This window comes from Malania oleifera, chromosome 5, assembly GCF_029873635.1.
Source record: "Malania oleifera isolate guangnan ecotype guangnan chromosome 5, ASM2987363v1, whole genome shotgun sequence".
Classification (NCBI taxonomy): Eukaryota; Viridiplantae; Streptophyta; class Magnoliopsida; order Santalales; family Ximeniaceae; genus Malania; species Malania oleifera.
The window spans coordinates 12907398-12977266 of NC_080421.1; the positions used below are offsets into that span (position 1 = coordinate 12907398).

At 36.5% G+C, this 69869-nt stretch overlaps 1 protein-coding gene across 1 annotated transcript; it reads left to right on the plus strand.

Moving 5' to 3' along the window:
• The first annotated feature begins 46685 nt into the window (after positions 1–46685).
• On the plus strand, positions 46686–48676 carry LOC131154840 (protein JINGUBANG-like). Its single transcript, XM_058107623.1, has one exon. The coding sequence runs from the start codon at positions 46818–46820 to the stop codon at positions 48225–48227; it is 1410 nt and encodes a 469-aa protein (XP_057963606.1). The 5' UTR covers positions 46686–46817; the 3' UTR covers positions 48228–48676.
• Positions 48677–69869: the final 21193 nt, after the last annotated feature.

Sequence of the window (69869 nt, forward strand, 5' to 3'; positions counted from 1 at the left end):
CACCCGCAATATGAATTGTTTAGCCTTCTTTCCCTTTATTTTTGTTATTTGTTTTACCTTTTTTTTTTACCATTATATTCAAGTTGGGCTGGATTAGGTGGTTTGCACTCTCAATACGTCATCCAACCCACATGTTTGATAATTTGTATAGAATTACAATCCATAACCTAACCCTAACACTTCCTAAAACATCCTTTATAGACAGTTTAGATTGGTAATTTGGTCGAGTTGGTCAGGTTTATTGGTTATATATATATATATGAACATCCCTACCAATAATATGCATATTATCAACTTTAAGAAACTAATATATAAAAGCAATTCTTCTTACTCTAAGAGCTAGCTAGAAAGAAATAAGGGTTGGTTCTTCCCATACGTAGGAGTTAGAATCCACGAAATGCTACATTAACTAGCAATTGAAGTTGCCCATACAAATGAAAGGTATAACTTGGTATAGAGTATTCTAGTGCATGAGTAATGCATGATATGGATCCTGCATATTTCTCCTAGGTAAATGGCTCAAGTAAATGAGTTGGATGATGCAATAATCACACATATACACACGCAAATATATCCATGCATGCATAGTTTGATTAATGATAATATATATGCATGCATACACAAGTACTATATGGTTGTATGCATGATGTCATGGTGCTACACTCTTGTATAGTCATAAAACATGCATGTCAAATGGCTTGTGCATGAACTCTAGTTAACATCGATTCAATTATGGAGATGTCACAGGACATATTATTAATATGACGAGATTATGACCGATATATTTGGATAGTATTTGTCATGGTGGTGTTCACATTTCACGTTGTGATATATGATCATTAGACCCATGAACACTTATTTGCTTAGTAAGTCGTCTACCTCCACCAATATACTTTTAGGCACAAAGTGAGCACCATGAGTAGCACTGTCTTAATCATGGGTTGACTCTTGACATACTTGAAAGGTATAATTAGGGTTTTCCGTAGGAGCTTCATGAATGACTCATTATTGGAGAATGAAGTTGTGTGTCACTCTTGACCCAGAGATTGGGACATATACTTATGTACATGTAGGCCATTGTGTATCCTGTAGTTTGGCAATATCATCTCATATCAAATTAGATGTAATATTGAATGAAGAACATTGATATATTTTGTATGTCCAACTCGAGAAGCACTATATATGTGGTGTCATTTTCCTAATTGTCATTAATAGATGGTGAGTAATTCTCTTAAGCTTCCTGTCATGCTTCTTTAATTAGTTACAATTTTAACTGAAAAATAAAAACTAGCAAGCCAAGAGGCTCGACCACTAAATTAAACGTCAAAACATATTTTTGTAGACGAAAGTAAGAATGGCTAGAAAAGATCTGACCTGATCTTTTTGCTAAAGGAGCGTGAGTAGGGCAAGGGCGATGGACTGAACCGGATTCATCCTTCTCTGCGCGACACATGGCTTGTTGACGCGTGCGGGATATTGAGAAATTGGTGGTGGTAGTAGCTAGTGGTGGCGCCTACGTTTGGGGACTGCGACTCATCAGCATGTATCCAATTACTCAGTACCATTAACTGCGTGCCATCTGCACACCACTTTCTCCTTCCGGTCAAGTCTGCATGGGTTGCCATTTGCCAACGCCACCATGGTCACCTGCTTTCATCTCACTTTGCGTATGGGAGTATCTGGATTTTGGGCATTCTCCCTTTCAACACTCTACTTCCCTTGCTCTTTCATTTATGGAATCCATGCATGCATATTGCATCAGCAAAGCAGCATATATGGCCGCATGCAGAACTCAATCTATAATATAATCTTCTGATCGATCAATGAAATCGATCGTTACACGTACATATTTAAGTTGGACCACCATTAATCAGCTCTACCTGGCCTGCCATGATATTTCATCAATTGCTTACTTATGAAAGCATATATATTTTCACTCTCTGGTAGTAGTACTGTCTCTTTCGGATCTGCATGTCACCCATTAATTCATTCTTTACCTTTCCCTTGGCCCGGCCCTTTGAAAGCATGTATATTTTCATTCTCTGGTAGTATAGTATTGTCTCTTTCTGTCCCCCATTAATTCATTCTCTACCTTCCCCTTGGCCCTGCCCTACATACCATTTCTTCTTCCACATCCAAATTAATATACATATATATATATATATATAATATTACATATATATATCATGCATGCATGAAGACGCATATATATATATATATATATAAACATTATTTACAAAAATGTCCTTGAAATTTTGAAAATTGTTTAGAAATGATTAGTTTAATCCGTATTTAGTAATTAATGAGATAAAAATGTAAATAATTTTGTCCTACTTAAGTTTTCAAACTAATAATAATAATAATAACTAGCATAGTGCATATATATGATCGACTAAGCTAGTTACACTCGCATATATATAAATACATATATATAAATGCACCCATTATTTATGAAGCTTCCGGAAAAGGCTTGAATCTATATTATAATTGAATGCAGACTTGTTCACCATTATCGATCAGGCTAGCTATTCCATATATCCATCTCTGGATGGTGACTTATGCATCCATCATCATTCCAAAACTCAACCCCACTTCCAATATTGACGCCACTACTATTATATAAATACATATATTATTTTGATATTCTTTTCATCAGATTGATAATCAATTTTCAAAATAGTGGAATAATTTTTAGAATAGCAATAATGATTTTCCAAGAGACGCATGAATATAAAATAAAAATTAATTTCAGGATGTGTACTCTTGCACATAGATATCAATGTTGAGATATATTTAAAGAATTTCACAACATTCAAGAAGAACTCATCACCATCTTCTCTTCTCTTGATTACACGTGACTCGATTAGCAATCAACCCGATTATTGGGTGAGGCGAGTACCTCGATCCCTAATTAGTGATTCAAATTCAAAACCTTAAAATGATAATCATTTACCATAAGACTCATTAATTTCATACTTCCAAAATATTCGATGTATATTTATTTAGTTGAAATTTAATAAAATAAGTTATGTATATTTACAAAAAATTTTAACTTAATATTATTTACATAAATTTATATAAGATTACATTGTCCATATCGATACGTGTCTTCTGAGCGCAAGTCATTTTTAGGAGTAAGTGCCCTTTATAATTTCTCTGACAAGAGAGAGAGCTCATGATGCAGTAAATTAGTTAAAGAGGGAGGACACCTGGTACCAAGATGTTTGCTATATTTTATGGTGGATTGACACATGATGCCTGAAAACTAAGGAGAACCTATAAGAGAGATGTACTAAGGAGTGTGTTAATATAACTTTTTGAATGTGGATAAATGGCAGGGTTACAAATGAGTAATGGAATGTCGCAGAGGTTACCGAGAGGGAAGAATTAAACAATTCTTAGGAGCTTAAGTACTAAGATGTAAAGATGCTGATGGCTTGAGAGAGAAAAACTCTAGAGAGAGAAAATTTCTAGTAAAAATTATGAGTCTAAAAAGATTTCCAAATGAGTCAAGATGGTGGTAAGTATGATGCTAATTAAGGATATGACTATTATCTAATGAGAAAGGATCATGATTATGTACAAGATTTTGAACAATTGAAATAATAATTTTTGTTGTTCAATGGTATAACAAAGCGTGGTTATTAAGAAAATAAGGAAATTTCGTGTGTCGTGGGTAGCACTTGAGCTAGTTAAGGAAGGATTACACCTAGGTCCAAGGAGACTAGTAGTTAATGATCTGCATCACCGGGTTGAAATTGAGAGCTCAGTTATATAAAGGGAAGACACCCTTTGCACCCATCCAGCAGATGGTACCTGATTAGTCAAAAATTACTTTCAAAATTTACTAATCAAGACGTCAACTCTTCAATTTATTCACTTACCTAACCTTTTAAATATTGGACAGCCCAGCAAAAGACAAAAACTATCCTCATCTCAAGACCCCGAAAGCATGCTAAGAACATAACTCTAGATGATCCTTTCGATGATTAATTATTTACTTAAAATTTTCTAAAGTTTTAAAGTACAATTTACCTTACCTTTATTTCTAGTAGGACTTACATAAGACAATGACTTCCCACCTTCAACCCTCAAAGGAATGCAAAGACATAACCTTTGAGATCGAAGAAAAATTCCTAATGGGTTTTTATTCAATAACTAGCGTACAAACATCGATGAGGAAAAGACATAAAAATAAGACAATTGAACATATTCACAAGATACAATTAATATAATAATTCATGCAAAATTACATGCAACGTGTGCACCAAAATTAAAAGATTCTAATGGAACCACTAACAAGAATCTTTAAAGTGAGTACGTTAGAATCTCTACCCCTTAGGAGATGATAGGGGATCAAAAATCCTAATTTACTAAGCATTCCTTATAGCGGTAGTGCGCGCACACACGTGGGCATGTAGGCTGTAACGACTTACTTATTTTACCATATTTTTTTTTCATAATAATATCCAATATAATAATTCTAGCAAATCATAATCAACCTGAACCCAAGAGTACCAAGAAAATACCTGAAATACAACACAAATTCCTAAGCAGCAAGAAACGTAAGATCATATACATATCAAATTGTCCAAACAACAAAATACCAAAGTCTTACTACAACTGTCGTAAACATACACATATTCCAAAATATCCAAAAGTGGCCTAGGGTCACCACCCAAAAATCTATCAGACTCTAACAATAAGACTTACCCTTCAAACAGAGTAAAACAGCTGAACTTTAACGTTGTGGAGCTTTATCCCCTCTTCTATCTGGGGCTTCTGAAATGATTATATAATTTGGGGTGAGACACCTCTCAGTAAGGGAAATAAATTAATATCAGTGTATAACAACATGAGTATTTTCGTGTTATACATATAACAGTACATGAACATACTTGATAAAATTGTCTGTATCATATCGGGGAAAACATATATAATCATAACGTGGTATAACATACTGAAATTCTCCTACGCATAAATCATCTCATATAACTGTACATAGAAAACATCCCAGATGGTTAGCTGGCTGGTGTCATGTCTTACCCCTACATGACTGAGTTGTGCAGCCCGAAGGGGGGACCTGGCAATGGCTGGCCGACCACGCTAGATCAAACAAAAGTCTATAAGTATGATGGGTCTGCCTCTCTTGGTCCAGACACCAGAGGGACGCCTGCACTACAATAAACCATATCGACTGCCGATCTCCCACTGCCCCATACGGCAAGCGGTAACACTAACATAAACATGATCGTAATCATATAGCTACGGTATCGTACTTCGTGAAAGCCTAAACCAAGCCAACTAGGTTCTAATAACATATAACATATTTCTAAATAATATACATAGTTATTTCATAATCATATTTGTTATGTTAATATTTTCATGCATTCTTGCATAACATATCATCTAAAATTTACGATCCTTACACTGGCATTTTGTATTTTATAAATCACGGCACATACGCCAGTATTGCATATCATAAAACCTTCGGCCTGTATGCCGGTATTTCATATAGAATCCTTGGCCCATACACCGATAGGTCATATAAAAATCTCGGCCCGTACGCCGACATATCTTATAAAAATCTTGGCCCATACGTCGATAAATCATATAAAATTCTCAGTTTGAAAATCCCTGTATCATTTTAACATTCTCCCGGAAGCAGTACAAACATACTTATTTTGTAAACATAATACTCCATCATCATAATTTTCTATGGTAAATTTTACTCATGCCACACAAAATAGGTATTAATCATATTTCTGATCAATAACATTATTTCCAACATAATTTTACAACATACATATTTATCTGAAATTAAATGCTGTAAAATAGTAAATACATTTTATGAAATCCTAACTAATTTTATCCCCTTATCTGACTTTTGAAAAGCCCTTACAATGTCTAGTCTTACACCTGCAGAGTTCCTTGTTCAACACCCTGAAAATAACATCTCCTTGAACAAAACTTTAGTATTTCTTCGAGTCCTACATTTCTTACAACTATAGGAAAACCAAATATTGAATAAAAATCCTTACCTTGAATTTGGGATGAAATCCAAGTTAATCCCGCCACCAATGATCCACTCTAGCAGACTTGAAGAGAACTTTCCTGGGAGTGTTGTGATGGCCTCGGATCATCGAACCGGCAAGAATCCGGCCCAAAATCTTAGAGAGAAAGGAGAGGGGATGAAGAGGAGAGAGAGAGAAAGAGAGGGTTCTTCACGTGATTCTGTAGAAAAATTCGAGTTTAGGCTATTTATACACCTGCACTTGTCGATGAGCCACATCACTTCATCGACGAGGCTACGAAGGAAGTTTGTCGATGAACACCTATTCCTCATCAACGAAATTCAAAACTGGAAACAGCCTCTCGGTATCTTCTCATCGACGAGACACGTGTCCCCGTCGATGATCCCTATAAGCCACTTCGTCGACGAACACGAAGCATTCGTCGATGAGGACCTGCTGTGACCCCCTTTACAACTTCCCTTTTCTCCCTTTTTATAATTTAAATACCATAATTCTTCGGGTCTCTACATTCTCCACTCCTTATAAAAATTTCGTCCTCAAAATTTGTTATCCATACGATTCATCATCCCCTAAAGAAAACAATCTACTTATTTTATTACCTTCCTTCACTTATGGTAGAGGAATACTGTGGTTACATTCAGAGTTCTAAGAGATTACATATATAAAATGAAATTCTCCCAAAATCAAAATACTACTTACTAACTAAACTACTACATATACTGACTAACCTGTAAAAGAAACATTACATAATTACTTCCACTTTTCTCATTACAACTGAGCTCCACTATATAATTGTGGATATTTCTGCCTTATCTGTTTCTAGAGCTCCCAAGATACTTTTTCTATTGCGTGATTTCTCCACAGGACTTTCACTAAAGGAGTCTTCTTATTACGTAACTCTTCTTCCTTCCTGTTCATAATTTGTATCGGTACCTCCTAATAAACTAGTGAATCACAGAATTCTAATTCACCATAATTGATTGCATAAGAAGGGTCTGAGACATATTTCCTCAACATGGAAATGTGGAATACGTCGTGTATCTTGGACAACACAGGTGGTAAAGCTAACTTGTAGGCAACTAGCCCACTTTCTCTAGAATCTCAAACGGCCAATGAACCTAGTTAGGGCTAAGTTTACCTTTCTTCCCAAATCTCATAACCCCTTTTAGCAGAGCTATTTTCAAAAACATATGATCACCGCTATCAAACTCCAACTTCCTATGGCGATTATCGGCGTAACTCTTTTGTCAGCTTTGAGCTGCATTGATTCTGTCTCTGATGAGTCGAACTTTATCATATGCTTGCTGTAACGACCCGAATTTTTAAATGGAATTTAAATAATAAAGAAAGGAAAAATTTGGAAAAGGGAAAAGAGGGAAGCTGCCAGGCTTCGTCGACGAACACAAGGTTTCGTCAACGAAGGCTTTAAAGATTTCATCGACGAACACAGGGCTTCGTTGACGAGAAAATACCGAGAGGAGTTCTGAGGCAGCCTGAATTTCGTCGACATATACAGAGCCTCGTCGACGAAATTTGTGAAGGACTAGTCGACGAACAACAGGGTCTCGTCGACGAATTCCGCCGCCTATAAATATGAAAAATCTTATTTTTATTTCATTTTTCACGCTCCTCTCTCTCTCTCCTCTCTCTCCTCTTCGGCTCTCTCACTCTCTCTCTTCGATTTTGGGCTGGTTTTACGCTGAATCGAAGATCTGAGGGTACCACGACGCTCTTGTCGAAGTTCCCTGCAAGTTTGCCGGAGCGGATCGTCGGGAAAACAAAGTTGGAAATCATCCCAAAGTTGAGGTAAGACTTTTTAAGCCAAATTAGACTTTATACTAATTAGAGAAGTTGATGTACGCATGAAAATATTGAGGTTTAATACTGGATATTTTGAGTTTCAGGGTATTGAGTAGGAAATCCTACGAGGTCAGGCTAGGAAATTTGAGGGGCTTTTTCAGTAGCCAGATAAGGGAGTAAATTAAAGCAGTTCTTTTCCATACAAAATATTATTGATTATGAGTAAATTTACTTTCAGAAAAGCATATGATATACCTGTATATTATAGATAAAATGTACGTTTGGGAAATACTGTTATTATGATGAAACGTATATGTATGTATGAGATGATAGAAAAGCACGATTTTAAAATATGAAGTATGACTTTTAATAGAGCATGTGTGGCATGAATATTATTTTACATGAAATGAGATAAGATATGAATGATTTTACGAGTAAAACACATTTTCAGGTATTTTGGAAAGATGGGTTATGTTATATTGAGTTGACGAATATATGATAAATGAGTTATTTTCAAATGTAAATACCTAAAATGTATTCGGCGCGAGGCCGTATTCATTATGTTATCGGCGCGAGGCCATATTATTATGTTATCGGCGCGAGGTCGTATTATTATGTTATCGGCACGAGGCCGTATTGATGTTATTGGCGCGAGGCCATATATACTATGATTTTGGCACGAGGCCATATGTATGATTTCGGCGCGAGGCCGTATCTATGTTTTCGGCACGAGGCCGTATTGATGTTATGTATGTTCATGTATTATATGTTATTGCAACCAGGATGTTAGTTTAGTTTAGACTAGGAGCTCGGTACCATAGATATGGGTTAATTTTGGCACGAGACCTTATTAGTGCTACCGTCCCACGAGGGGATGGGAGATGAATAGTCGATGAGGCTTTCAGTAGAGTGTAGACGTCCACCTGGCAGTCCGGACCAGGGTGCGGCAGGCCCATCATACTTACAGACATAGTTGATTCGGCAGTGGTCGGTCAGCCATTGTCAGGTCCCGCCTTCGGGCTGCACAACCCGTCATGGGGGGTAATACATGACATTAGCTAGCTATTCATCCTGGGTTGATTTTCAGTATTTCGAGTTATAACAAATGTTTATGTATGTTATGATTTATTAACAAATATGAAAATATATGATTATCCAGTATGATATTATGATTATTCCAGTGTTTTGAAATGTACTGTATATGTATAAGCACTTAAAATATTCATGTTGCCACACAACTCTATTTAGTTTACTTTCCCTTACTGAGAAGTGTCTCACCCCCAACATTATTAAATTTTTCAGGAGCCCCAGAGAGATCGGCAGGTCAAGGCCGCCGTTGAGTTAGTAAGATTACCCGGGAGAAGGATAAGATTTTGTACTAAAGTTAGAGTTCTTTTTGTGTGACCCTAGAGATATTTTGATGTATATGGATATGTACATGAGTACAATATTATAATATCGCAAAAGCTTTGGTATTATGTTTTATAGATGGATGTATGGATTTTTATGGTTACTGCTGCGTAGGTTTTCGCTGTGTATGACAGGAGTCCCCGTTACCCACGGGTTCGAGTCGAACATTGTATTTATTATGTGGTATTTTATTGACGGACATTACACTTGTTGTACTAACTCAAGCCCCACAATTCGGCGCTCATCCATCTCATCCCAATATAAATGAGAACTGTAACGACCTGCTACTAAATACCATTTTTATTTTTCCTTACTATATATCAAACATATAGCGAATCTATCTGTAATACTACTGAAAACATCTTAGGCCCAAAGGAGCATTGAGGAAATATTAAACCACATATTATTTATAATTTCTCATCATTTTAAGTGTTGTTTGAGCCTCGGTGAAAGGCTAGGTCTTATAATTGTGCTTTTGTCTGGTAGAAAGGCAAGAAATTTGCTAGTGGAACTTCAGTTTGGATTTAGTCTAAAAACCAATCAATGAGTAGTAATTAGATGATCTAACCGCACCTAAATAAATAATATGTTATACTCCATCAAATTTCCAATATTATTATTCCTTACCATTCCAAATCCTTCTCCAGCACGTTGCAACACCTTCATTATAGAAGCTTTCGATTCATTACTAAGTAAAAGGAGTTTAACTAAAGCATGACAATGATGATCTCATTTATTTTTTACTGATGATACCCTTATTTTCTATAGGGGTGACATTTCAGAATCAATGTGGCTAAGAGCAATTTTACTATGCTTTAAAGCACTATCTGGCCTCAAAATCAACTTGTCTAAAAGTTGATCGTTTCTAATTGGTGATGGATTACAGTTAACTCCTTTCAGAATCATCCTCAATTGTAAGGTGGGCTCTTTTCCTCTACTTACTCAGGTCTCCTATTGGGAGCCAAAGCTGGCTCAACCAAGGTCTGGGATTCGATGATTGAAAAGGTGGAATTGAAATGAGCAAGTTGGAAGGCCACTCACTTATCCATGGGGGGTAGACTCACCCTAATCAAAGCTGCTCTCGCTAATCTTTCCACATATTTTGCTTCTTTGCTTCTCATCCCAGCCACTGGCATATAAAATTGAGAAGGCTCAAAGGAATTTTCATTGGAGATGTAATTTAGAGACATCTAGATATCCCCTTATTAACTGGAACGGAATGTACCCTTCAATTAAAAAGGGTGTTTCGGCCATTATAACCCAACAGGTACATCAATTGCAAAGTGTCACGGAAGATATTGTATAGAAACTGAGAGTTTATGGAGACTTGTAAGGACTCATGGGAAGATAAGATAGGCAAACTCACACAAGGTTGGAGTTTATGGAAAGGTACTGTCAAATGAAACTCAATAGTTTGGGGAGCATGCTAATATCATCATTGGCAATGGTCAATCGTACTCCATTTTGGCTGGATTGTTGGACTAGAAACACCACAAACTGAAGTAGCATTTTCCTAATCTATACGAGCTGTTCAAGCAACAGGAGGAAAAGGCGTGCAATCTTCTTGTATACCAGAAATGAATGCTCAACCTTTTTGGAATGTATAATTCAAAAGACATCTCAAAGGCCTTCATTCTGACTCTGTGGTTAATCTAATGTAAATTAAGGATTTACAAAAATCAGAAAGGTTGCTTAGATAATGGCTCCTGCTGCTGGTCGTTAACGGGGGAAGGCATATTTTCTATCTATAGCCTTTATAAGTGGTTAATAATATAGGAAAAAGATGGAGGCACGACACTCATCGATCTAGAACAAATTTATTCCTGCAAAATGCTCTATCTTTCTCTGGTTATCATATTATAAAAAATAAAAAAAAGGGGATGGTCTCTTGCCTCAATGTGTGTGCTATGCAAGGAACAAGAAGAAACAAGTGAACACATATTGCTCCATTGCGATTTCAACGGGAAAGTTTGGTATACTCTATTAACCTACACAAACTCAATTGGCCTGCCCCAAGATCGATTAAAGAGCAATTGCAACTCTAAAGCTTCACAAGAACAAGAGGCAACCAAAGAAAACTCAAAAATTCCATCCTTGAAGCTATTATGTGGGAGTTATGGAAAGAGAGAACACTAACTTAAAGATTGTTTTAAGACGAAACCTCCACAATTCAAATTGTTTCCTAGGGGGTTCTCAATAATCTAATCCAATGAATTAGATTATCTTCTTCCTTTTCTAATCTTCATTGGGAGTAGTTTACTTCTTTACTTTCATGTATTGGTTTGTTAATTAATTTCACAACTCTTTGTGCTGTTGTTTTTCTCAAGTCTCTAACTTAAGTCTTTTTTCAATAATATCTTTATCTTTTAAAAAAAATAATATTCTAGTCTATAGCTAGCTTATACATTATAATTTAAGACAAAAGACACTCACCACTCTTAAGGTTTGGCAAAAAGACAGAGACCTTTCCTGAACTTTCAAAAATTTTAGGGACCTTCCATAAAGTTTGTAAAAAAATGACACAAACTTCCTCTAAGGTTTCAAAAATGTCACAGATCTTTCCTAAAAAAACTTATTTTTTGTAAAATATAATGGACGGTTTGTGTCTCTTTGACAAACCTCAAGGGAGACTCCTGAGATTTCTAAAATCTCAAAAAGAGTCTCTAAAATTTTTGAAATCTTAGAAAAGATTGTTGTCTTTTTTGTTAAATTTCAAGAGAGTGGTTAATGTCCGTCACCCTACAATTTATATCACAAGAAGAATATGCATGCATGAGTGGGAAGAGAGACGAAAAACTTCAAGCGTGTATAACCTAAGCCTGTCATTCAAACTGTACGTTGTGGAACACCTTCATACCCTCAAAGGTTAGCGTTTTCTGCTGGCTAGCGATTAATAATAGAATTATGACAGCTGATAACTTGCAAAAAAGAGGTTGGAGGTTGGCCTCAATATGCGCTCTTTGCAAGGAGGGAAGTGAAAGGGTTAATCATCTCTTCTTCCACTAGCACTTCAGCAAGTAGATTTGGGTCTACACTTGCCAAAGCCTGTTTAATCATTTGGTCATGCCGAACACTTTGGTTTCAATTTTCTCTGCATGGAGTTTCTCTAAACTCAAGGAGTTTCTTAGAAGATCGAAAGTAGCAATTTCGGGAACTATATGTTGGGAGATCTAGAAGGAGAGGAATGGGATAATCTTTCGGGAAAATTATTTTACCGTCTCAATTGTGTATGATATATGTTTATCAAATCTATTTTATTAGATTATATCTAATATCTCTCTGTCTAATCTAGATTGGGAGAAGTTCTCTTGTATTTTTTCTGAGATGGAAGGATGATTCTTGTCCTCTCTCCCATTCCGACTCCTCCAATCTCTTCCTTGTATTTCTGTTTCGAAAGTTTCAAATCACTTGCTACTCTCTCCCATTCTAATGAAGCTACCTTTCAAAAAAAAAACAAAAATCAAAGCGTGTAGATGAGCAGCCAGATACCGTGTGGAGCAGAAAGAGCTGCATACTTTGTATGCTACCAGCGTTAGGCATGTCCGCTACCTTTGACTTCCATTTTAATTGTGAACCCTACCGACCCTTTTCATCAGTTATTGACACGTGATTTTTTTCTTTTCTCTCTTACCCCATGCATGCATGGATCGATTCTTTCTATCAGCCCACAGTTTCGTACATATATAATTCATTAGATTTCTTTTTGCTTTGGTTTCTCTGTGTCAGGTGACCCACTGGCCCTCCCCCTTCCATATCAAGGACCCTTTTTTTTTTATAAAATTAATTTGACAAAGCCTTTAGGCTGCAGGGGTTTTGGAGAGGGTTTTTGACTCTACTTAATTTTCCTCCGAATTTAATTTTAATTAATGAGATGAAAATTTTTATATAAATATATTTAAATTATTTCTAATTTTTCGATGTGAGACAAAAGGTCTATGAAAGTCTCTCTCTCTTCTCACCGTCGAAACTAAAACAATTTTAATAAATTTATAGTTCAATGAAATAATTATAGTGTTAAAATATTTGTATTTTTTTGGACAATGACTTTATTGGATACTCGTACTTTTCTCACCCTCGAAAAAATGTAAATACCGTAATTTTGAGGTAGAATATACGACTTAAAATTCAAACCTTGACCATTGAAATTCAAAAGAGTCTTCAGAATTAAGAGAGTTGAAAAATTAATTGGGCTTTTTCACAATAATATAAAATTGTGAAGTCTCATAATGTAACTTATATTATCAGATTTATAAATAATATTTTTAATATATAGTTCTAGCACACTTAAAAGAATACATAGCATTTCATGTGGCTGCTCAACTTGTTCATATAATCATCATTAGGTGCAGAAAGATTATTCACTCAAAATTTAGATATCAAAGTACTGTTCATGGATTTGATATATTTTTTATTTCTTCTTTGTTTTTCTAAGTATCCAAACATAAAAATGCAAATTTCTTACTATTTTCTTCTTTTCTTTAGTATTTTTCAGATTCCAAATGCACCCTAAGGAAAGTTGATTTCATTCATTAGATTTAAAATAGATACATTTCAAAATTGAAAAATTAGAATACCATTACTATTTAAATAAACATGCCCTGATATCATTTTTTTTATTTAAAAAAAATTATTAAAAGTTCAACGAACATAAATTACGTAACGAATCTCATCTTTCGTATTTTTTCTTCTCATCTTCTTAAATTCAACTGGAAAATCAAAGTTTTGATCTCTAATTAAATATTAGAATGTTCCTTTATAAACAATTATATAACTAAATGCCCTTTCCCTAATACTACTTTTCTAGTTTCATTTTTCACAATTCACATTACTAAAGCTTTGAAGATTGATGCAGCTTGGTCCCTATCACCAATAAAGTCAATAACTTGTAGAGAAATGTGCATGCATCATGATCAACTTAGAGGTTCAAGAATTTCAATGGTGGCAAGTATATGGTTTTTTAAAGCAAGTGGTGAGGCAACTTTCATTTATTTAATAGAAGAGAGAGAGAGAGAGAGAGAGAGAGAGAGAGAGAATATGTATATATATAAAATAAACATAAAATATATATTAGTAAACATAATAAGAGAATATATATAGTCCAGTCGGGCCAACTCAAGTGGTAAGGGCGACTTGTGACTCTGGTGGTCGCAGGATCACGGGTTTGATTCCCTCTTAAGACTCGCCGGTGAATTATCAAGGATGCATCAATGAGCAGGAGGCTTTCACCCCCCAAGTTTGGTGCCACACCATAGTGTCCAAAGTAGCGCGATGATGACTGGAATCTCCGGATTTATATATATATATATATATATATATATATATATATATATATAATAAACATAAAATATTAAAGATGTGAGATCTATTTTTTTTATATGGGGCGTGTGCACTAACAATTAATTAACTACATAATTATTAATTAATCAAGTTTACAGTTGGACGCCCAAAAGATGATTGACTTTTAAAGTTTTATAATTAAAATAGAGGACTTCAACTCCATTTTCTACAAACATACATATAAAATATATACATTTTTTATATATTAAGTTGATGGCACGTGATATGTAAATTCATCTTATTTAGGACCATTTCATATTCATGTTGTGTTAAAATCTTAACTTTTCTTTAGTCGATCGCTTAAAATTGTTCTTCTACGGTCTTTGGTATTAATAAAAAAATTTTATTATGTACGTTTCAAAAAAAATATATTAACATACAAAACACTAGTTATATACATTTGTGTATATGAGAAGATCGTTGGAGCCAAAATAGACAAAGGGCTAAACTCCAAAAAAGTAGTATTGTCGAATTAAACTCAAGTGTAACTTCGAACGAAATTCATCATTAAATATGATTTTTTTTTTTTTACGATATTAAATGTATTTGAGATTTATCTTTTAAACTTACTCTTGTAACCTTAAATAATAAAACCTTGAATTAATCAAACATCAAGTAATAAAGATAAATTGAATACATGTTTCCACCCAATATTAATTTCTTGAGAAAAAATAATCTTATATACATATACATATATATATGTATATATATATATATATATGTGTGTGTGTGTGTGTGTGTGTGTTATGTGTTTCTATTATTATATGTATGGGTGACGAGGCACCATGCGAGCCAAAAAATTGAACTTGCATGACCCACCATGCTCCTGCTGGCTGAGCTGGTAGGTTTACGTCTGCACTCATGCAAACGTAGGGTGACGAAGACCTGAGCTCATGCATGCAGCGTAGCAGTGATTCAATGGAGTCGATCAAAAAAACAAATGCCACGTTGTCGAACTTGAGAGAGAGAGAGAAGATGAGCAATATTGAGGGAGACATTGAAGAAAGAAGAAATAAAAGCAAAGCAAAGCAAAGAGAGTAAGGTTTTGGTTTGTCATTACTTGGATATCTAAAAGCAAAAAATGATTATTTTACCTAAATTTTTTTATACGAATCTTAAAATTTCAAAACTAAATAGAACTTTTCACAATTCATTTTAAAAATAAAAATAAAAACAAAAACAAGTTGTCCCAATTAAATACACCCTTTCCTAGTTACATGTTCATACAGACAAATTGGAAGCATAGACTCACCAATACGCAATAAATAATAATAATAATAATAATAACCTTTTTGGGATAGGGTAATGACTCCGTGGTAGAGCGGTATCAAAGTCAACTCGACCTGATTCGACTCACACCAAGTGCCCAAGGGCGTAGGCAGTGGTCATCGGTGACGAAAGCATTGACGGATTGGGTGGTGGAGAATGTTACACTAAGCGCCCAAGAGGGTTGGTAGGGTGGCACGCCAAGCATTCAGGAGGGGTAGGCAGGATGTCTCGCCAAGCGCCAAAGAGTAGTCAGGGTGCTTCTGTCCCACATCAAAAACATTTGGGAGATCCTGAGGACTTATAATTGTGGGAGCTATACACCGTAGCAAGGTACTTTTTTGGGAAGTAGTGGGTAATGGCCCATTATTATAATTATCTCAAAATAATACTAGAGGAAATTATGGTCATGCCCTCTTGTTAAGAAGGAAGGAAAGAAAAGTGGAGACTCTAGAGAGAGAGAGAGAGGCATGGAAGGGGGAAATGTGAAACAAGATGTGGGTGGTTGGGTTCGGATGGGCGCGCAGCTTGGGGTGTGGTTCACCAACCTATATCTGGCCCTTCACCTGCTCTCCCCCGCCTTTATCATGATGTGGAAAAATTGATGCCACTTCACATTTTAGAAAGAGATTATTTAATTTGGATACTCTCTTTTGAATACTATATAATTCAATTTAAATTTTAATTGGTCATTGAACGCGAATAAATATCGACCCACCTCGAGGCACTTCATGATTGAGTCGAGCTGTGTATTAAGAAAGTTTATTTGAGTTTCAACTACGTGAAATGTCTTTTTATAGGAATAACTCGTGAGATCGGTGGATTAAAGCGAATAATATCGTATCGGAATTGAGACTAAAACAGTTACAGCTACTCAAATTATTCGTAGTCATTACATCTATAAGCTCTGCTTTCTACTTTTATTACACGGCTCGTAACGGTCGCGGTTGCGTGATAAATAGGGTGGCATATATTTTAGTTTTAGTTATGCAATGGTTATGCTTTTTCTTAATTATCTCTTATCATATGCACGACTATTTTTTTTAATTAATTTCTATAACTGCATATTTTGAAAAAAAAAAATAACTTAATCGCATTAAATAAAAGAAAGGTGATTTGAAAGTTGGTAATTTTACACTAAAATTTAATAAAGCTTTAAAAATATCTATAAACTTTTTTATGATCAAAACATTTTAATAGAAAAGGCTTTTAATATTTAATATTTTCCTTTTCTATAGTAAACATACAAAAAAAAAGATTAAAAAATTTTTAGAACTATTAAGCCATTCACATGGTTAGGTCTTACCATTTGTTCTTTTATTTTTCAATTTTTAAAAATTAAAAATAATTTCATTTTTAAAAAAATCTTGTATAAAAAAACAAAAAGAGAATGTTTAGTTCTTAAAAAAAATTTTCACTGTCCATTTCATGATTTTTCTAATAATTTTTGAAACAAATATCATTTTCTCCTTTCCAAATTTTATATAAGAAATTTAGAAAGCAATAAAACATGTTTTCCAATTTTTCCTTACAAATTTGAAAAATAAAAAACCACAAGACTTTTTTGTAGTTATCTTGAAAATTATAAATAAAAAATAAAACTATATATTACAACATGATGCGACTTCGTGATCATTTTTTAAATTCTGTATAGAAGATTGTTTTCGATTTTTCTATAGAACTACTAAAAAATTAGAAAATAAAATCACATTTTATTTTTTATAAAAAAACATAATTACTTTTCATAAATGAATAATATTTTTTCATTTTTATTACAAATTTACAAATTCCAGGTTGTCGCTACCTTTTCGTATAATGATCACAATATTCAATTTTCGTTTTTGAATAACTATACATTCTCTACAAGCTTATAATTTATAAACATACAATGCACATGCTCTTTCATATTATTATCATGTAGTCAATTTTTTTTGTCAAAAGAGTACATGTTGACTAATAACAATTTGATGTTAAGTAATAGTTTGAATTTGTCAACTATTTCTATCCAATTTTTATTCTTCACTTTTCCACAATTAATTTATAATCAATTTAGATTTTATAAACACAAAAAATAAAATTTTTAATCACACCCAATTTCAAAGGTCAACAATAATTTAGGGCCATGTTCTCTTCCTTTTAAAAAAAATAAACATGAATAAGAGATTGTGACCCGAAATTTCTTACAATATAATTTTCATTTGATTTTTTTATAAATATAATAATATTTTAATTTTAAATTTATTAAAATTTTATTATTATTTTTCTATTATTCATATTTTTTTTATTTAGTCGTAACAAAATATGATTAATATGTGAAGAAGTAATCATGGATATTTTATTATATTGAAATTTAGAATATGCCTGTATATGTTGTTGTAAAAACGAGTATGGAATTGCACAATGAAAATTATGAATGCAATAAACAATGAAGCACTAAAGTATAACTCAAACACTCAAAATTTGTTAAAACAACAAGAATCAACACACACATATACGTGGTTCGGCAATGCCTACATCCACGGGAACGATCCAGTAAAGGTTTCACTATGAAAATGAAAGTTACACAATACAAAGATACAATGATCCCTCTTATTGAAGCATGCCCAAAAAGACATATTTATTAACCCCTCGGAGGCTTCCTTCCAAATATCCAACCGTCCCAATGTTCCAATTCAAAATTTGAATTCTTTCTCGTAGCCCCAAGAACACTCCTCCACGAGCAAGGTACACTCGTAGACGATCGGGGTCCACTCGTTGACTAGTGAGGCCCACTCGTCAACAAGTCACTGAAAGTCTGATTTGCCTACTCTCGGTATCTCAGAACTTCTGAATTTTTCTGACTTTTGGTATCTCCTCGTCGACGAGTCCCTGCTGCACAGCACCAATGAATGCATCTATATGCTTCTCTTCCTTTGTTAATGAACCCCACTAAGTATAAGAGTCACACAACACAACAAATGTTTTAAGAGTTCAAGAGCAAACGCATACAAGGCACTAACGGTAAAGGATTTCGACTGTAAATTTATCAAATATCCCTATGGTTATCTTTGGGATTACGAATTTCAGGGTGTTAGACATACCGGTTTTGCATCGGCCATGCTAAACCTATCCAACACATTTTCCACATAACTGCTCTAAGATAACCATAATCTCCCCTCATGTCAAACTCTTTATGCAATAGTTCCTTTAACTGATTTACCTCAGTCAAATCTTTAACAGCTATCAACATGTCATCGATATACAAAAAAAAAAAAAAACCATCATCAAGCTTGTTCACATACACGCAGCAGTCATAGTCACATGTTTTGCAGTCAATTTTGATCATATAAGAATCAAAACTTTTATATCATTGCGTTGGAGACTGTTTCAACCTGTAAAGCAATTTCTTTAACTTGTGAACTAAGTTTCATTTTCCTAGTTCCCAAAATCCCTCTGTTTGTACCATATAAATCTGTTCCTCCAAGTCACCATGAAGAAACGCCGCCTTCACATCCATTTGTTCCAAATGTAGATCATAGTGAGCTACCAACCCCAACACTATCCTGATAGAAGTGTGTCAGACCACAAGTGAAAAGATTTCATCATAGTTTATTTGTTGACTTTGGTGTATTCCCAAGAGGTGGGGTGAATTGGGTATTTAAAATTTATTCTTAGGTATGTCAGAATCCGCAGCAGTAATACTCAACCTTGGATCTGTCTATATACTCATAAACTCAAATACGCAGATAAATGTAAGATGCGGAAATTAAATCACGCGCATCATTCATAATATAACATACACGTGTAGTAAATAAATTGTGGAAATGTAAAGTGCACACACGATATGTTATTGGGGTTCGAACAATACTGCCTACGTCCCCGCCTCTAGTTCGCAAGCCCAACAATTCCACTAATGCTCACTTAACGGGTGGAGCAGCACCGATTACAATTAGGTCAATTAACGAGGCTGACCTCAACCTATTACCATACCTTTCTAGGATAGTGTACCTAACTTTCCTAATCGGGTCTAAACCAATCCGAGACTATTCACTAAGGCTAGTCCCCCTCTTCAGGCCCACGATTGGAATACAACAAACACTATAATTTTTTGCATACACGAAAATATGCTTCTCAACAAAGCAGACTATGTACCTGTTAGCTTTGGTGTATTCTCAAGAGAGGGGGTGAATTAGGTATTTAAAAAATTTATCCCTAGGTCAACCAATCTAACAGCAGTAGTACACAAACCTAAGGTCTTTCTATTTAATCATAAACGCAATTAACACATGTACAACATGTAATGAATTAAACAAAATACATACATGTGCTGAAAATGAAAGTGCAGAATATAAACTGCGAAAATAGAAAGTACACGCACGATATGTTATCGAGGTTTGGCCAATATTGCCTACATCCCCGCATCTAACTCGCAAGCCCGAGGGTTCCACTAATGCTCACTTAATGGGTGGAATGATACCGATACAACCAGGTCAATTCACGGGGCTGACCTCAACCTACACCTTATCAGGATGGTACACCTAGCTTTCCTAACCGGGTCTAAGCCAATCCGATACTATTCAACAAGGTTTGTTTTTCTCTTCAGGCCCACGCCTGGAATACAATGAATATGAAAATTTTTGTACAAACAAACGCTTCTTACACAAGAAGATATGTACTACAATACGTATAGTATAATCGATGCACACCAAACATGTATGAACTATAAGTTTGGTGCTCTTCGTGTACAATTAACACTCAATAAGATGTATAATCTCAAATATGTGCAAATTATTTTAACAAGCTAATCTTTGAAAGCAAAGTATATCAAATCCCAATATCAAATTAGTGTTTCAAATATGCTAGCAATAATATTCGAACGAACTCAAAAATATTTTTTCAAATGTATCTAGCATAAGAGTTGTTTGAAATCTAGCTTTGTAAAATATTTTTTTCACACAAAAGTATAAGCTTAAATGAGTATTGCAATGATAATGCAAACTTATTTAACTATATGATTTTTCCCAACCAAAGATTTATCAAATGAAATCGGGGAAAAATCTAGCTCAACCCTCAATATGAAAATCAAATGTGTAATACACAAGTGAGGGTTTTTAGCACAATATAACAAACAATAAATACTCACAAGGCAAGATTTCACAAAGGAATGAAGGTATTTGAGTGTTATGGGGTTGGAATGAACAAATAGGGTTTAGGAGATTTAAGAGAGTTTTTGGCTATTCCTATTTGCTAATCACCACTAATCTAAGCAAATGAGCCCCTATATATAGAGAGAGGCCAAATTATGACCGTTGGGGACACCAAGGGTATTATTAAATTTTTTTTAAAACCCATTAATAAAATTAACCTTGTTTACTTAATTTTAAACCAGATAAAAAATAAGCAACCTGAGAGGTTTCGGGTGGCTGAACCTTAGTTCGGTCACCTAAATAGACTCGGTTCAAAAATATATTTTTAAACGTTTGGTTGATTGAACCAAGGTGATTTACACATTGTCCGCACTTCGGTCGCCCGGTCTAATATGCGGTTAACCAAACTTCAGTGTTCGATCGCCCGAGGCCATTTAGAACGCAAAGGTTCGGCCGCCTGGGTTGGTGAAAAGTACCCTTACACAGGTTTGGTCGCCCTAGGGAGATACGTTCATTTTAGGATCGGTCACCCAAAACCAAGTCAAGCTGCTGACTTCCCAATGGTTCGGGCACCCAAGGTGTTTCGAACACCTAGGATTCGGTCGCCTGACCTCTCACAATCATTTTCATTTTAAGTCTAATTTTGCCTCAATTAATTCCCTTGATATTTTAGGTGATGTTTGGGGCTTTCTTACGTGCAAGTACTAGGACCTAGGGTCTTTCTAAGGCTTTTTTAAGTACACTAAAAAATCTGGCGTCAGTCGACTGAAGGGTGATCCCTAAAGTCTCTCTAAGGTCTTTAACTTATAGTCCTACATACATGATATGCAGATTATTACAGACATTTTCTTAATTAAAATTACAGACCCAAATAGAAAATACAATGAATAAATATGTCGGGTCTTCGCTTCTCTTCAAGTCGCCACATGCCATCAATATGATCTTGTTAGTATGATCTTGCACACAAACTTGAAGGTCATCAAATACAAAGAGTATTTGTCATTATCAAAATTGGAAATGACCTATAAGGTCAATAGTACCGATTCAGCATAGTATAATCAATGCACACAAATAATGTACGAACTGTAAGCTCAATGGTGTATATGAGCAATCAACACTCAAAGTAATGATTATCTTCAAATTTAAGCACAAGAGTGTTTCTACAAGCTAATCTTTGAAACTATGTAAAGATAAATCCCGATCACAATTTTAAGGTTTCAAAGATTTAAACCAATAGAAATTTAGAATATCTTAAAAATAGTTTTCTCAATATCAAAGCACAAAGAGATATTCAAATATGAGCTTGTAAAAATATTTTTGCACACACAAAATACAAGCCCAATGAGTCTTGCAATAATAATGCAAAGACTCAACTATAAGGTTTTTCCCACACAAAGATTTATCAAATAAAATCGGGAGGAAAACCTTTGTTTAACCCTCAATTAAAAATCAAGTATACATGGAATATATGAGGGTTTATAGCAATAATAATCAATAAATAGAACACTCACAATGCTAGATTTATCAAATGAATGGAAGTATTTGAGTGTATGAGATGTGTATGAAGAAATAGGGTTTAGGAAATTTTAAAGGAAATTTTGGCTAATCAAATCCCTAATCTCTTACGAATTTTTTCAAACGAAGGTATATATATAGCCTTCAACAAAAATATAACCGTTAGGACACAAAGGGTATTATTAAATTTGTTTAATGAATTTTAAAATCAATTTACCCTTAATTAACCCGAGTTACCACAGTTAAAAATTAAGCAACCCGAGAGTTTCGGTCTCCCGAACACTCACAATAGGAAAAGAAAATTTTGAAGTTTGGGTGCTCGGTGAGAACTTCGAGTGGCTGAACTAAGGCGATTTTCATTCTGTCTGAGGTTCGGTCGCCTAGTTTTGAGTTCAGTTTACCGAACTCACATGTTTGATCGCCCGAGGGTATTTTGAACATAGAGTTCGGGTGCCCGAGTTGGTGGAAAAGGTGAGCGTATGAGTTCGGTTGACCGAGGATGGTGAAGTCCTTTTTGGTTCGATCCCCTGAAGTCAGGTCAACTGTTTGAGCAATCAATAGTTCGGTCGCCCAACATGTTTTTGAACATGAAGGTTCGGTCACCCAAAATCTGTTCATTTAGCTTTTTAAGTCCCGTTTTAAGCCCATTAATTCCCCTGATATTATATGTGACCTTAGGGACTATCTTACGTGTAAGTGCAAGGACCTAGGGTCTTTCTAAGGTTTTAGGCATTTTAACTTAGCCTAAAAAACCTGCGTCGGTCGACCTTCTTGTCTAAGGTCTCTCGATTTCTAAGTGATGTGTAGGGATCTGGGGTCATTCTAAGGTCTTTGAGCTTGTAGTTCCTACCATTCATGACATGCATCAATAATTATAGGTCTTTTACTATATTACTATTATAGGCCCAAATGAGCATAAAATAAATTACAACAAGAATAAATCTTCTGGGTCTTTAGTCTTTAAGTCTTCATATGCCATCAAGTGATCTTGCTAATATGAACCTGCACACAAACATGATAGACATTAAATACCTGAGTATTTGTCATAATCAAAAATAGGTATGACCCATAAGGTCAACATTATTCCCTTTTTTTGTGAGTACGCTTTTGCCACTAACCCTGCCTTGAATTTTTCTCCTTCCTTTTCTGAAATTGCTTCCTTCTTCCTATATACCCGTTTGTAGCCTATAGCCATCTTCCCATCTGGAAGCTCCACCAACTCCCAAGTTTGGTTCTTATGCAATGATTCCATTTTTTCAATCATTGCACCCATCCAACTACCCTTCTTATGGTCGTGCCCTGCCTTTTGAAATGTAGTTGGATCATTGCAACTAGTAAGAAAAGAATAAGACACTAACCATTCAAATCCATACCTTGGCAGAGGTTTGATAGTGCGTCTAGATCTCTGTATAGTGCAACCACACGGTCTCGTGGAGAGTGTGGCATAACAGTCGATTAAGCCAGTGAGAAGAGTAGTTTTGCCCCCTGGATCTGGACCAGGGATAGGCAGGCCAATCATACTACAGAAGAATTGATGGATTTCTTATTTTGATCTAATCGAGTAGGCCAACTGCGGTTTAGATCCAACCTTCGGGCTGCACAACCTTGACCATTGGGGGAAGCATGGCATAGAGAATATCTTCGGGGTAGTCATGAGTTACAGACGATCATGGATGGGTTACAGTGGACACTCATGAGTTAGATTGTGAAATGAAAATGAGAAATGAAAGAGTATAAGTTTAATGACATAAATAATTAGGGCGAAGTAAAACTCTCTGCCTGAGTGCTTACTGAGTAAGGTGAGTGCCCTGATAAGTATCAGTTGTAGCCACACCCAAACTATTCGGGTAAGGTTGCAAACGATATCAGAGTAGAGGAGAGCTACATGTATGGGCGTGTAATCTCACCTGTCCTCGAGAACTTTCACTGATAAATATGTGTTGCATGTGCATGAATTTGAGAAATGGAATAAAGCTTATAAAGATTGTGTTTTATATCTATATGATTACGAATACGAGTTTGTATATTTTCTCATATAGTATTATCACTGAAATGAGTATTTTGAGATATAATGAAACTCATACTGCCACACACTGTAAATAATTTATTTCGTCTTACTGAGATGTGTCTCACCTAAATATCTAATATTTCAGGAAACCATGACAGACCAGGTGATAGAGCTCCATGATAGAGGGGAGCTGGTACTGTAAAAACCCCAAAAAGAGATATAAAATATTAGTGGATTGATTTCAAAAAAAAAAATAAAAAAAAAAAATAAAAATAAAAAATAATAATAATAAATAATTAAAAATATAATATTATTAACCTTAATTAATTATTAACGAATTTAAAAAAAAAAAGAAAAAAAAATATTAATTCATTACTCGCTTTCCCCAGCACCCGCCCGCCCCCCCCCCGCCACACATCTTCCCCTTTCTTTTTCTTTTATCTTTTTTTCCTCCCTCTCTTCTTCTTCCTCTTCATTCCCTCTCTTTTCTTCTTCTTCTTCTTCTTCTTCTTCTTCTTCTTCTTCCTCCCCTCTCCCTCCGGCCGCTTCCGCTTCAGGCTTCTTTTTCTTCTTCTTCTTCTTTTTTCTTCTTCCTTCTTTCCTTTTCCTTCTTTCTTTTTTCTCTTCTGCCCCTCTCCTCCCCTCTCTCGCTCCTCCCGTTCTCTCTCCCTCTCTCCTCTATTCCGCGACGGTATTTTCGCCCGATCGAAATCCGAAGATACCACTGGAACTGTTATTTAAAGCTAACGTTTTGTTTGATTCTGGGCAACGCATCATTTATCGCCTGGGAGATGTTAATTGTGTGGGTTGAGGCCTCAGCAGAGTTAGAAATTAGTTGTGTATGTTGCTACGCAACGGAAACCGTCTAGGGGTATGTAGGAGGACTCAGGAGTCCAGTGGATATTCAAGGGAGGTATTGTTAGCGAATTTGGTGATTTTAGGACATGATGGGTTTAGAGGTGATCTTTTGGGCATGGATTGGCAGCTGCCCACAGCTAGGATTGATTGCCGTCGGGAGTGGTAGTGTGTGAGACCTCCAGAGGGACCGGAGGAGATAAGATTTGGGGATTCACATGGCGCACCCCACCTAAGTAGATCGGCTATCCAGGCTTTTGTAGATGTCGTGCTATACGACGGTTGAAGGGATATTTAGACTAGTGAAGATGTATCAGAAGCGAACTGAGGGTGGAGGAAATCCCAGTGGTGAGAGCATTTCCTGATGTATTTCCAGAGGATTGGCCGGGAATGGCGGGACTACTCCTGATCGTGAGGTAGAGTTTGTTATGGATCTGGTTCGGGGACAACACCGATTTCGAAGGCGCCGTACAGATGGCACCGGCCAGAGCTATGAAAAGAATGGAAAGAGCAGAGTGTGCAGGAGCTGTTTGATAAGGGGGTTCATTCCGGCCCAGTGTGGTCACCCTGGGGATCACCAGTTAGCCCAGTTAGTTTTGTTTTGAGGAAAAGAAGGTGGCTCGATAGATTGTTGCATCGACGATCGAGAAATAAATAAAGTACCTATAAGAATAAATCCCCGCTCCCGCGTATTGTGATTGGTTGACAGTTACAGGGGACACAGATCTTTCGAAGATAGATTTACGCTCCGGGTACATAAGGTGAATGAAAGGCAGCGGCGGGAAGATGGACGGAAGAGTTCTGAAGACGGCATTTAGAACACGGCTATGGTCATAGGGAATTTCTAGTTATTGAATTTGGGTTGACGGAATGCTCAGCGGTGTGATGGATCTAGAACAGGGTTTTTTCACCAGTATTTGGACAAGGTTGTGGGGTAGTAGTTATTGATGATTACTGATTATATTCAGAAGAGAGAAGAGTGCAGAGGAGCATGAGGAGCATTGAGTATAGTGTTCAGTGCTGCGAGAGAAGAAGCTATATGCAAAAAACTCAAGAAGTGTTGGGAGTTGAGTTTTTCTGGCGGGAACAGGTTACCTTCCTTGGACACGTGTAGCCAGGTGGTATTTCTGTTGATCCGAGTTAAGATGATGGCGGTAGTTGGGAGTGGGTATTTGGGGAGTTGACGGGGTAGTAACGACCAAAGAACGTGCACGAGATAGGAGTTTCTAGGATGGTGGGGTATACCGCAGGTTTGTTGAGGGCTTCTCGATTGTCCGGCCGTTGACAGATTGACTAGGAAAAAGGAGCGAAGTTTGATTGTGGTCTGATGAATGTGAGCAGAGCTTCCAGGAGAGTTTTGAAACAGAGGACTCATCACTGCGCCGGTGGTTGACTGATTCCTTCAGGAGAAGAGGGGTTCGGAATTTAAGTGATGCGTCCCATAAAGGGCTCGGAGCGTGTTGATGCAGAGGGGGGAGGAGTGATACCTAGCCTAACGACAGTGAAATATATGAGAAGAACTACCCTACCCACGATCTGGAGTTGGCGGGCGGTTGTTAAGGCTGAAAGATTTGGAGGCATTATCTATAGGGGGGTAGGGTGGAGAGATTACTGACCATAAGAGTGTAAAGTATTTCTTTAACGAGAAGGAATTGAATATGAGGCAGGAGGCGATGGTTGGAGTTAAAGGATTACGATGCACTATTAGCTACCACCGGGAAGGAGGGAAAGGTTAATGTGGTTCTTGCTGATTGCTTTGAGTCGGAAATCAGGGAATCATCTGTATCTACAGGGAGATTCAGCACCGATTCAATGGACTTGGAGCGCTTGGTGGGAGGGTGGTATGAGGGCGATCACCAGGTGCGTATGCTGAACTTGGTTTTGCAGCCCAATCACAGGAGAGGATTTTAAAGCAGCCAGAGGAGAATGATGACAGAATAGTAGAGCTTATGAAAGGTACAGGATGGTCAGGAACCAGAGTTCAGCATTTCAGATGATGGAGCTCTGAGGTTCATACCAGGTTATGTGTTCCTGCCGATCCTGAGATCAAGAAGGTCATTCTGGAGGAAGCACATCGATCCCTATATACTGTACATCCGGGGTAACACTAAAAATGTACAGGGATCTCCGAGATTCCTTCTGGTGGAGCAACATGAAGAGGGAGATAGCTTAGTTTGTGGGTCAGTGTTTGACGTGCCAGTAAGTGAAGGCTGAGCCATCAGAGACCGGCGGGATCGTTGCAGCCACTCCACATTCCTGAGTGGAAGTGGGGAGCATATAGCGATGGATTTCGTCTCAGGATTACCGCCAGCATTGCATGGCCAGGACGCTATTTGGGTAGTGGTGGCTCGATGGCCGAAGACTACCCACTTTTGCCGATTAGAGTTAGCTACTCCATGGACAGATTGGCTGAGTTATACATCCAAGAGATAGTTAGACTCCACGGCGTCCCAGTGTCCATAGTTTCAGATAGAGACCCACGGTTTACATCTCGTTTTGGAAGAGTCTGCAAGGGGCCATGGGTTCTCAGTTGTCGTTCAGCACAGCTTTTCATCCTCAGACAGATGGACAGACAGAGAGGACGATACAGATTTTGGAGGATATGCTACGAGCATGTGTGCTGGATATTGGAGGTCGTTGGATACAGTATTTGCCATTAGTTGAGTTTGCGTATAACAACAGCTACTAGGCCAGCATTGGGATGGCACCCTATGAGGCACTGTATGGCAGGAGGTGTCGATCCCCATTGTACTGGGATGAGGTTGGTGAGAGACAGGTATTGGGGCCAGAGCTGATACAGCAGACTCAGGATAAAGTCAGACTCATCAGAGATAGGATCAGGACAGCGCAGAGCCGGCAGAAAAGTTATGCTGATACTCGTCGGCGAGAATTGGAGTTTGACACAGGAGATCACGTGTTCCTGAAGGTGGCACCGCTGAAGGGTGTTATGAGGTTCGGGAGGAAGGGTAAGCTGAGCCCTAGGTATATTGGACCATTCGAGATTCTTGAGAGAGTGGGTCCAGTTGCCTATCGTTTGGCATTACCACCGGTTCTATCTAGGATCCATGACGTATTCCATGTTTCTATGCTGAGGAAATACGTCCCAGACCCCTCCCATGTGATTAGATATGAAGCACTGGAATTGGGCGATACTTTAGTTTATGAGGAAGTGCCAGTGCAAATTCTTGACTGGAAGGAACAGGAGCTACGCACGAAAAAGATTCCACTGGTAAAAGTTCTGTGGCGCAACCATGCCATTGAAGAGGCTTCTTGGGAACTAGAGGATCAGATGCGCCAGAGATATCCGCACTTATTCAGTGGAGTTAGAGTTGAGCCAGTTAAGTGAATGGAATATTGTTGTAGTTTTTATTTGTATAGTGTAACATAAGATAGATAAAGTTTTTAGTTTTGAAACATGAATGGTTTTGGGAGAATTTTGACTAGTTGTAATCTCCCAGAGCCCTCATTGTAACCACGGTATTCCTCCGCCATAAGTGAGGGTAATTAATAAAAATAAGAAGTGGTTTCGCTAAGAAAGGGAAATAGGGGAATGGCAAATTTCGAGGAAGAAATTTTTATAAGGTGGGGATAATGTAAAAACCCCAAAAAGAGATATAAAATATTAGTGGATTGATTTCAAAAAAAAAAATAAAAAAAAATAAAAATAAAAAAAATAATAATAATAAATAATTAAAAATAATAATAATTATTAATTAATTAATTATTAAACGAATTTAAAAAAAAAAAGAAAAAAAAATAATTAATTAATTAATCGAATTTAAAAGAAAAAGAAAAAGAAAAAAAAAAGAAAAAAAAATTAATTAAAATTTATTTTTATTTTTATTTTTTTTAATAAAATATATTATTATTAATATTAATTAAATATATTTATTATTATTATTATTATTATTATTATTATTATTAATAACATTATTACATCCTGAAGCTTCCAGCTTCAGGATTTCTTTTTCTTCTTCTTCTTCTTTTCTTCTTCTTCTTTACTTTTCCTTTCTTTATTTTTATCCTTCTGCAACTCTCAGAACACTCTCTCTCTCCTCACGTTCTCTCTCCCTCTCTCCTCGATTTCGCGACGGATTTTCGCCCGATCGAAAATCCGAAGATACCACTGGACTCCATTCGCTGCTGCCGTCATTTCTACTGGAGCGGATCGATAGTAGGAGCGGCGTAGGCATATTCCCTGGGGTAAGCCATTTCCCCCTTTTTCTTTAATTTCTTGCAAAATATAAGCCCAATTGACGAACGGACACCACCACGAGAATCTAGGGATGATTCTCTACAAGTCTAGTGGGACGGAATTTTCGTGGGGGTGTCGGGCCAAAACTCCAAATTTGGGGGTGCGGCGATTATTAAGGGGCTTATTTTTAATTAATTAGCATTAATTTAGAAATGCTAAAATATTAAGCATCTGCGACTGAGCTGGGATTTTTGAAATTAGGGCTCGGGTGAGCGTCGCGGGTGTAATTTTGGGACCCGCAGGCAAAATTTAAAAATTAAGTAGGGATATTAAATAATAGTTTAAATATTAATTTGAGGTATATGGAGCCTAAGGAAGGCTAGATGAGTATTATTTTGGAGAAATAGATTAATTAATCTGGGGAAAAATGTAAATTGCAGGAATTAAATTTCGGGCGCCAAGGGCGTGAAATTTTGGGTTCTAAGGAATTTCTGAATAGTCAGGTAAGGGAATAAACTAAAGCAGTAATTTTTCATACAAATTATTATTGATTATGAGTAAATTTATTTTCAGAAAAGCATAGGTTATATTGTGTATTACGCATGAAATGTACGATTGGGAAAATACTGCTATGATGATTAAAATGTATATGTATGTATGAGATATAAATAATTCACGTTTTTAGAATATGAAGTATGACTTTTAACAGCATATGTGTGGCATGAATATTATTTTATGTGAAATGTATTATGATGTGAAAGATTTTACGAACCAAGCATGATTTCAGGCATTTATGAAAATATGAGTGATGTTGTGATGGTTTTGACGATTGTGTGATAAATGAGGTATTTTCAGTATATATATACCTGAAACAATTTTGGCGCGAGGCCATATATTTATGTTATCGGCACGAGGCCGTATTTATGTTTTTGGCGCGAGGCCATATATTTATGTTATCGGCACGAGGCCGTATTTATGTTATTGGCACGAGACCGTATTTATGTTATTGGCGCGAGGCCACGTATTTATATTTTCGGCACGAGGCCGTATCTATGTTTTCGGCACGAGGCCGTAATGATGTTACGTATGATCATGTATTATATGTTTTCACAACCAGGATGTTGGTTTAGTTCAGACCAGGAGCTCGGTACCGTAGCTATGGGTTCATTTTGGCACGAGGCCTTATTAGTGCTACCGTCCCACGAGGGGATGGGAGATGGATAGTCGATGTGGCTTTCAGTAGAGTGTGGACGTCCACCTGGCAGTCCGGACCAGGGTGTGGCGGGCTCATCGTACTTACAGACATATTTGATTCGACAGTGGTCGGCCAGCCATTGTCGGGTCCCGCCTTCGGGCTGCACAACCCGTCATGGGGGGTAATACATGACACCAGCTAGCTAGTCATCCTGGGTTTATTTTTAGTACTACAGTTATAACAAATGATTTTATGGATGATATGAATTATTAACAGATGTGAAATATATGTTTACCCAGTACGATATGATGATGTTTATGGAATTATGAAATGTACTATATACGTATAAATGCATTAAATATTCATGTTGCCACACAGCTGTATTTAGTTTATTTTCCCTTACTGAGAAGTGTCTCACCCCCAATATTATTACATTTTTCAGGAGTCCTTGAGAGACCGGCAGGTCAAGGCCGCCGTTGAGATTAGCGAGATTACCCCGTGAGGAGGGTAAGATTTTGTACTAGGGTTAGAATTATTTTGTGTTTGACCCTAGAGATATTTGGATGTATATGAGGATGTATAGTAGTACAGTATCATAATGTTATAGAAAGCTCTGGTATTATGTTTTATGATTGGATGTTTGAGATTTTTATGTGTACTGCTGCTAGGTTTTCCGCTGTGTATGACAGGTGTCCCCGCTACCCACGGGTTCGGGTTGACCATTTTATTTATTATGTGATATTTTATGTTAAGAAATTGAGGGACGTTACAGGTACCCTAATAGACAGGGTGTGTAACAACCTAAGAAAATTTATCAGATCCTCGTCGACGAACACAAGGGATTCGTCGACGAGGATACAAGAGGGTCTCATCGATGAGGACATGTTTCGTCGACGAGAAGATACCGAGGGGTTGTTTTTCGAATTTTGAATTTCGTTGACGAGGAGATATCATTTGTCGACGAACCTCCTTCTTGACCTCGTCGATGAGATCACGTGGCTCATCGACGAAGCCTACAATATAAATAGTGTTAAACTCGGATTTTTATGTAGAAATTTCAGCGAAAACTTTCTCTCTCTCTCTCTCTCTCTCTCTCTCTCTCTCCTACGGCTCCTCCCTCTTCTCTCTTTGATTTCAGTCCCATTAGTCACCGAATCGATGATCTGAGGCCACCATGACCCTCCTAAGGAAGTTCTCTCAAAGTCTGCTGGAGCGGATCGTTGGTGAGGCTGAGTTGAATTTCATCCCAGATTTAGGGTAAGACTTTTTATGCAAAACTAGGCTTTCCAGCAGTTGTAAAAAATGTAGTAGACATAGAAATAATGATATTTTATTCTGGGATATAAGATTTTTAGGGTGTTGAGTAGGAAACCCTGCGAGTGTAGGACCTGTCATAGTAAGGGATTTTCGTAGGGAATAGGTAAGGGAAATATGCTATGTTAGGCAATTCTAGTATGATTTCAGTATAAATTATATATTTTACCAGATTATTATTTAGAGTGGGAAATTTATACAGTTTATCAGTTATGTTTAAGATGTTTTAAATTACCATGTGGCATAAGAACATGGATACAGTACAGAATCATGTTTTACAATATTGATACAGAAACATGTTTTATAGTATTTTCAGAATTTCATTTTACAGAATATACAGACAAGAAATATGCTTTACAGTATACCATGGCTATATAGTTTTTTTTTACAGTACCATGACATACAAATTTACAGTTTATTTCAGAAACACGGTTGATATAGATATAGTTTATTACAGTTTCATGGTTAATACAGTTATTGCAGAATCATGATAAAAAAAGATAATTATATATAGAGATGTATATTATATAGTATCAGACCTTAATGGACCATTACAGATACAGTTTACAGAGCACAGTACCGTAACTATATATAGTTCAGAGTGCAACCCATATTCAGACAATATGTGGCATTTAGAAGTCGATCGTACCTATGTTGTGGACAGGCTCCCCATTAGGTTTGGGTTGAGGGGGCCGATATGACTATCAGAGTATAGTAATTTATCCTAATAGGCCAGCCAATGATAGATCCCGCCTACGGGCCGCACAACCCTGTCATAAAGGGTTAAATCATGACATATAGTAATCCATTTAGGGAAGTTTTCCAGTTATTATATGTATATACAGTTTTACAGAAATAGAGAAAGTACTTATATATATTAGAAGTATTATGAATAGTAAATCTAAAAGATAGATATGTTAAACAACATGGACGAGGGTGGCAATATATATATATATATATATATATATATTAATTGTACCTGTATTTTCAAGATTCAGTTTTTCATGATTTTCAGAATTAGATTTTTCTATAGAAATGTAACTCACTTGCCACACACTAGCAATAGCATATTTCGTCTTACTGAGTGTCGTCTCATCCCATTACTTTAACATTTTTCAGGTGATCTAGGTAGGCGAGCAGATCAGCCTCGCAGATAGAGGGGCTACAATGCTGCCTTGTCAGTAGAGTGAGTATTTTTGGGAGATCACTTCTGTATAGCCTAGTTTCAATGGAGGGTATTTTGGGAACAGTAGTATATGTATATTTTAGGAGCATTTAGCACTCTAGTATTGTGTATATTTATGGTTATATGGATACAGCTTCCTACTGCATAGGTTGATAGTTATATATATATATATATATATATCATAAGGTATTAGAGATATGGAATTTCATGGTATTTATTATTGGAAAATTTTAAAATATTTATGAAGTCTAGCAGGTCGTTACAGTTTGGTATCAGAACCTAAGATGCTAGGTTCTATAGACTTTAGAATGCAGCGAAAACAATACTAGAGTATAGGAAAGGATTTGAGGATTGATTTGTAATCTGGGTACAAGATTTCTGTGGTGGTTTCTGTGTTTTTCCTGGGGTGACGATTTCAGGAAAGCCATAGTAAACTACTGTCGGGTCATGTGTCTAGGTTGTAGAATTGGATTTTGAATTAAGATAAGGGAAGGTAGTTAATTATGAATTGGGATAGAATAGGTTTGCAGGAGAGATAAGGTTCTTAAAGTGTGTTTCTTGTTTTTAGGATGGACCTAGGAAGCAATGGCACTAATGCTGGGGAAGACAGGTCAGGACCTTCTAGTATGGGTGGTGGAGATACTGACGTCATACTGCGCAGCGTCACCCAGTAGGTGATGGCTGAAATGGCCAGGAGCTCTAGGGAACGCAGCTGCACGATAAAGCAGTTCACGAGGATGAAACCCCCATCTTTTGCTAGAGGAGATGACCCGATTATAGCTGAAAATTGGGTTCAAGATATTGAAGAGACATTGGTTGTGCTTCCTTGTATGGATGAATAGAAATTTGTATTTACGACATTTAAACTGATAGGAGAAGAGAAGTGCTGGTGAAGATTAGCACGACTAATAGAGGAGCAGAGGCTGGTTCCAGTGCCAATGACGTGGGACTGATTCAAGGAGCTATTTTTCGAGCGATATTTTCCCGCTATCGTTCGAAGTGCGTAGGCAACAGAGTTTATGCACCTGGTATAGGGGCATATGATAGTACAATTCACACCTATACGATTTAAAATACATCTGTAATATCTGAGTTTTCTATTTAATCATACTTCTAGTATTAAAATATATCTGCTGCTATCTTGTAAATCTGTATATATATTTGTGAAAATTACCTTGGAAAATTGTATGTCATGATTTAATCCCTCATGACAGGGTTGTGCAGCCCGTAAGTGGGACTTAACTTTGGCTGGCTCACCAAGATAAGTCAACTGAAACTCTATCAATCATCAGACCGACCATATTGCAGTCCCTCCAAAGGCTTAGTAATTGACCTCTCCCTTGTCAAACTGGCCACCTCAACCCAGATTTTTGGGGAGCTTGCAATCCCTCCAAGGCACGGTTGACAAAAATCCACACACTATCTAAGATATGTGGTTGCACTCTGATTTGAAATAGCAACGGTACCGTGCTCTATTGATTGAAATAATTCATTAGGGTATGATATTATATAATACTAATATATATAATTATCTTACTATTTTATCACGATTCCAAAATAACCATAACAATGTAAAACTGGTCTAAAAATACTGTAATATCTGAACTGAAATAACTGTATTATCTGATCTGTAATATGTGAACTGAATAAACTATAATATATGAGTGTTATGATTTTGAAATTCTAGAAATCATGGTATTTTGTAAATTCTATAAATATATGTCTGTATATATACTGTAATTCATAATACTGTAAAATCTGGTAAAGCATATTTATGTGCAAAAATATTGTATATCAGGATATTCTAAAAAAAACTATATAAATTCTGAACTATTTTTATATTAACTCATGCCACACAACTAAATAAATAAAAACCCCTATACTGAAATCTATATTTTTTGATAATGAAGTTAATTTATACCCTGTAAAATTTACCCTAAAACACACATATATTACTGATAAAATTTCTAAAATTCCTAACATAGCATATTTCTCTTACCTGGCTACTAAGCTTGTCTGCTAATTTCTAACTCACGCCCACAGCGTCCATAATACCAAAATCCTGAAATTACATATAAATAAATAAATATATATATATATATATATATATATTCTCTATCAATCAACTGAATTTCCCAAAATAGTTTTATACTCACATTTCCTGAATTATAATCTATTTATCATTTACCTAGGTTCCTGAAGACACCCACTAAATTCTTTAGTCTACCTGCGATATATACACCAACCCTGAATTTTACAAAATCCCAATTTCTCAATTTAACCTCATAAATACATTCACATATGCATTTATATCTTTAATAAATTAATAAACTAACCACAAACACCTATATAACACCCTTACCTCAGTTTTGGGATGGTGCCCCAAAACCCCAAAATGAAATTCTACTCCGCCTACGTTGTAGAGAATTTTCTTGGGACCCTATGGTGGTTCCTAATCGTTGAAACGAGGTTTAACGAAACGGAGTTTGTAAAAAGATGGGAGAGGGGTCGTGGGTTTCTGAATAGAGAGAGAGTAATTTGATTTAGTTTTACAAAATGAAGCTCTCGGTTCTTTATAACTTTCAACACTGACTAGAAAACCATCGCCGATTTTCTGTGCTTCTTAGAAAACCATTGCCGGTTCTCTATTAACTGACCCCTTAATTTATTGTATTACCTTTACCTGGTTGTAGTTAAAAACCCAAAATCGTCATCGGTTTTCTGACTCCTTCAGAAAACCATCGCTGATTTTCTCCTTCTCCGACCAAAAATCCTTTTTTCTGATTTCTTTTATCATTTATTTTTTTGGGTCACTACATAATCTCCATCAGTGATTACATTCCACATTTTCAAGTCGTATGACTGAATGAAGATTGTCATTCGGTCTTTCCATGTAGGGTAGTTGCTTCTGTTGAACTTTGGTGGACGGTCAACCGATTGTCCTTGGGAAAACATGTCTGCCATTTGATCTTTGTGCTCTAGATGTTACTCCGAAGGTCTAGCGACTCGCTCTGATATCACTTGTCGACCTGGGTGTGCGTCTAGAGGGGGGATGAATAGACATCTTTAGCCAATATATAACTTTTTCTACAAAATGACTTTGGACAAGAAACAAGTGAAATATATCACAATAAATAACAAGTAAAAAGATTCACAATAAATAAATAGTGAAAGGAGAGAAAAGCTTAACACAACGATGTTAACGTGGTTCTACACCAAGCCAACATCCACACTTTGAGACCAACTCAAGGATTCCTAAAATCCATGAAGTAATTCTCCTTCAAGATGGAGAAGGCCTTACAATCACAGGTACACACCCCAGCTGCTCACTAAGAGCTACAATAAGATACTCACCAAAAGTCACCTTACAAAGGCTCACAAAGAACCCCTCAATACAACAAATCAAAACAAGTAGATGCAACTTCAAAGTGCTCCTTTTCGGGCTAATAATACAAATCAAACCTCTCACTACTCTCTCTGTAAATGATGTGTAGGACAAGAGTAAAGAGCAAGAGAGTATGAGCAAATATGAAAACCTAAAAATGAATGCTCAATCAATGTGCTTAACAATCAAGTGCTTAACTAGTGTGAAATGAATGCACAAGACTCATATTAAAAGGCAAAGGGACAAATAGCTCGCTAGAAAGCCATTGGGCATTAATGGAGAAAAGGCAATTTGAAAACTAGCAGTTATAGCGCATTAAATGCGTTTTGCCGCCCGACACTCATCGACGATTCCATGACCTCGTCGACGAGTCTTACACATGCTGTAATGCCCCAACCTGAGTCTGCCAGGGAGCACTACGTCTCTCCTCCTCCACCTGGACCAGACAACAGGGGGGCGGGCCTTATTGGACTAATGACTGGCCCCACAAACCAACACGTATCCTTTTCAGTGTGTTTTGTCCTCATTCACACACTTCTTGAGAAAACATCCCAGGTGGTCACCCATCCCAAGATTGCTCCAAGCCAAGCTCGCTTAACTATGGAGTTCTTATGGGAAAGCTCCCGAAAAGAAAGGTGCACCTTGTTGATATGGGTAGTAACATCTAATCCTTTTTAAGTCTTTCATCCATGGGGTATCACATTCTCCCCCACTTATAGAACGCAATGTCCTCGTTGCGAACCCTAGGCAATGTGAATTTCATCACACTTCTAGCTGGATGTTGGCTCTGATACCATTTGTAACGCCCCAACCTGGGTCTACCAGGGAGCACTGCGTCTCTCCTCCTCCACCTGGACCAGACAACAGGGGGGCGGGCCTTATCAGACTAATGACTGGCCCCATAAACCAACACGTGTCCTTTTCAGTGTGTTTTGTCCTCACTCACACACTTCCTGAGAAAACATCTCAGGTGGTCACCCATCCCAAGATTGCTCCAAGCCAAGCACGCTTAACTATAGAATTCTTATGGGAAAGCTCCCGAAAAGAAAGGTGCACCTTGTTGATATGAGTAGTAACATCTAATCCTTTTTAAGTCTTTCATCCATGGGGTATCACACATGCATCCGTCAACGAATCCCTTGTGTTCATCGACAAGTATTCTTTGTTGAATTCAGATAGGTCTTAGCTTCTCTTCATCAACGATTCCCCTGCATACGTCGATGAGCCACAACCGTACATTCGTCGCCAAATCGCCTGTATTCGTCGATGAGTCTGTTCTGAGATTTTAGATGGGATCTAATCTTCGACGATCGACAATTCCCCTGTGTACATCGACGAGTTCCCTTCATGTGTTCGTTGACGAATCCCCTATATTCATTGACTAATCCCTTTGTTTTACTTATATAAGGACCTAAATGGATGTGGACAAGTTCAAAAATGGTTTTTGTTCAACTTAAAGTCCAATCTTGTTCAGAATTAATTTTTACCAATTATAAGATGTCTTGGTTTGATAAAATACTTTTGAAAGCCATTTTGACATCTTATACAGTTAAGTGACTCGATATGCATGTGTGGACTCAGAATTCATGTTCTAACTATTATGAACTATATACATATGTAATTTGCTCTTCTCTTGTAAGATACTCTTTACCACACCATATTCACAAGAGTTGTAACATACATCCTACCTCTCACACACACAGCCCAAAAAAAAAAAATACAGTTAATGTAGAATTTTATATATACGCTTTGTTTGGGTAGTTGAGCTCTGGATGTGCCATGTGTGAAACTTTGTTGATGGTCATTTGCTCTTTGCTTATTTGGTATATGTCTGATCCTTGTGCTTGCCTTGGAACTGTCCTGTATATTTGAACTAAACTTGAGGAAAAATGTTAGCATACTCAAGAATCACTAATGGGTTGTTGTCATCAAAATAAGCTGGAATGAAAACCCTTAGCCACTAGGGCTAACACCAGCTGTCAGAACATCAACACGATGCCATGCACTACAATCGAATACAACTTTTGATTTTTTTTTTTTTGTATTTTTTTTCTTATCTAAACAGATGGAATTTCTGTGTTTTAATTTAAATTTGTATAATGTATTTGTATTTGAATTTTGAATTTTTTTTGTCATCTGAACATAAGGAATTTCTGTATTTTAATTGAATTTGTACTTGAATTTGAATTAGAATTTTGAATAATTTATGAATTTTTTAGTAATTATGATTTAATGTTATGCATGCGAAAATGTAATTACAGATTTTTATAGGAATTATTAATGATTAAAAAAATTATTAATTTTAAATTATTAGTGATGGTTTTAAAACCTTCAATAATAATTGTCCATTTTTTAAGTATTAGTGAAGGTTTCAAAACCGTCACTAATAATAGAGTATTAGTGACGAATTTCAAAAGTATCACTAAAACCTAAGTATTAGTGATGTTGGTCTTACAAGGCTTAAAATCTTATTTTGATGATAACAAATCAAGAAAATTTAATATGCTTTTAAAGTGGTGATGTTTCAGGAATCAAGTATTAGAAAGTTCAAGATCAAGTAATCACAAGAGTACATTGTAAACCTACAAATAAGTGATTGAAACAAAGCTTGACAAAGCTCAGATCAAAGTTTGACAAATATTATGAAAGCTCAAAGTTTGACAAATACTATGAAAGCTCAAAGAGTGTTGAAACTCAAGACAAGTTGAACTCCAAGCAAGGACATACATGAATACTTCAATAATTGAATGTTTTAAAGTCTTAAGGAAGTCTTATGTAAGTACTTCAATTTAAAGTTCAATATGAATGCATTGAAGCTCTTTAGGGATAATAAAGACCTAGAGACCTATTTTTAAGACCTTGAAAAATGTTTTTCAAAGTTATAAATTAAAAGGCCCAAAGAGCAAAAATAGTTTTTGAAATAAAAGTCTTGTTTTCAAATGCTCAAACGCTTGACCTAAAACAGACAGGCGACTAATCTTTTTATGTTTTTTAAGATTGGTAGATAGAAGGGTTTCAGGCGCCTCAACTTACCCTGGCGGGCGCCTGACCTTGACAACTGAGGCCACTGACCTTATTTTGCCAGGCGACTGACAGTGCACTGACTTTCAAATTTAAACTGATTTTAATTCAATAGGCACCTGGCCCCTTTTTGATAGGCAACTAACAATCGTATATTTTTAAAAATATTAAGTGCTAGAAAGTCTCTAAAATTAGTTTCTTGGGCTCCAAACTACGTGTAAACTTGGGAAACACTTCAAGTAAACTTGGGGAACAAGGAATACACTTTTTAAACTCTATATATAGCCCCCAAGGCAAAGATTTTTAATAACCAAGAAATTATTCAGCAATTAAATACTCTCAAGTGCTCTCAATTCTCAAAGGCTATCTTGCTCACATCTTGCTGATATTTTCTACTGAGTTTTTGCTGAAATTCTCACACCAAAATTAAGAATAAATTCTAAATCTTTCAATCATGGAAAGATCATACTAGTGATAAGTTTACTTTGAGCTTCAATTTCATTGCATATTGATATTTACTTTGAAGTATACTCTATGCTTAAAATTGTACTAATCTACTCTTTTGAAAGTGTCATTGTACACCAAATTATTTCTTGTTTCTTTTGTAGTTTTTGATGGTTCAAGGTTGGTTGAATCGTTGTACCGAGCGTGGAGTATTACTTGGAGATGAACCAAATAGGAGTATATTAGTTGATCAATACTTATTGTGGAAACCATAAGGGAGTACGTTGATTGATTAACACTCAAGACTCATTAATTGAAAGTTTATTTAAAATATAAGTTTTGGAAGAGTGTTGGAATTTTCAATTTTGCTTCATTAAAACGGGATTTTTATCAAACTCTATTTTGAGTTACTCAATCGCTGAATATTGGAAGCTTTTCTGAATTTATTCTTTAGTGTGAATCTTGTTTTAGTTATTTTGTTGAGAGGATTGAATTATTCAAAAGCTGAAAGCATTACATTGTGAATCATTGGTTTGTATTGATTGTGTTGACTTTTTGAGTCCTATCTCGTTTTTTGATAATGACAAATACAAGATATTTAATATTTGTCGAGTTTGTGTGCAAGATCAATTAGCAAAATCATATGATGACACATGATGACTCAAAGGAAAAATGAAGATCCAAAGTGTTTTAATTGTTGTATTTTATATTCAATTCATACGGTTCAAGGTATGTAATAATTAATGTATATCATGCATGTAGGGATTATAAGCTCAAGATCGTTGAATGACCTTAAGGGTCGACTGACGCCGGATTTTTAGGGATTAGCTCAATGACCATAGACTGACTTTAGGTCCCTAAGCACCTCATAACAAGTCCCCCATACCTTAAAAGTTATACCCATGTGAATAGGGGTGACTTCAAAAAGGAATTAGAACTTAAATGCACAATTTGAATGGTCTCGGTCGACCGAACTCGAAGCTATATAAAAGCTTCGATCGACCGAACTTGCCAGAGTCAACTATTTGACTACTCGGTCAACCGAACCCGAACCTACATAGTAGCTTCGGTCAACTGAACCTCCCCTGGGTCAACAATTGACCATTTGGTCAACCAAGTTTGAAATGAACTTCAACGCTCTGGTCGACCGAACTGACATGTGGGAAAATTCCAACGCTCTAGTCGAGCAAACTTGAAGTAGAAAAATGGCCCGATCGATCGAACATCCAAATTCGATCAACCGAACTTAGCCCGGTCGACCGAATCTCAGAGTTTCAAAATCGCCTCAAGTATGGTCGACCAGCACCTCAGTTCAAAAACACCCTAGTCGACCGAACTAAGTATTCTGGTCGACCGAACCTTAAAAATGGTTTACCGAACCTCTCGGGTTGCTTGAATTTTACCGAGGTTAAAATAGGGTTATTTTTTATTAACCATATTTAATCTTTTCTAAAATTCCATCTATGTCCCCCAACGATTACATTTTTATGAATGTCTATAAATACCAGCTCATTTGAAAAGATTAAGCATGGATTAACAAGTATGTGACAACCCGAATAAAAATGGAATTTAAATAATGAAGAGGAAGGGAAATGGAAACAGTAATAGAAGGAAGAAGTCAACTTCGTCGACAAACGCTTTGCGTTCATCGACGACATTGCACTTCAGGAAGGAATAACGGAGGGAAATCATCAGGGCTTCGTTGACGAATGCAGGGGATTCATCGGCGAAGGTATAAGAAAATTCGTCGACGAAGATAGGGGATTCGTCAACGAGGGTTTAACAGAATTCATTGACAAAGACTGAATTTCATCGACGAAAAAAATACCGAGAGAGGTTTGAGCCGACTGAATTTCGTCGACGAAATTATTAAAGGATTTATCGACGAATGACGTGGCTCGTCGACAAATCTAGTTCTATAAATTTAGAAAAATCTAGAATTTAACTTCATAATTAAGCAACACTCGCCCCCTCTCTCTCTCCCCTTCGGTTCTCCCTCTCTCTCTCTCTCTTCGTTTTTGGGCCGGATTTACGCCGGATCGACAATCTGAAGTCACCACGATGCTCCTGGGGAAGTTCTCTCCAAATCTTCCGGAGCGGATCGTCGGTGAAAGTAAGTTAGAAATCATCTCTAAGTTGAGGTAAGGCTTTTTAAGCCAAATTTTATCTTATGGTAGTTATAAGAAATGATGTACACGTAGAAACACTGAAGTTTAGTACTGTGAGTTTCCAATTTCAGGATATTATTAGGAAATCCTACAAGGGTTAGACCAGGATATTTTATGGGGCTTTCTCAGTAGCTAGGTAAGGGAATAAACTAAAGCAGTTACTTTCTTGCAAATTATTGTTATCTATGAAAAAAGTTATTTTCAGGAAAAACATACATTATATCTGTATAATGCAAAGGAAATGTACGTTTGAGAAAATACTATTACTATGTTGAAATGTATATATATGTATGAGATGCCAGAACAGTGATTTTAGAATACAATGTATGATTTTATACAGAAAATGTGTGGCATGAATATTATTTTACATGGAAGAATATCATGATATGACAAATATAGAAATGGAATACATTTTGAGAAATTAAGAAAGAGTACAATACATTACAATGTTGAAATACATGATAAATGATTTATTTTCAGAATGATATGTATGATATGTTCGGCGCAAGGCCGTAATTATGATATCTTCGGCGCAAGGCCGTAATTTATGAAATGTTCGGCGCAAGGCCGTGATATATGAAATGTTCGGTGCATGGCCGTAATTTATGAAATGTTCGGCGTAAGGCCGTGATATATAAAATGTTCGGCGCAAGGCCGTGATATATGAAATATTTGGCGCAAGGTCATATTTATGCAATTATGAAAGATGCTATACGATTATGTATTATATGTTATCAAAACCTGCATGTTAGTTTAGTTCAATTCAGGAGCTCGGTATCGTAGCTATTTATAGATCAGACATCTATGTTTAGACTTGTGCTAACCACTTCACAAGGGAGTGGGAGATGGATAGTCGGTGTCGCTTTCAGTGTAGAGTTATGGACGTCCACTTGGCAGTCCGGACCAGGGTGTGGCGGGTCCATCGTACTTACAGACATTTTTGACTCAGCAGTGGTCGGCCAACTATTATCGGGTCCCTCCTTCGGACTGCACAACTTGTCATAGGGGGTAATACATGACATTAGCTAGTTATTCATCCTGGGTATGTTTTCAGTATTATCAGTTATAACAGATGTTTTATGTACGTTATGATTTATTAATAAATATGAAAGTATATGAGAATTAAGTATGTTATGATGAATGTTTACCGATATATGAAATGTACTGTATATGTATGATTGCATTAAATATTCATGTTACCACACAGTTGTATTTAGTTTATTTTCCCTTACTGAGATGTGTCTCACCCCCAACATTAATTAATTTTTCAAGAGACACTGAGTGATCGGCGGGTCGTGGCCGCCGTTGAGTTAACTAAGCTACCCCATTAAAAGGGTAAGCAATGTACTAGGATCAGAATTGTTTTGGTTATAGGATCCTGAATGTATTTTGAAATATTTTGGAAGAATGTAAATAAATACAGTATTTTGGGAATGTAGATAACTCTAGTATTATGTTTTATGGTTGGATGATTAAGATTTTATACTTGTTGCTGCTTAGGTTTCCGCTGTGATTGACAAAGTGTTCCCGCTACCCATGGGTTCAGGTTGAGATTGTTATTATTTATGTTTCATTTATGTTAAATTAAGCAGGTCATTACAAAATATCATTAGCCAAAACTCTATGAATTTCAAAACCCTTATTTTATTATACACAAGTCATAAATCCATCTCTTACTCATCATACTTGCTAAAATCCTTTGGTAAGAATATTATTGAGATTGTTTATATTGGCTCACACTCTCATTGTATTTGTTTGATATTGATTTTTTGAGAGTGAGCTTGAGAGTCCCCTTGTAATTTAATTCATAAGTAGTCTTCAGTGGGAATACTCACTAGAGCTTGTGAATCTTGTAGTATTGTTGCAAGCATTCAAAAGCTTGTTCTTGTGCTTTGTGAAATATTTTTCAAATAAGCTTGATTTCAGATATCTCTTGTGCTAGAACTTTAAGGAAATCATTTTAGAGATATTTTGATTATATTCTCTGAAAATCTTTGATACTCTACTTGTGGTTGAAATATATTTACATATTGTTTCAAAGATAGATTAGTAATACACTCTTGCACTTGATTGATTATTGGCATTACCTAGAGTGCTATTACACATTATTTGCATTGAGTTTATAGTTCCTATCTGGTTGAGGTGCATTGATTATTGCTCGTGCGTAGTGGTACATAATCTGCTTGTTTAGAAGCACATTTCCTTGTACACAAAAATTATATTGAACATTTGTTGTATTCCTGACGTGTGGTCGGAAGAGGGTGACTAGCCCTGTGAATAGTCCCGGATTGGCTTTGACCTGATTAGGAAAGTTATGTGCACCATCCTGGTAAGGTGTTGTAAATGGTGTCACTCCACCTGTGAAGTGAGCAACTAGTGGAATCCTTGAGCTAACTTAAGGCGGGGACGTAGGCAGTATTAACCGAACCCCTTCAACATTTCTTGTGCCTGCTTTTAATTTCTACAATTTAAATTTCAGCACTTGAATGTTTGCGTTTAATTCTTGATTAAGTTTATGATTGTATAGAAAGACCTTAAGCTCGTGTAATACTGTTGCTAGAATTTGAATTGACCTATGAAGAAAATTTTAAATACCTAATTCACCGCCCTCTTGGGAATACATCGATTCTAACAGATTGAATCAATCTATTGGTTGGGTGTTAATTGACATTACTGCAAGATCAAATTGGTTTACTCATTTTTAAAGTTTTAAAAGTGAATATTAATTTCTAACTAATATTATGATTCAAATTATCCTTGTTTGAGTACTAAGCTCACAATAAGTTGAGAATCTTTAAAAGGAGTTAAAAGAAACTTTAAAACCCAATTCACCCCCCTCTTGTGACTATACCTTAATTTTCAAGTGACGGTTTTGAATTCATCACAAATAGTATATTATTAGTGACGATTTTGAAATTTGTCACTAATACTCTACTATTAGTGACGGTTTTGAGTCGAACCAATGTAGAATTTATAGTGACACTATTAGGGTTTTAGTGACGGTTATAATCCATAACTAATACTTTATTATTAGTGACGCTTTTAAAATTCGTCACTAATAATTATTAGTAACCACAGTTATGACGACTAATTCAAAACCGTCAGTAATAGTTATATAGAACCGTCACTAATACTATTAGTCACTATTTTGTGATTATTAGTGATAGTTTTGATCATTCACTAATAACCTTATTTTTTGTAGTGTATTGTAAAAACGAGTATGGAATTACACAGCGGAAATTATAAATGTAGCAAACAATGAAGCACTAATGTATAATTCAAACACTTTAGAATATGTGAAAACAACAAGAATCAACACACACATATACGTGGTTCGGCAACGCCTACGTAAATGGGAACAATCTAGCAAAGGTTTCATTATGAAAATGAAAGTTGCACAATACAAAGATACAATGATCTCCCTTTTATCAAAACATGCCCAGAAAGACATATTTATCAACCCCTTAGAGGTTTCCCTCCAAATACCCAACCGTCTTAACGGTACAATTCAAAATTTAAATTCTTCCTCGCAATCTCGAGAGCACTCGTCGGCGAGCAGGGTACAGTCGTCGACGATCGGGGTCCACTCGTCGTCAAGTCACCGAAAGTCTGATTTGCCTATTCGCGGTATCTCAGAACTTTTGAATTTTTCTAACTCTCGATATTTCCTTGTTGACGAGTGTTCTCACTCGTCGACAAGTCCATGTTGCATAGCACCAATGAATTCATACATATGCTAAATACAATACAAATATGTAGTACATCATTTAAATCCACATAAACTAAATACAACACTCTAACTCCGAGCTATCAAACATCGGAGGCACTTGATAAAATAGTTATCTAAATTTAAATTTAGATTTCAATAAATTTGAAAAAAAAAAAAAAAAACTCATGCTAAATTTAGTCAAAATTTAATATAATTTCATATTATATTTTATTCAAATCTAAAATCTCTTCTAATTTTTTAATATAATATTTAAATTTAAAATTTAAAATGCATGTTACTAAATGTGGGATAAGGGGTTCTAAGCACCGCTCAAGCTGCTGACATGGTAATTCCAGATGGCACAAAATTAAAAGTAAGGAAATCCAAACAGAGAAGATTGACAAAGTCAAAGGTCAATTGAACCGCGGTAAAGACACTAAAAAGTCAAACATCCCAAAGCTTCCCAATCTGAAAATGCTTTTGTGTTTTGTTTCTGTACAAATCAACTTCGATTTCGATTCCCTTCCCATCTAAAACTAAAACTTCCAGAAGCCAGAATAGCTAGCTTCTCAATAAACTAAAATTCAAATTTATCACCATTTTACCGGCGCACCCGGTTTCCCGGTCAGCTCACATTCCTTCACCAAGTTCCCATCACACGTGTCACCCCTACCACCTTCCATAAACCTACCACTGCCCTTTCGCCGGCCAAGCCGTTATATATATACTCTCCTCTTCTTCCCCAACCACCGCTTCCAATCCAAAATTTCTTATCCAACAGCTCTCCATTTTCTTGCGTTACCCCAAAGTCGTTGCGCAGACTCGAAGAATTGAAATTTTTTAAAAGAATGAGAAACGAGCGAGGCGGCACCAATTTCGCCGACGCTGCCAACCTTTCCCGGCCGAAGTTCGGGAACCTCTTACACTCCGACCCCAACATTCTTTTCCCGGCCACCCCCGACGAGGATTCCTCCAACCGGGAAAGCAGCATCTCCTCCGCTGCTAGCCCCGCGTACTGCGATAGCGCGCCGATGAGCGCCACCGCGTCGCCGTTTATGCTCTCGCCGTGGAACCAACCCTCCCCGTATAATAAATCCCCATGGACGATGAATAGACCGTCCACGTTAAACCCGTTCGATGACGGTGACAATAATTTTCCTTCGAACGGGCTAATCGGGTCTATCGTCCGGGAAGAAGGCCACATATATTCTCTGGCGGTTTGCGGGGACTTACTGTATACCGGTTCCGACAGCAAGAACATACGCGTCTGGAAAAACCTGAACGAATTTTCCGGCTTCAAGTCTGGCAGCGGCCTTGTTAAAGCTATTGTAATCTCTGGCGACCGGGTCTTCACTGGGCACCAGGACGGCAAGATCCGGATCTGGAGAGTCTCCTCTAAAAACGCGAGCCATCACAAGCGCATTGGAAACTTGCCCACCACGAAAGATTTCTTCAAGAAATCCATGAATCCGAAGAACTACGTTCAGGTACGGCGCCACCGGAACGTCCTTAAGATTAAGCATTTCGACGCCGTATCGTGCCTTAGCTTGGACGAGGAAGGCGGGCTTCTGTACTCCGGATCCTGGGACAAAACCCTAAAGGCATGGAGGCTATCGGACTCGAAATGCGTAGAATCGATTAACGCCCACGATGACGCCGTGAACTCCGTCGTCGCCGGATTCGGAGGCCTGGTGTTCACCGGATCGGCGGACGGCACTGTCAAGGTTTGGCGGAGGGAGCAACAGGGGAAGCAAATAAAACACTTCCTTGAGCAGATATTGTTAAACCAGGAGAACGCGGTGACAGCGGTGGCGGTAAACCAGTCGACGGCGTCGGTTTATTGCGGGTCGTCGGACGGGATGGTGAACTTCTGGGAGCAGGAGAAGAGCCGCCTCTCGCACGGCGGCGTTTTGCGGGGGCACAAGCTCGCGGTGCTGTGCTTGGCGGCGGTGGGGAACCTCGTTTTCAGTGGCTCCGCCGATAAAAGCATATGCGTGTGGCGGAGGAGCGACGGCGGGGCCCACGCGTGCCTTTCGGTGCTTACGGGACACGCGGGGCCGGTGAAGTGCTTGGTCGTCGGCGAGGATAAGGAGGCGGCGAAAGGCGATCAACGGTGGATTGTGTACAGCGGAAGCTTGGACAAGTCGGTGAAGGTGTGGAGGGTGGCCGAGGCGGCGCCGGATATGCGGCAATTGCAGGCGGTTGAGAGCTACGCGCCGCCGTCGCCGCTGGTCGGCCAAAACAAGAGGTACTATTGATTTTGGCGAGTGTGAAATCACTAATGAAATATGATTTTTCCACGTGGAGAAACCGTTGGAGGAACGAAAATGTGATTTTGCGTGAAGGCCGACCACGCCTGTAAAACAAGCAAAGCTATGGGAGCGTGCCACGTTGCAAGGACATTTGCAATTGGTCAATTTGGGAATTTGCAGAAACAGGAAGGGCCGATAGGAGAGAATCGTTATTTAATTTTTTAGTTGCTTCAAATGAAAAAAAAAATATATACTAAAAATGGCCATAAAAAGCAATTAAAATGATTTATGGTCTCATTTTTTTGCAAATATTATTTGCTTAGAGCAAATTGATTGTAGTTACAAGTATCTCCCATCCCATGGATGAAAGCATTTAAGTATGCTTGTAAATATTATGATTGCAGTTTTTTTTTTGGTTATGTATATTAATGGTATTATATTAATTAGTCGAGAAAGTGTACTCTTTTTTTTTCCCTCTAATTATTTTTACCGCTAGAGTTTAAAATCGAAAGTTTTGATTTTCAATTTAAAAGAAAATAAAAGTAAAAGATTGAATGAAAAACACGCTGTCATCTGCTGCCATATGAGACCGAGTAAATCTCTTAAAATAATTTTTAAAAATCTAAAAAATGTAATGATAATTTATGTAACCGAATATACATTTATTATATATTTTGACAACTTAAGCTAAATAGAAAAATGATCATCATTTGATTATAATGATTATTATTGATCTATTTTTTAGGAGGTATTAATTACTTTGTAGATTCATAAAAAGTTACAATAGTATTGTCAGACATTTTTATATAATATTCACTAATTAAAATTTACAAAGGAAATAATTGCAAAACAATTATTCCATATGACGTATGTATACATCCATGTACGTAATTAGTATGCTATTTTTTCATTTAAAAATTAGATTAAAAAAAAAAGACAAATGTATTTGAATTGCAAAGTTAATTTTGGCCAAAATTCAAATTAAACTTTTAGCTAGAATTTGGTAGTAGTTAATTCCTAGTGATGAACTTCTAATACAAAGCAATTTGATTTCAAAATTGATTAGTTTATGTTTATGTTTTTTTGCCTATTTTGTATATGTCAGCTTTTGTTATGTCAGCATAAATTATAGTCAAAGAACTTACTTTACAGGTATTTATCATTAATTTTATGTAACTAATTAAATCAAATATCGCACTGCATTTAAATTATAACCACTTTTGGCGCTTATAAAATTTAGACCAAGACATCAACCTCTCATAATATTTGGCAAAAGGAACAATGACCTTAGGTTTCAAACATTTATGAGACCTCTTCTGAAATTTGTCAAAAAGATACAAATCTTTTATTTTATTTTTTTTGTAAAAAAATAAATTCTTTTATGAGTGATTTGTGCCTTTTTGGAAAACTTCAGAAGAAGTATGTGATATTTTTGAAACCTCAATAGAGGTTTGTGACATTTTTAAAATTTTGAGGAAAGTTTTTTTTTTTTTTGTCAAACTTCAAAAAGAGTGAGCGCCTTTTGCCCTAAAATTTAAAAGTATATGTTAATTACTAAGTCAACACGTAAAATTATATTTACAATCTAAATATTAATTTTTTTCAAACTTATATTCTAGTTAAAAATAAAATCAATAATTAATAATATTTTAATAGACAAATTTAGCTATAAAAACACATATTTATCGTCAATTTAAATTTTTAATTTTAATTTACATGAATTTTAACGTAGATTTTATATTATGGAAATTTAAATATACCCTAAATTTATTTAAGTAAATTTAGATTTAAGATTTAAAGTCTAAACACCTGAAAGCATATAAATTGAACCTTTACATAGTTTTAAATTGAAGGGTAATTACGGTAATATATATATATATATATATATATATATATATATATATGTATGAGTGGCCGAATATGCGGGCGGTATAAGGTCGGTCATGCGCCGGTATTCCCCGTACAGGCTGTACAGCGAGGTCGCTTTATTCTTTTATTTAATGGCATTTTTACCCATGGCCAAAACTTGAAATACCGAATGAATGAAGTCAAGCGCACGCACAAATATGATGATCTTGTAGTGCCGGGGGAGATCAAATTAATTGATCCGATTTGCTACGATTCTTTGATTAAAAATTACAAATTATTAGTACCATGTAATGGCATTTTAGTTGATTTTTATGTATAAATATTTTGAATAAAAAGTTTAGATCAATTAAATTTGATAGCATTATTAAGTTAATTAGGTATCGTTTGATAAATGGATGTGTAGAGGACGATAATCCATTTCTAATGCATAAATGTATTATTGAACTCGATTATGATGGCGTTGACTTTGACTATTATTTTTCTTAACGGAAGTTTGACTTAGAGATCAATTAATAAATAGAAATTAGATTATCTAACCATACCAAGGTAAATTAATGGTTTGTGGCAACTCCCTGTATTTTATTAACCTCGTTTCTCACGGTCACTATTGTTTCTCTCACATTTTGCCACATACTTTGGCCTATTTTCATTTTCAGGATTGTCATCCCTCAGTGCCGAGATCCTTTCGAGACGTGTCAACACATGTATATAATATGTATTAAACATATGTATTAAAACTAAGTCAAGTTAAAAAAAAAAAAAAGTTAAGCAATGTTGAGTTATACATTGAGTCGAACCTGAATAACCTTTGTCGAACCTGAATAACTCAAAGGTTGACACTCATTGTTGAGTTTGTTTCTTTGTTTTCTTTGTTTACATTAGACAATAGCTTATATACAAAGTTTTTGGAATATTGAATATTGGTCACTGATTAATGCACAAGTTGTAACCACATCAACAAATAATTAACTTTAAGTTCAAGCCCAAGCTATCATATATTAATAAATATTTAATAAATAAAAAAAGCATGAAAGAGTGGACATTGATCCAGTCACTTAAATTTAAAATAGAAGTAAAATTATTATTCTATTTATAAAAATAATTATTACTTTTTTTTATTTTTTATATATAATTTTTTAATGAATTTTTACATATTAAAATTTTTTGCCTTTTTGTTAAATTCAAGGGACGCTTCTTGTATATCTTTTTGTCAAATCTCAAGATAAGTTTTTGAAAATTTTAAAATCTTAGAAGAGATTCTTAGAATTTTTTAAACCTCAGGAGAGATTCTTATGAATTATATAATATGAATATAACAAATTTATAAAAAAAAAATCAATTAAGCATTTTAGACTCACGGATTGTATTGCAAAATTGGAACTCGACTAATTAAACTACTCGAGTAACTTGATTCCTGAGCAACCTTGATTCACCATTTACTGTGAGGCTTTCATTTTTTCTATCTACATAGGGCAACAACTTGAATGCTAAGTTTGGAACACTCCATGCCCAACTAGCCATTCATTAATAGGCAATTAATTCATATAAAAGAGTATGAAAGTAAAATCATTATTTATCATAAAACTGTTATCAAGCGAGTCAAACTTAAATAACTTGTGACTTGACTTAATTGACTATGGAGCTCACTCCTTTTGTCTAAATGGGATAGTAGTTTAGATTCAAAATTTGAAATATTAAATATTATTCTTTATTTCACATGCAAGTTGTAACCAAATCATTTTCAATTTCAAGGCCAGACTACCATTTATGAATAAATAATTAATCCCCATAAAGAAAAAAAGCATGAAAGAGAGGACGTTGACTCTGTCACTTATTATTTCAAATGGAAGTAAAACTACTATTTTATCATAAAAATGATTATCCTTCTCTTGATTTTTTTAACTCGTAATTTTTTTTAAGAAATAAATTGATTTTGGAATTAACGTTTGATAGTTTAAGAAGAAAGTAAAAGAGAGAGAGAGAACTATATAAGAGAAAGTGAATATCACTTGGTGTATTTTGCTTACAACTTTGAGATGCATATATATACATGTACAAGAGAGTGGGGTGATCCTAACATGCCGATGTAAGACTAAAACTATACACTATGCTCCCCCACGGGCATGGCGCGGTGGAAATACATCAACAAGTAAAAAGGAGCATCGGAGGTTCAATTCCCGGTAGATACACTCACGAAACCAGCGGCACCTGTGGATGGTGAGAGTTTACTCTGTGAGCTAGCAGGGGCCGTGGATGGTGAGAGTTCTCTGTGAGCCAATGGGGGCCGTGGATAGTAATGGAGATATGTCTCGGGGGTTGGGTTGGCCGAATGTCTAACTGATGCACAGAAGTCGTGTCTGCATTCCAGACTTTACCTTAATCAGCGAGACCTGGGGGCGGAAGATGCTGATTTGTAGGTAGGGGTGTACAAAATTTACCGAAAAACCGAGAACCGGACCGAAACCGAACCGTTTGAAGCTTCGGTTCGGTTTTTCGGTTTCGGTAATCGGTTTCGGTTTTGAACATATAAAAATTAGATTTTCGGTTTCGGTTTCGGTTTCACTCAAAAACCGAACCGTAAAAACCGAAAAACCGACTATAATTTTAAAATATTATATCTTGAGAATTTTGATTACAAGCATGTGTATATAAAGGAGGAATGAGAACCAAAACTTCCCATTTTGGCCATGTGGGATAAGGACCGAACAAATTGCAGCCTGCAACAGTGCAACTACCAGTCCACCACAGCAGGTAAGGCATCATCTTCTCCATCTCATGCTCACACAGACACACACAGCAGGCAACGCACAGAAACTGCAACGCATCTCCAGTAACGCCCACGCTCATGCTCACACAGACACACAGCAACTACAACGCCCACATCTCCAGTTCTCCACGCCCACGCTCGCACTGTCACAGTGTCACACACAGGCACACAGCCTCGCCCACGCTCACGCCCGTCGCCCACGCCAGTCGCTCATGGTCACGCCTCACGCCCACGCTCACGCTCACGCTCACACAGACACACACAACAACGCCAGTCGCTCACGGTCACGCCCACGCTCACGCCCGTCGCCCACGCCAGTCGCTCACGGTCACGGACTCACGCCAACATTATCTTGCCACTGCTTTGGCCGTCCCACATTGGTTGGAAATGGGAAGCAAAAATTTTCCTCCCCTATTTATTGAAGTTAGATCTGCCAGATCTTTACCGTGCTGGGCTTTGCAGTCAAAGCCCTAAAGCCGTGGCCCATTTGGCTGGGGTTGGCTTCCTATAGTTACTTTTTTATTTTCGTAGTCTAAAATTTATTAAAACCGAAATAACCAAACCGAACCGTAAAATAAACGGTTTGGTTTGGTTTTAAACCGACGGTATACGGTTCGGTTGCGGTTCAGTAGGTTTAAAAACCGAGAGGTTCGGTTCGGTTGACGGTTTTGGCAATAACCGAACCGAACCGAACCGTGTACACCCCTATTTGTAGGTTTGGTGTCGCACCAGGGGGTCCAAAGGGCTCATTGGTGGCTGGAGTTCTTATGTAATAAAAAAAAACAAAAAACTATACACTATGTTCAATACTCCCCCTCAAGTTGAAATGAAGATGTTGACAAGTCGAAGCTTGGAGATAACAGTCTGTAATAAACCTAGGCCAACACACTTGGTGAAGACATCAGCAACCTGGCCCTTAGAGGAGATAAAGCGAGGAGAGATAATCTTAGAACAAACTTTTTCCCTGATGAAGTGAATATCTACCTCAATATGTTTGGTCCTCTCATGCAGAATTGAATCAGAAGAGAGAGGTATAGTAGACTTGTTGTCACAAAACAACAAAGAAGAGTTTGTCACAGGAAAGCCAATCTCATATAGAAAAAAGCGTAGCCATAGGATCTCAAAGGTACCTTGTGCCATAGCCCAGTACTCAGCCTCAGCAAAAGAACGTGAAACCATCACCTACTTTTTACTCTTCCAATAAAGAAGATGATCACCTTTGAAAGTACAAATACCTGAGGTAGATCGTTTGTCAGTCCTAGACCCAACATAGTCAGCATCAGTAAACACGGAAAGTCCTGATTGTATTCCATATGAATAGAATAATCTCAATCCAAGTGAAGTCTTCACATACCGTAAGATGTGATCGACAACATCAAGATGTGAAGTTTGGGGAGAATGCATGAATTGACTTACTAGACTCACTGCATGGGCCAAATCAGGCCGAGTGTTGGTCAAATAGGTGAGGCGACCAACAAGTCTCTGATAAGAACTCCACAGTTAAGTGTGTTTGGCTTGGAGTAATCTTGGGATGAGTGACCTTCTGGTATGTTTTCTTAGGAAGTGTGTGAGTGAGGACAAAAATACACTAAAAAGGACATGTTGGTTTGTGGGACTAGTCATTAGTACGATAAGGTCTGTCTCTTATTGTCCGGTCCAGGTGGAGGAGGAGAGGCACAGTGCTCCTTGATAGACCTAGGTTGGGGCGTTACAAAATGGTATCTGATTACCCAGTCGAAAGTGTGTTGAGATTCATATCGCCTTGGTTTGGAAATGTGGGTTCGCAACGAGGACGTTGCGTTCTGTAAGTAGAGGAGAATGCAGGTAAGGGGATAAACTAAGTCAGTATTTTTCATGAAATATTTTACCATATTACAACATTTATTTTTAGAAATTATGTATGTATTAGCACAGTGTTTGGGAATGCTGCAGTTGAACAGGAAAATGGATTTAATGTTATTTATCAGGAAATATGATTTCAGATCAGGTTTTATGCTAAAAAAATATTATTCATATTTGTGTGGCATGAGTATAATTTTCATGAAATTATATTATATCAAAATATTATGATTTTCCCTGAATAGGCAAGTTTTTCTAAGTTTTCAGGAAAACCATGGAAACAATACAAGAACTATGATTTTATGAATATTATGATAAACAATACAAGAATTTCATGTTCAGTATGTTATGATACGTTGGCGTAGATGTCGTGATTTTCATATTATGATATGTCGGCACAGATGTCGTGATTCATGTTGGCTCATACGCCGTTATTATGTATGATATGCAAGAATTCATGAAAATATTATCATGTCGGGTATTTTTATGAATATGAAACAGTCATGTAACAGTATTTGAAACGTACTATATGTTATCAGAACCCAGATGGTTTAGTTTAGATTTCACGAGCACGGTACCATAACTACAAGTTTAAGTTCAAGTACAAGTTCATGTTAGTGCTAACACACATCTTACGTAGAGTGTGGGAGATGGCAGTCGATGCGGCTTCATGGTAGTGTAGGCGCTCCCCTGGCAATCCGGACCAGGTGGGGCAGGCCCATTGTACTTACAGACTTATGTTTGATCTAGTATGGTCGACCAGCTATTGATAGGTCCCACCTTCGGGCCACACAACCTAGTCATGTGGGGGTAATACATAACATCAACTAGCTATCCATCCTAGGTATTAATTCATGTATTGTACAATATATATAAGATGATTTACATGTTACAGAAATATAGTATGATACATTATGTTAAGACAGGTTACGTTTTAGTTAGAAAATTACAGACAATTTTATTAGTTATGACTTATGTACTGTTTTTATTTATCACACATGAATACTCATGTTGCCACACACTGATGTTAGTTTATTACCTTTACTGAGAGGTTTCTCACCCCAACATTATAAACATTTTAGGATATCCAAATAGGGGGCGGATAGAGCTCCGCGGCAGTAAAGACTGATTTGGCTACCCTGTCAAAAGGGTGAGTTACTAAGCTAGGGTCAGATGGGTTTTTGGAGTGAGACCCTAGGGATACTTTTGGGACTTTTTATGGATGACTATATATATACGTATACGACAGATTTAGCAGTACTCTGGTATGGTTTCAAGTGTTTTATGACATATATATAATTTTATGCGTTCCGCTGCTTAGGTATCAAAATTATATGACAGGTATGTCCCTAGTACCCATTTGTCCAGGTTGATTATGATCTTGACAGTCGAGCAGAATGATAGAGTTATTATTATTATGAAAAAAAATTGATAAAATCGGCAGGTCATTACAGTTTGGTATCAGAGCCTAGGTTATTAGGTTATGTAGACTTTAGAATGCAGCAGAAACAATACCAAAGTATAGGAAAAGGATTTGAGGTCTTATTCTACAAGTTAGAGACAAGACTTCTGTGATGGTTTCTGTGTCTTTCCTGGGGTGACGATTTCAGGAAAGTCATAGTAAACTATTGTTGGGCTTTGTTTCTAAAGTGTAGGACTGAATCTTGAAATAAGATAAGGATGTCAATATAAGAGGGATAATAAGAGTTTTAGTTAGATACGTAAGTTATAAAGATAGGGTTCCTAAGTCATGTTTATTATCTTTTTAGGACGAACCCTAGAGGTGGCAGTGCACGTGCGAGTGGTAGTGAGGGTGCAGGGCCCTCGGGTGCAAGCAGGGCTGATTCAGATGCAGTATTATGTAGTGTAACTCAACAGGTTATGGCTGAGATTGCACAGAGTACTAGGGAACAGGGAGGTTCATTTGGAGGCCATGGGTGTACTATAGAAAAATTCACTAAGATGAATCCTCTAGCCTTTTCAGGAGGAGTTGATAATACAGTCACCGAGAACTAGATGCAGAAGATCGAGAAAGTTTTGGCGGTATTGCAATGCATAGAGGAGCAGAAGGTCCTATTTGCCACCTATAAATTGACAGGGGAGGCTGAGAGATGGTGGACTGCTATGAAACTACTAAAGGATCAGAGGGCAGTTCCTATAGCTATGACTTCGTGTCGGTTTAAAGATTTGTTCTTCAATAAATATTTTCTCGCCACTATCAAAGAGGCCAAAGTGAAGGAGTTCCTGAATCTGAAGCAGGGACAGCAATCAGTCCAGCAGTACGCAGCGAGGTTCATAGAGTTGTCTCGCTTCGCCCCGTATATTATTCTCGATGAAGTAAAGAAGGCAAGACAGCTTAAAAAAGGTCTGAGGTGAGAAATCCTCAAGTAGGTAGCAATTTTGAAAGTGCAGGATTTTACTGAATTGGTAGACAGAGCAGTTGTGGCTGAGGCCAGTGAATGAATGGACGCAGAGGAGTAGGGACATAAGAAGAGATCCACGCCTTCAAATTTCCAGCAGAGGTCTAGAGGAAATTATGGTAGGGGACAAAAGTAGGAAGCTGTGGGTCGTGAGATCCAAGCAGTACAGACCTACCCTGTCTATTAGATATGTGGGAAGAGACAACGAGGAGAGTGTCGAGTGGGGAGGGGGGTTTGTTATCGATGCAGTCGACAAGGACATTTAATACGAGATTTTCCTACACCAGCTGGTATTGCTCCTGCTCTTAGACCTTACAAGGGAGGTTGCCAGGCGCCCCGTGGAGGCCCGTAGAGGAATGTAGCCCCGGCAAGGGTTTATGCTCTAATGTCAGGAGATGCTAATACTGCCGCAGATGTAATGACAGGTACCTTTACTGTTTTACCATATCAAATTATTGCTTTATTTGATTCAGGTGCTACTTATTCCTTTGTGTCTATGGCCTATGTTAAATTGTCTAGAAATGAGACCCAGTTATTAGATGTAGAATTGTTAGTAGCTACACCATCAAAGTTAGTGATGAAGTGTCGTAAAGTGCACAGGGGTTATCTAGTAGAAATTTAGGGGAGGGTGTTACAAGCTGATTTGATTGTGCTAGATATGTATGGATTTGATGTAATACTAGGTATGGATTAGTTGGCAGCTAATTATGCTAATATTGTCTGCCATCTAAAAGAGGTGACATTTAGACCACCAGGCAAGCAAGAATTTAAATTTATGGGGTCGCAGGTGTGTTCCTTGCCTCAATTAGTGTCAGCCATGCAAACGAAACACTTTTATTTGCAAAATGTTTGTTGGAGAACATATTTATCATTTATATATATATATATATATATATATATATATATATATTCTCATATTTTTATTTGTGCAAAATTTGTTAAAGAGCAAAACCCTAGGTTCTCCTATATTTTTATTGAAATATATTTTTGGAGAAAATTTCTTATTAGGGTTTAAATTTATTTTGAAAGTACCTTTACTCTATTGAGCACATTTCATATTATAAGAGAGTGCATGTATTTGAACTTTTAATGTGTATATCAATGCTTGTATTTAGAAGTGTTTTAATATGTACAAAAATGATTTTAATAGATTGGTTGGGTTTAGCCCGTTAATTGAACTAAGGAGTCTCAGCCTCGTTAGTGAAACCAATTTGGTTTAGCCTGGTAAATTGAACTGGGATGGCTCCGCCCCATATGGGAGACTAGTTGGGCTCAACCTGGTAATTGAGCTGGGATTTATCTCGCCTTATAAGGAAATATTGCAATGGCTTTTGCTCCACCTGTCTAAGTGAATAGAGATAGTGCAATCCTTGGAGGGTATGCCCAAGGCAGGGATGTAAGCTGGTTTGACTAAACCTCAATAACAAATTTGTGTGTCACTCTCTTTCTATCTCATTTAAATTTTCGCACTTAAATTTCTATATGTATATGCTTTTTTATTCACTGTTACAATTATTTGCATGTACACACTTAAATTAAATGAGATGGGAAAAAGATAGGCTCAGGTCGAGGAAGTGGAGATGGCACTGGTGGAGATATGAAAGGAGAGGAGTCAATGTAGAATGGGGTAGACTCATGGAACATGACATTGAGAGAGTGATAAGTGTGTCAGCCAACAGGATCATAATAGCGATATCCCTTGAACGTAAAGGAATACCCTAGAAAAATGCACATGATGGCTTTATAATCAAGCTTGGTCTGAGAAGGACTTCGGTCATGAACAAAGCGGGTGCATCCAAACACTCTAGGAAGAAAGGAGAAAAGGGACCTGCCAGGATGCAGAAAATGAAGTGGAGCATAATTCTGCAATGCACGACTCGAGGTATGATTGAGAAGATAGGCTATAGTGAGAACGACGTGAGGCCAATAAGACTTGGGGATGTGCATTCACTGAAGAAGACAATGGACAATAAACATGACGTGGCGATTTTTTTCGTTCAGCCACACCATTTTGTTCAGGAGTGTAGGCACATGTTAGCTGTTGGAGAATACCCTGTTGACACATCTCAGCACGAAACTCATTATTGAGGTACTTATGGCCATTCTCAGACCTCAAGATACGAACCACGGTATTGTGTTGAGTCTTAATCATTCGCAGGAAAGCCTAAAAATGAGTGAAAACTTCAGATTTATTTTTCATGAGGTAGACTCGGGTACAACGAGAGTAATCTTTAATAAAGGTGAGATAATATTGATGCTGAGTGAGTGAAGAGACAAGGAAGGGATCCCAGGCATCACTATGAACAATATCAAAAGCTGCAAGAGAACGGTGCATACGAGATGGATAAGATGAATGAACATGCTTAGATAATTCACAAGTAGCACATTGATAATTAAAATTCTTGCAAGCTTTATTAAATTTTGGAAACAACCAACACAAATATTTAAAATTTGCGTGTCCCAAACGAGCATGCCACAAAGCCAAGGTTTTTAAATAGAAAATAGTAGAAACATTTGAAGGCAAAATAGATACCTAAAAGCCAGAAGAGGATGCATGATAGGAAGGAAAATTGCCAAAGTAGTAGAGCTCGTCCCTTTCAAAGCCCATGCCAAAAATCTTCCTCGAATTCAAGTACAACAAGTAACAAGGGTTGGGTAAGAAAACCACTGCACAATTATATTGGTTGGTAATCCGGTTAACAAATAACAAGTTATAGGAAAATTAAGGAACATAATAAACAGGGAATAAAGATAGAGTTGAGGATAAACAGGCAGTGCCTTGGGTATGAATGGAACGAGAGGTACCATCAGCAATGCGAACACTACGAACTAATGGAGGGACAAGGGATGTAACGAGAGATGCCTTACCAGTCAAATGGTTGTTCGCCCCTGAGTCTAGTATCCAAACGGGTGTGCCACCGGGCGTGCCAGACTTACTTAAAAGGACAATAGGGTTACCTGCAGCAAAGGTGGTTGTAGAGGAGGATGTAGTCAGTGCAGCAGAGACAAGGAGGCTAATTCGAGACTGAGGATGAGTAAGTTGAGCTTGGAGCTGAGGGAAATCTAGAGCACCAGCAAATGCAGGAGTAAGAGAAGTCGGACGTGTAGGAAATGATTTTGCAACAACTCCAATGTTAGAAGGTCCCCAACCTTTGCCACGACCACGACTACAACCATGAGAGGCTTGTTTGGAGTAATGCTCTTGCAACTCTGGGTGGAGAATGAAGCAGTGCTTAATGGTGTGATTATTCCGTTGGCAGTGCTAGCGGAATCGAGTCTTGCGGTCAACAAACATAGCACTAGTAGGGGCTACAAGGGCAACCTGCTCGGGTACACTAGAAGAAGTAAATCCAGGGAGAAGACATCGTCGCCAATCAACACCATCATTCATTGCAAATGCCTCGTACAAAGAAGGCACCAGGGAAGTGTTCAAAATATGAGTTCGGAGTGTTTTGAACTCAGGTTTTAAACCCATCAAGAACTAATAAGTATGCCGACGATCATGATGCTTTGCCTCAATAGCTGTTGCCTCGATAGGAAACTTAAAAAGAGGCTTATAATGGTCCCACTGAGACTGGAAATAGCCGAAGAAGTCCGTCACAGATAAACCCAAAGAAGCTTGGGCCGCTTGGTGGAGCTCCCGATAAAGCTCAAAAATCTGAACCTCACACCTTGTGTGGGCAAACATTTTGGTCAAGGCAAACCAAAGTCTATGAACATTATCGTGAAACATGAACATCCTGTAGAGGCGGTCTTCCATAGAAGATAATATCCAACCTAGGATGACACAATTGTCAATGGACCACTGTCGGTAAGCCGGATCTATATTAGCAAGGCGAAACTCCATTCCTAACAACCAGTCAGCCTTGCCACGACCCCAAGATATAAGCGAAGGGATTGTGACCAGGCATGAAAGTTGCTGCCATTCAAAAGAATGGTGGTGACCTTCTGAACAGGAGTAGTATGAGCCAGAGATAAGTCAAGGTGTAGAAGCTTTAGAGATGAAGAGGTAGATGTACTGTCCTTGGTGGGCATATCATCATCCTTTGTAGCCATTGTAAAGAAGAGAAATAGGTTGCATAAGTATCAACGCAACAAAGCAGAGCAAGTCATTGGAAAAGCCACTGGAAAAGTCACCGAAAAGCTGTTGGTCATTGGGAAAGTAGCCGTAAAAGGTAGGAAAGAGTAGCGGAAAAGCTGCCAAAAAGTCGTTGGAAAAGTCACTGGTCACCGAAAAGTTACTAGAAAAGTCACAGATCGACAAGAAAGTTGCTGGAAAAGTTGCCGAAAAGTACCAAGAAAATAGTAGATTGAGTTTTCTAATGTACAAGATCCAATAAAAGTGGCAAGTACAGAGCATATGACTCAACCTACTATCAATAAAGCTTTCTGATAAACAAGCTTCACATACGTGGCGAGTGCAGAGCATACGACTCGATTGAGAACTCGAACCTTAAACAAGGAACCCAACCTTGCTCCGATACCAAGAAGAATGTAAAAGAGAGAGAACTATATAAGAGAAAGTGAATATCACTTGGTGTATTTTGCTTACAACTTTGAGATGTATATATATAACTATACAAGAGAGTGAGGTTATCCTAACATTCCGATGTAGGACTAAAACTATACACTATGTTCAATAGTTTATAAGAAAAAATTACTATCACAAAAAAATTGATAATAGAGCCCCAAAGAGAGCTAGAACCCTTGCCTATTCTAACGGAAACAAAAAGACTAACTGGGTTTTCTCAAGTGTAAAGGACAAAGTTGAGACTTAGAGATTCTAAGGTTATAGATTTGATTCTACACTTGTGGTTCGCTTAGTGAATTACTAGGAGCGTGTCTATGGGTCGGTGGCAATAATTTCACCTCGGTTTGGTGCCACCTAGGTGGGTCCAAAGGATTTGTCTAGATAAGATTCTAGATCATAAAAAAAAAAAAGTGACTAGAAAACAAACTAGTGAGCGAAGGCTGAGTTTGGATCCTATAGTTGCTAGCCTAAAAGTACCATTGTTTAACTCTCACATTTTACATTTCTTCTTTAACAAGAAGGTAACAAAAAAACACAAAATTAAAATTAAATTTAAAAACACTTTGAATTCAACGCGTGGATAGAAGAAATTAATGATCACTAAATACAATGTCGCAACATGCAACATGCGAGTAGTGGAGATCTGGCTTTTTGATCAATTGAAAGTGTGGATTGAAGAAAATAATGAAATAGTTACTCGCTTTCTTCTTTCTTTGTTTTTTTTTTTTCTTTCTTCCTTACGTCCAAAGAGTTCATAGTCTCAATCTGTGTAGTTAAAGTCGAGTTCAAGAGTTACATGAGAGAAGAAGATATTAGTGACCCCTATGCACCTTTTTTACTAATGATACCTAATTAAATATTAACTATGAATTGTTTCTAATTGAATCAAAATAAAATTGAATTAGCTCATGTTATATATGTGATTTTGATATTTAATTCACTTGTGTTCATTTGGAATTGTATTAATGAGCACAAAATTTACCTCACCTATGAAAATATCAAAAGGACACACATAATTTTTATGGTTTTTAATAATTTTCCATTTTTGGAAACTTTATTTTATATTATTGACACTTTTATTGTTCCTTTTGAATTTTTGGCTTTTAAAAAGAAGTTAAAAAAATTAAAACAAGGTCGGCTTGGTATGCTGGGTTGAACCGATGATGCAATTGGGTCCAACTTGGTCAATACACCTACTTTTAAGAGAGTGTAGGAGGATTTTCTTTCTCTTATAAAACCCTAATAATCATAATGAAAAAGAAGAATTCCTTTTTTTTTTTTTTATACTTTACTTGGCCTATGTTTCAAATACTCGAATCATCTAAACTACTCTTCCCTTATCTTACATTTTACATTGCGGCATATAAAATATTTCTCACTGAAAAGCAAAGAAAATAGTTATACACAAATTCATGCATACTTAAGACTCATACTAATATGAATTTAAGACCCATTTAAAATGGCAAGAAACATTAAATGATACAGACCTACGACATGATGATCCCACATGATAGGAGCTAGTTGGATGAAGTAATGTGGGTCACACTTTTCATCCAACTAGCTACTGTTATGTGGGTCATTCATGTCTCCAATACCCAACCAATACTTCTTCGTTCAACCAACTCGTGTCATGTGAACTTATAATATCACCGCATTGTATAGCATTAGTGTAAAATGGCACATTCATTTCCAACACTCTAATGCTTGTAAAATGAGTCTAAAGATGAGGTATGGAGAGAGTGATATCTTCACTATGTGGACCTTAGATTAATTATGGAAGGAGAACCTAAATTCCTATAGCTTAATGAGAGGTTTAGAGTTTCAACTAGTGAGACCATTCTCCAATTGATTTCCTCGTCCTTGTTATTCTTTATGGTGACAGAGCTTGGAAGCAATTGAAGCAATGTATGGGGGCAGTTGGAATGGATAATGTCCCTTTTGTTGTTAATTTCCTGACTAACACCTAAATTCTCTAATAAAGTAAATAGAAATGTTACACTTACCTTCTAAATATCATTCTTTTATTTGTCCAATATTTTGTATATATTGTATTATGTATATGATATAATTATTTAAACATTAGCTAAAAAAAAGCGCGATGTTTGTTAGGTAACTGTAACACTACTCTTTTTATCCCATCTAATCAATTATATATGCGAACTAAGGTTTTGAATGATTTTGAATTAAAAATTATTGATTAAATTATTTTTTTTGTATACTCAAAATTATTTAAAATTCAAACATATTAGTGATTGTCTAAAATATGATTATGTTATTTAGAGTTGGCAAAACGGATTGGGTCGGATAATTTGTGACAGATTAGATGGATTGTCAAGTGAGGATATAACAATCCATATCTGACTCATTTAAATTGTAGATTTATGGCATTTCAGATCGGATAATCTGTAGTGGATAGTGAATAATCTGTCATTTCCCATCCGATGAACAATTTATTTTGCAGCATAATAATTGAAATTATTTTAAAATTATAATTTGTTAGTTGCTAAACATTTATTAACTAATCACAAAATTATAATTTTTTAAAATTTTTTTAGAACATGAATTTGGAGACTATTGTTTTGATCACAAGAAAATTGAATATTTGGACTTGAGTTTGGTGATGCATGGGAGAGGCCTAGAGACGCATACACTAGTACAAGAGTTGGGAGCGTGGGACTAGGCATTGGCCAAACCTTATGCTAATTGAATTCATGCCTAATAAATATAGGATACAATAATACAAGAGTTAAGAGTGTGAGAGTAGGCCTTGGCCAATAGACCTTATACTAATTGAATTATTGTCTAATATGGACATATGAGATTATCAATCAAATTAAACATTAGTTGTTATCGGATAGACAAATATCATCATATAAAGTCTTAAATCTACAAACCAACTCATTTAGAGGCGGATAAAAAAAAATTAAAATTGTATTCCATTCATTTAATGTGCAGATTAGTTATGAATCGATTTAAGCGGGTCGAATTTAATTTGGAGTAACAATTTTTTATCCATTTTATTAGTTCTAATGTTTTATACAACCTAACCTAACAATTTTTCCTTCCAATTATAAAATAGAACTATGTCAAGAGGAGATATAAGTGCATCTCACTGGAGGAGACTTCTTCATCGAAAAAAGGCTATGTCACATTGCATTAAGCACCTGTTCAAATTAAAAATTTGCTTAAGAAGAAAAGAAAAGAAAAATAAGAAAAGAATTTATTTTTTATTAAATTTTTTTATATAAATAATATCAAAACTGAAAATTCATTTTATGATTAAAAATTAAGAAAAATGAAGTATTGAAGATACGTAAAATCAAAATTTTGTTCATTATTTTGACATATTTTTATTTTATTTTAAAATTTTTTTAATAATTAAATGCAAAATTATAATTTTTTAATATTTATATATAATTTTAATATTTTTCAAATTTAAAACGGAGCCTAAATGTATGGCAACAAAACAAGAAAAAACCAGTTGTCAGATCTCTTTTGTACGGCATATTACAAGGGATGGGAGAGAGGGATAAGCAATGTGATTGGCAACTTTGGTGTTGGGCTTGTGAAATTGTGCTTGGGTTGTGATTTTGAAAATGGGATTTTGGGAGCTTAGATGGGCCGACTCCATTAGATTGATTTGGTGTTTATGGATTTGGGTTTCCTGTTGAAATAGTGTCAAGGTCCAATTTGGAAAATTTGAGCTTCGCTTGATTTGTGTATGCTTCCAAAATCTTTCAAATTGAATTTGAAGGGCAACATTTGTTATTGTGTTTATGTATTTTAGTGTTGGTGGAAACAAAATTATAGTGCGGCAATGTTGTTTTTTGTTGAATTCTAATTTTTTGGACTATTCGAGTTGGTTTTGTGATTCAAATGTTCATTTTCGGTGTGTAAAATGATAACGTAACTTGTAAAAAGTACAAATTTAATGAACCTTTTAGTTTTGGTGCTTTAAGTGAGAGGCAAGATGAGAGAAGTCGAGAGTAAAATTTCAAGAGGGAAACTGCCTCAAGTGCATTTTTGAGGATGAACCATGTTTCAATAATTTTTTAATTTTTTTTTAGATAATGAAAATAAATTATCATGAACAAAATAAAGGAAGAAACCCTTCAAATACTTCCCCAAACAAAGTAATGTCAATATATAATATGATAGAAGAACTTTCATTATCATCAATAAATATGGTGTAGGGGTATTTGAGTCAATTGCTAAAATTTATAAAACTTTGAAGTAGGTATACCAATTCTAAGTTTTCTTTTGCTATTTTAAAGCACACACAGAGAGACGTCATGATATACGTGATTCGGCCAATTCCAGGCTATGTCCACGGGAGAGATAGTTACTGTATGCATTCTCTGAAAATATAGAGAAGGAGGAGGAGACAAAATTCTTACTTAAAACTCTCTCAACTCTCCCAACTTTCTTGCCTACACTAGCTCACTTCACTCAACTCATTCTTCACTGTTATATTTTACATTCACAAAACACACCTATTTATACATGGAGGAGGATCAATCACTCAAACAATCTGCCACAATCATGCGTGAATTTCACTCATGATTCAGTGGAGAACAATCCGCAGGAGATTAATGGAGAAAAAACCACAGGAGATGAAAACACCTGAATATCTACTTTCATAATTTCTACCTTAATTAATGTATGGACCCATCAGGATTTATGTAACAAATGTTGTATCATGGCCTTGTAAGAAGAAGAATATGTCAGTTCAAGTCAAGGAAAGAGTGAGTTTGTAAGAAGTTAGGACATGTTAATTAATTATAGAATTCACAATAGAGAGAGTTTTAAGCACTTCGATTGAGAGAAGTGCTAGACATTCTTTCTGTATTTCTTATACCTCAATAGTAATTAATCTCTTACCGAATTGTCCATGAACAAAAGCTTAATGCCTAACCATGTAAATATATTGTTTTGTATTGGTTGATTAGTTCTCTTTTATTTCTTGCAATTCTATTTTGTCTTTGCCAATTGCGGTAAGGTGATCCTTTTACCCCAACAAAATGGTATTAACCTTTTATTGGTTTGGAGTTTGATTAGTAATCAACTCGAGGTGAAGAAATTTAAACTTAGGCAATACAAAGTCTTGCTCAGCAAGGAGAAACAAATATGAAAAGTCAGAGTGAAGAAATTTAAACTTAGGCAATACAAAGTCTTGCTCAGCAAGGAGAAACAAATATGAAAAGTCACACAAATCCAAATCTTAAAATCCACGACTCTAGATAGTACCTTATATACTTTTTACAAAATTAAAAAAAATTATATTTTTCATTTAAAATTTAAAAATAAAAGTGAAAACTATTCTGCACAACTAAGGGTGAGTTTGGCCCTCCCTTTTTTGTCTCAATTTTTTCTTTTTAAAAGTAAAAATTAGGTCTAACATGTTTGATAATTAACTTTTAAAATTTTTCAAAATCAACTTTCATCTTTTTAGTTGAGCTTTTAAAAGTTATTGTTGTGATATGGATCGTATAATGAAGATACGCAGCGGAATAAACAACAAGTAAATGTAAATAACACACACACAACCAGAATAAGATCAACACAAAGATTTACATGGCTTGGCAAAACCTACATCCACGGAAACAATGACACACAAATTTCATTAAGAAAATCAAGTTGTACACAATACACTTCTTTAATGATCATCTTCTCTCTCAAAATGTGCCCAAATGACATATATAGAAGTCCCACGAAGGTTTCCCCCCATTTGCCCAACCATCCAACATTCAAAAATTCAAAATTTAGAAAAATTGTCTTAGCCCAGGCGCCTCTCGTCGACGAACAAAGGACCTCGTCGACGAGACCACGAAGACCCTTTGTTGATGAATACAGAACTCTCGTCGATGATGCCAGAAATCTGAAAAATTCCTACTCTCGGTAATTGTTCGTCAACGAGCTTCAAAACCTTCGTCGACAAACCTATGATGTTCCCTAGTCGACGAGCATAGGCTCCTCATTGACGAATCTTGCTATGCTGCCCCCTTTATGTTTTTCCTCCTTCCTTCTTTTCTTATCAAAAGAGGAGTATAAGAGTCAAAAATAACAATCTCCACCTTGGCGATTATACGTCCCTTAGGAAAATCTCAAAAACATGAAATGCTTCACTTTGAACTTTATAAATGTTTGGTTAGGTATATCTCCCTTCTATTACTTGGAGACATGGAGTAAGTCCAGACAATGCTTGAACTTCTCTGAAGTAACTGATTTGGTCAGAATATTTGCTGCATTATTAGATGTGTGAACTTTCTCCAACACAAGTTCACCCGAAGCAATCAATTCCTGAACTTTGTGGAACCTAACATCGATGTGCTTGGTTCTAGCATGGTATACCTGATTCTTCGCCAAGTAAATGGCATTCTGACTGTCACGACCTGCTCATTTTTCACATATTTTTTTTTAATAATAATATCATCATAAAATCAATACTACATATCCCACAATCCAGTTCAGCAGGTCATCATTCACCTGGACCCGTGGGTACCAGGGATATAATAGAACATACAACAGAAGCCTACACAGCAGAAAGTATAAAATCATATATATCTCATCATAATGTGCATAACACATACCAGAGTACTACAAACACTATCTCTCAGTATATACATCCCAAAAATGAATCTAAGGACAATTCTCACAAAAATCCAATTGTCCCTACCAAAAACTTACCCTTCCAAAAAGGGCTGATAATCCACACTATGTCAGCGAGGCTTTTCCCCGCTCTCCTATCTGGGCTCCTGAAAAGTTATTAAAATTTTGGGGTGAGACACCTCTCGGTAAGGGAAATAAACTAATACTAGTGTGTGGCAACATGAGTATTCTGTGTTCTACATATACCATACATAACATATTCAATACTGTTTATCAAATCTGGGAAAATATATGTATATCAAAACATGGCAGAACATACTGTATTTTCATAAACATTTCTCATCTCATACCATGATAATAATAACATAAAAATCATCTTGGTAGGTTAGCTGGCTGTTGCCATGTATTACCCCCACATGACTGGGTTGTGTGGCCCGAAGGCGGGACTTGACAATGGTTGGCCGACCACTGCCAAGTCAATAGTCTAGTCTGTAGGTCCGATGGGTCTACCCAGACTGGTCCGTACACCAGGGGCGATAACAACACACTTCTTAAAAATAACCACATCGACCATCCAATCTCACACCACTCCGTACAACGGCGTTAACACAGATATCATGATCACGAGGACCATGGTCACATAGCAACGGTACCGTGCAAGTGCTAGCCTAAACCAAGCCCACCAGGTTCTGATATCATATACATATACTGAAATCGTGATACATAAATATCTCATATCATTTATTTTCACATCAATCATATCATCTCACATATATATACGTGTATCATAGAAATCATCAGCCCGTACGCCAGTATTACACATTTTATCATAGTTCGGCCCGTACGCCAACTACACATAGCACGGCCCATACGCCGACAAATCACATAACACAGCTCGTAAGCTAGCAAACCACATAGCATGGCCCGTACGCCGGCAAATCACATAGCACAGCCCGTATGCTGGCAAATCACATCCATATATATATATATATATATATATATAAACATCTCGGCCCGTACTCTGATTTTTCATCATAAAAATCCATATCATCCACATTCCCAGAAAATAGCATTTCACAACATTTTTACTCATGCCACACAATAGATTTTTCACATATTCAACATACGATCATTTTCACAGTATTTTGCAAATATAAGACATATATATATAATCATATACATTTTCCATAAATTAAATGATAACTATATATATATATATATAAGCATTTTCCAAAACAGTACTAGCTTAGTTTATCCCCTTCCCTGATTCCTGGAAAGCCCCTAATAAAACTGCCCCGCCTCCATAGGGTTCCTAACTCAATACCCTAAAAATGAAAAATCTCAGAATTAAAGTTCAGTATTTCGAAGCATACAATATTTTTCTCAACTGCCAAAAACCCAAATATTGAGTAGAAAGTTTTCACCCAAAAGCATTCAAGTTTAACACATGAGGGGTTCCCCCAATACTCTGAAACTGAAAACTCCCAGTATTAAACTTCAGTATTTTCATGCACACAACATTTCTTCTAACTAGCGCAAGACCAAATATGGCTTAAAAAGCCTTACCTCAACTCTGGGATGATTTCCAACTAGCTTTCTCCCACGATCCGCTC

Bases quoted from the DNA above. Each gene is read 5' to 3' on its own strand.
- LOC131154840 (XM_058107623.1), top strand. From the start codon at position 46,818: ATGAGAAACGAGCGAGGCGGCACCAATTTCGCCGACGCTGCCAACCTT.